Below are 72,089 nucleotides of genomic sequence, written 5' to 3'. Positions count from 1 at the left end.
TCCAGTATACTTGTGGGGTCCCAACAGCCTTGTGGGGCCCAAAATGCTGGACCCCACAAGGTTAAAGGGCTGTTTGAGGGTTAAGACTTGGTTTTAGGATTAGGGTTAGAATGAGGTCCTGGTTAGGGTGAGGGTAAGGGTTAAGGTTAGGCATTTAGTCGTGATGGTTAAGGTTAGGGTAAGGGGCTAGGGAATGCATTATGTCAATGACAGGTCCCCACAAAGATAGTGCTACAAACCTGTTTGTGTGTGTGTGTGTTGAGAGATCTCACTGACTGCTGATGTTTAATCTTCTGTGTCACATAACATTCACAACTTTTTATTCCCAAGTTGCTTCCCTGTCATTTATATTTCTCTCTCTTTTTCTCTCAGAGATTTGAACTACAACAGCCTGGTTGAGTTTCCGACGGCCATCCGGTCCCTCAGTCACCTGAAGGAACTGTGAGTATTTGTATGTTTTTGACTGAAAAAGACAACATTAATGCATTTAGATGAGACCAGCTCAGGTTCCGCACTTTAGCCAACATAGCATACAAAGTTTTTTTTTGTCTTAACCCTCCTGTTGTTCTCAAAAAGTCAGAAATTTGGGTTTTCTTTCAACCAAATTGTCAAAAAAATAAATAACGTAGATGGTTCCATACAACGGAATTGTCCTTTAAGATGAAAACACCCAAAAAACAAGTGCAGGTCTATTTTAATGTCCACAGTGCTGTGGTTAGCATTGCTAAGCCTCTGTCCTGTCTTTTTTTTATAGTGTTTATACTATACTTGAGTGTTTTATGGCGCTTTTCCATCACGTGGTACCTGCTCGACTCGCCTCGACTCTACTCGCCTTTTTTGGTTTTCCATTACGAAAAAAAGTCCCCGGTACCTGCTAACAGGTACTTTTTTTAGTACCACCTCCGTCGAGGTTCCAAGCGAGCTGAGCCGATACCAAAAGGTGACGTGAAAGCCAGTTCAGCCAGCTGTGTTTTTTTTTTGCTGCCTCCAGCTTCATTTGAAACTAAATGTGTCTTCTGGCAACAACAACACACCTTCCACCTTCTGTGTGTCGCGTTAGGTCACGGCAGTTTACTGCGGCGCCGCTTGTTTTACAGTTCTGCGGAGGCTCCAGGCAGAGCTTTCGCCGTAGCCACGTACACACACACATGCCGGCTCGACGCACAAGTATAAACATCAGACCACTTTTTACATAGGCTACGGCGAAAGCTCTGCGTGGAGCCTCCGCAGAACTGTAAAACAAGCTCAAGTGGCCTGATGTTTATACTTGTGCACTGGTGTGTGTGTCGAGCCGGCATATAAGACGACCAGCCACGCTGAGGCGGTACTAACATCTGCAATGGAAACCGGACGCACAGTGTGTCGAGTCGAGAAGAGTCGAGGCGAGGCGAGCAGGTACCATGTAATGGAAAAACGCCATTATACTTCAACCTCTCTACGTAACAGAGGAACAAAATTGTAGGCCTACTTTTTACTCCACTACATTTTTTTGACAGCTCTAGTTACTCTACACATTACATTTTTACATTAACATACATATGATAAGCTTACAAATTGCAACGCTGATTGTTGAAAGATTTTCTAAAACAGCTGTTACCATTTGCACCAAAGATCTACTTGTTCCGCCATCTACTCAGATGGTTGTATTTGAATACTTGTTCAAGGCTCAAAGTGTCTTCTTTGTCTCTGACCCCTCAGAGTTATCTGGTGACCCTTTGAGGGGCCCGACCCCTAGGTTGGGAACCACTGGACTAAACTATCTAACTGTATATAAAGTAGTTTGAAGTTGTACTTATGAATGAGTAGTTCTTCCGCCACTGTTTACTAGTAAGGGATCAGGAATGAAGGAAGGAGGAAAACTATCTTCTGTTCTGTTTTCCTGTTTAGTGGCTTTCATAGCAACAACATCCAGTCTATCCCGGAGCACGCCTTCACGGGGAACCCCTCGCTTATCACCATGTAGGTACCTCTGACTCATCTCACATATTTGTCAAACAACTTTGACAAGGACATGATTTTCCCCACCATTGTAAAAGAGACTTGCCAGAGACTACCAGGAAACCTGGAACTGCTAAAACGGTTGATTATGACTCTTTCTATTTAGATTTTTTAAATCACTTCCCTCTACCTGAGAAAAGCTATATATAAACCTGTGACGCCACAACAATGCAAGGGCGTAACTTTGGGTTCAACAAGGAGGGGAGTAAATGTCTTTAATATAAAAAAAAGTAAATTATTATTAGATATTTGGGGGGCGGGGGGGGATTGCACTGGCCAGTTTTGATTATTGGGGGGGTTGTAACCTCCCCACCCCCCCCTTTAAATTACACCTATGCCACAATGTAAAAGTCCATGGGCGGGCAGGGTCAGCGGGAGAAACACTACTGCGAATCATCAGCAGGACGCATATCACGGAAGTAAACCCCGCAAGCTTAGAAACTTTTTGGCGTATGCACCAGGCGAGCAATTATCATTAAACTGAAAAGGCGACATTTTGGGATCCGGTCTCTAGTTATTGTTATACATCCATGGTCAGGACCCCTCAACCTTAGTCTCTATCCACTAGGGCTGTTGGAACGAATTCCAAAAGTCGAACCAGTTAGCTAATTTCCGTCTTTTCCCCTTGGCCTACCCGTGTGAGAACGAAACGTGGAAACGTGAATTTGTCATGTCACGTCTGATGAACAATAAGTAAGCGGGAGTGAAAAACACAAGGCATTGTGAGGTCTTTAGATCACGTTAACGTTAATAACGTTACGTACTGAGTAACGTTATTAGCCTACAGTGGGAATGACAGGCTGCGGCTGGGAATCAGAAGGGTGGGAAATAGTTTTAACATGACTTTAACATCATCATCCACTGAGCCAAAATGCTCATGTTATCAATAGTTAGCTGGTTCGTGTTTCCTAACTGCGTCGCGAGTTATAGGAGCTTAGCTGGGAGCTTCATGGAGACAGCTATAGTTAATGTTAGCTGCCCTACAGCTGTCAGAGGCACCGTGGCTCCGTCCGGCGCTTAGCACCGCCCAAGACGATTGTGATTGGTTTAAAGAAATGCCAATAAACCAGAGCAGGTTTTTCGCCCATCCCAGAATGCTGTGTGGACTAGCCAGACCTTCCTCCGCAGCGCTGTGGAGGAAGGTCTGGCAATGCGAGACTACCTCACCCCTAACGGGTCATTCAGTAATCCTCCATAAGTAAACTTACCTCAATGTTTAGTGTTGAGCTGACGATGAGAAATTATATTTCAGTCAATTTAAAATGCCTTTTAAGAAATGATGTAAGCTTTGAAATGTGATATTTCCCCCAAAGTAAACCTGACAGTGTGTAAAACTGGACACAAAGTCTGATGAGTCTAGAACAAAACAGACAAGGGACTACAAGTCTTCAGTCAATTGGTATTTAGTATGTTGCCATGTGTGTTATTGTACAATGAAGCTGTTTGTTTGTGTTTTATAGATTTTTCTACGACAACCCGATCCAGTCTGTTGGACGATCTGCCTTTCAGAACCTACCAGAGCTACGCACACTGTGAGAAACGTGCAGCAGATAAAACACTTAGAAGTTATTCAGTAATCTTCTGCCCCCTCAGTTACTGTAATCAGACACTGACCACGCAAAGAATACAAACACAAACTGAAATAAAGAGACAATGTTTATCTGTATTGCAACAAACTCTCTGCCTGTTTCTCAGCTCTCTGAACGGAGCAGCAGATCTCACAGAGTTTCCAGATCTGACGGGAACCAAGAGCCTGGAAAGCCTGTAAGACACACACACACACACACACACACACACACACACACACACACACACACACACACACACACACAGGTTTGTTTCACTATCTTTGTGGGGACCTGTCATTGACATAATGCATTCCCTAGCCCCTTACCCTAACCTTAACCATCACGACTAAATGCCTAACCTTAACCCTTACCCTCACCCTAACCAGAACCTCATTCTAACCCTAATCCTAAAACCAAGTCTTAACCCTCAAACAGCCCTTTAAACTTGTGGGGTGCAGCATTTTGGCCCCACAAAGCTGTCGGGACCCCACAAGTACACTGAACTCCAGGTTTTTGGACCCCACAAATATAGTTAAACAAGCCCCCCCACCCACACACACACACACACACACACAGAGGAATGCTTCATATCTGAGTGCATTTGCTGTTGTAGCAGACATCAGTGTGTGTTATTAATACTCTGCAGTTATTATTCTATCTGACAGACTGTAACCTTCTCCTTGTTGTGGCCCAGATTTCCACGTCATAATAAACACCTTGGCAGTGTTTATTTTCTTGTATTTTTCCATCTTGAACTCTGTTCGTTCCTGAAAGCGCTGTGTGTTTAACAGTAACCTCATGCTGAACCAGTAGGTGGAAATAAAAACGCCAACCAAACAAACCGTCACACATTCTTCAAATGATCCCTCCCGGTGTTACTGCACGCCTCAACATCCTGTCTCAACAGGACGTCCAATGGAGAGACATTTGGCTAAATTGTAGTATAACTGCCCTCTTCAATATTTTATAAATATAGGAATCTTTTAGACTACTAACAACATGCATTTCATTGTTTAATTCTGTATACATAATCAGGTTACTCCAGGTTTGACACACAGTCCACATTCATTTCTTTTTCAACCTAGACCATATTTTCACGTTTTTGTGGTCAAAGGAATGATGGGAAAAACAATGTTTAAAACTGGTCCAGAATTAAGCAAGTCAGCTGCAGTCAGCAGTGGCAAAACAAGCTACAATCTAAGTTATTGGGCAAATGCACACCTTCAGTTTCCGTCCACTAAAAGTTCTGTTTTTGCCGCTGACAGGCTCAGATTATTATTGTAAGTGTCTGACAACATTATGGAAAGGATCCCTACAGAGATAGACCTTTTTGTTAAAGAGTAAGATCTTTTTTGTTTAACATGTCATGTTAACAGTTGGTGAAATCGCCAAACCCACCAAACTCCATTTAAATAAACGGTAATTTTATCATTGTACAAAGTCCACAAAAACTAAATAAAACTATCAAAAGCCGTCTTGGTTCGTTTTTCTGCTGTTCCAACTGTGTGTGTGTGTGTGTGTGTGTGTGTGTGCAGGACTATCACAGGAGCTCGGATCACCTCTCTGCCCAGTTCAGTGTGTGAGCAGCTTCCAAACCTCCAGCTGCTGTGAGTTCAAATGTTAACTGCATCCACATCTGTAGACTTATATTTAACAGTAAACGTAAAGAAACATGCAACATTCTTCAAACAGTCGCCCAGTTGTTTTCTCTGTAGTCCATATCCACAACGTTCCACTTCCGGGATTGCTCCGGTGCCGCCGGAAATTTCGCCGGATGTCCCGTTACCTTCCTCTTTCTTTGTTTCTCCAATGGATTTGTGAGGACTATGGTTAACTGCTCCTCAGATCTCTGCAGGGTAAATCCAGACAGCTAGCTAGACTATCTGTCCAATCTGAGTTTTCTGTTGCACGACTAAAACTACCTTTGAACGTCCACATGTTCCACCAAAACAAGCTCCTTCCTGAGGCTATTTAGCAGAGGCACCGTGGCTCCGTCTGGAGCTTAGCCCCGCCCACGATGATTGTGATTGGTTTAAAGAAATGCCAATAAACCAGAGCAGGTTTTTCTCTCATCCCACAATGCTGTGTGGACTAGCCAGACCTTCCTCCACAGCGCTGTGGAGGAAGGTCTGGCAATACAAGACTATCTCTATAACTAAAGCCTTGTTCAGACCAAAGACCCGCGATGAGACAAGTTGAAACTACTAATGCGCCGGTCTGCAAACTGCCAGTTTACACCAATGAGACGAGAGTATCATCTGCATAGAAACGACTCTCTGTACTTCCGTTCTAAGTTTTTTTGTAGCTGGATATCATTTATAAAGTCTTAAAATATGAATGAGGACAGTGATATTTGGACGCGTGATTATCGCACACAGCCAGACAGACAGACAGACAGACAGACAGACAGACAGATAGATAGAGAAACTTTTTTTTTTATTTCTGACGTTTCTGGGCCTCGAGCCGCTCCGTAATTGGAAATCTGTTGGAAACTAGGAAGCGTTAAGAGATACATTTGTACATTTAGAACAGATAAGAAATGTGCAATTATATTGCGATGGATTGCGAGGTAACTGTGGACAATCATGGGATGAATAACGATTAAATATTGTAATCGATTGACAGCCCTAATATTTTTATTGTTATGTCTGATATGCTGCGAGCTCCTGTTGACGCTGTGATGCGTTCAGGCTGTATTGGACTGATGACAACTGAAACTTTCTCTCTGCAGAGATCTCTCCTATAATCAGATCCAGACACTTCCCAGCTTCTCCGGCTGTGAGAGCGTTCAGAAGATGTGAGTTTTTATTTTCTAAAGCTAACATCAGTTCAATTGTTTATTCAGTTGTTTAATTTTCATATAAAAAGACTCGGAAAACTTATCACAAATATAAATATTTATCTTTTATTTAATAGATGAGAAATCTATTAAATTCTGTTTAATACTGTAAATATATTTCCTAAATTTATTTTTAAAAGAAAGTTATTTTTCCGTTTATTTGGCGCCCCAGCTGCCAGAATATTATCGTTTCTTACAGTGTAGCAACCAATAAAGTACAGCCAGCTGTGCATTGTGGGAATAATTAGCACCGTTGTTCGACCAATCGGATCACTTAGTGCGGTAGAACAGATTGATAAACATGATGTAATGGAAATATCAGAGCTGAAGTGTGTGTGTGTGTGTGTGTGTGTGTGTGTGTGTGTGTGTGTTACAGTGATCTGCAACATAACGAGATAGAGGAACTGGAGGAGAACACCTTCCGCAGTCTGATGTCACTACGCTCTCTGTGAGAACACACACACACATACACACACACACACACACACACACACACACACACACACACACACACACACTTTAATTAGGCTGCAGATCCTGAGCAGCGATCCTCTTTAAATGCTTCCACGTGGAAACACACACAGGTCCAGGTGGTCTGCTTGTTGATGGGTCAGGTATGATGCCATAGATTGGCTCAAAGTCAAGAATCCACTCAGAAATACTACAACTGATACTAAAACAGAGGTGGAAGAAGTACTTGGATCTTTTACTTCAGTAAAAAAGTACATTTACCATCGGAAGAGTAGTTCTCCACCCGACAACGCTGCAAGCAGCAAAACTGGGAACCAAATGTTTTATAACTGCATTTTCTGTCACATGTTGTGAGGATAGGACAGTTATAAAATACAAGAATACAAGTTACAGTACAGTGTAAGAAATGAAAATTTATTTAAAAAAAGGCAAACAGAAAAGTCTTCAGCCTTAATTTAAAAGAACTGAGAGTTGCAGCAGACCTGCAATTTTCTGTGAGTTTGTTCCAGATATGTGGGACAGAAAGCAGAAACAGACGGGGTTCAAAATTCACTTTTTCGTTCACCAGCCAAGTGGCCAGGGAAGGTTTAAATCTTACCAGCCACTCAATAGATTACCGTTGTTTTTGGGTCTGGTGAGTGAAGCAAATCTAGCAGCCACTTGCATATTTTACCAGCATTTGGCTGATAGATGGTGCTAATCTTGAACCCTGGAAACAGACATAAAGTAACATTAGTAGTAAAGTACGCACGGTTGTACTTCCACCCCTCTCTGTCATGCCTGTCTGAACATTATGACTTATTGTATTATCGTATTATAGAAATTAGAGTATTACACACACACATGTTCTTCTACCCTGGGATTAGAAACAAAGACTGGCTGTTGGAGAACGCGCGGTTAATCCATGCTAGCATGCACAGTGTTGGCTCAGCACACAGAGTTACTGCGAGATTAAATACAGAAATATGTGATGGCTGTGGTATGATTTGTGAATAGAAGGTTGCTGGTTTAAATCCTTGATTCCTCTCCTCTTCTGTACTCTGTAGTGATTTATCTTGGAACAGACTGTCAACAGTGAAGCCGAACTCTTTCTCTGCTCTGCCGGCTCTCACCAAACTGTGAGTTACCATAAAAAACCACAACTAAATCTAAAGTGTGTTTACTGGTTGTTACAAAACAAGTGTTGGAAACTAACAAGAGCTGTTGGGGTTGGAGTTAAATGCTCCAGACCAGGGGTTGATGCTTACAGCTGGAACACACAACTTTTATTTCGGCGCACATGTTAGCATGTGTCAAGCCAGGCAGGTATTCACATACAGGAAGACCACAGTGCGGCCGGATACTTTATGAAACACATTTCAAAATAAAACAGCCAGGTTTATGGGGATTTTGGCTGACCTGACTTCTCACAGCAAGACACGTGATCAGGCACACGCAGGGAGAGACCGACACACACACACACACACACACACACACACACACACACACACACACACAGACGAGAGAAGAAGGATTGCTTTGTTAATACGCGTCCGGTATGAATGGCCAGGCACATTATCAGGCACTTATTTTCGCTACACGACACTTAAGGCCATTTTACGGTTGTGCACAAACTCCGCGCTGTAGCTACGTCGTCGCTCCTACGCCGTCGTGACCCTTTCGGAGTTCTGCGTCGGAGTTGAACGTGTTTTTTTTGCATCGCCTTGCATTTCACCACCAGAACGCTAGGGGGTGTGTGGTTTCCGGAGGGGGGTCAATCGCGAAACTCTTTGTTTACTTGTGCGTTGGTGTGTGCCTCGAGCCGGCATGTGTGTGTGGGGGGAGTGGGTGATAGAGCGAGGGAGAAAGTGAGAGAGTGACGGCAATTGTCTTCGGAGAAAGTTGTGACTCTAGAGTCCTAGTGAGAGAAAGAAAGTGTCTCCCCTGTTCTTTCTGACCACGGTGGGAGATCTGGAGCAGGAGAAGTTAAACCTCTCCTTGATTTCATGTTGTTAATGGAGAAGGAGAACCAGGGAATGAGTCGGGGGGGAAATGCAACGCTATCAAGCCACGGCCGAGCGACGTGCGTGGCCGCGACGTGTAGTTACATTTTTCGAGAGGTGCACGTCAGGCTACAGCGTAGGGTCCGGCGTAGACGCAGAGGGGTCTGCGGGGGGAACAGCCTTTACGCGCCCAGTGTGTTCCAGCTGTAAGACTGCATCAGACCAAACAACTTATTGATTTATTAAGAAAGTAATTGACAATTTAATCAACAATGAAAATAAACTTTTGTTGCCGCCCTAAAGCCAAACAATCAAAGTACACTTCAAGTAATGTTTTGTCATTTTAGGTAGTTCTGATCACGCTGTTCAAGCGTTCTTCTGTTCACTGTTCAAAGAGTTTGCAGAAACAAACAAAACAAGCTGAAAAATGTGTTAGTAGTTAGTATGTTAGTAGAAAAATAAAGCTGCTTTATTGTGAGTAGTATTAAGAGATATATGATAACTTCAATGTAAATGTACTTAGTTACTTTCCACATACTGTGGTGGGAGGTCATGGAAACATCCTGGAGTTTGACATCAGGTGGGAAACGTAAATTAATGTTACATGTGTGTTTCTGTCTGTTACCCCTCTGCAGTGACCTGTCGTCCAATCAGCTGTCGTCTCTGCCTCTGATTGGTCTACAGAGTTTAACTCACCTGCGATTGGCTGGAAACACACAGCTGATGGAGTTAATACCCCGAGAGGACCTGCCCCGAGTCAGGTGAATACACACACACACACGCACACACACGCACACACACACACACACACACACACACACACACACACACGCACACAGTCACGTGAACAAAATTCTTTATAATTGGTCCAGTATTGAGCGAGAATGCTGTAACCGGCAGCCGTAAACCGGGCTGTGAAGGCCCTGACACACCAAGCCAACGGCTAGGAACTAGGGTTGCACGGTATTGACAAAATGTGTTATTGCGATATCGATTATTAATATATTACGATACCGATATTCATTTTGATATTTTTAAACATGTAAAATTACAAAAGTTACGGGAAAACGCATCGTAACACTATTCATAGATCCATAACAATATAGTGCCCAGTGAGACTTATATACGGCTCCGTAGTGCGGCTGGACCACAGGTCAGTCGTGAATGAAAAATATTCCGACTCCAAAGTCTGCCTGCGCCGCCTTTTATAAGGTTGCGGGATGGCTACCTGTGAGAAATAGGTGCGGGATGGGATTTGGTACCGTTTGTCTAGTTCATTCAGAAACTTCTTGAAGTCTTTTTTATCCACTGTGTGGATGGGCATCATATCTTTGGCCAAATAATACGTTATAGCATTAGTGATGTCGGTATGTCTCTTTGAGTTCTTTGAGTATGAGTCATACCTTGTGAAACTAGCAAAAACACTCGCTAGCGAGGCTTGTTTGGCTAGCTCTCGCGTATTAACTGCAACAGTTTTTTTTGGGATAGTATCATGCACTAAATAAAGAGAACAGGACACAACTTCTCTTTCTCTTCTCTGATTGGTTCCGTTTTGTTGTCTCTGTCTACTTCTTCACTTCCACTGTCACTCTGCATATGCACACACATCACGTGGTCCGCTCCATAGGGTTTGTCACGTAGTGGACGCATGCACTGACGTGCACTAACATGTGCAGGTGGCACGGTAACCACGGTAACTGGCCAATGAAACATGATCATTATTGCGTTTCAAGCGGGCTCTAAATCGAACACAACTAAGCCACACAGCCAATGGACGGGACGCAGCGCTCCACAAAATAAACTAAATATTGCATACTTATTGTGACACTTTCGATATTCTATTGTGCAACGTGATATCGCGATAAGGATATTAAGTCGATATATCATTCACCCCTACTGGGGACTAGTGGCAACGACAGACGCCTGTGGCGTCATCTCACGTCGACCCTCGTTGCCTTTGTCTGGGACAAAAATTAGCACTGGAACACATCTACAGTCGATGGCCAAGTACTACGTACGTTCTGCGCCTGCGTGAGAGGAAATAACTCTCCATACCAGCAGGCGGTGGTAATCTATTCATCATTCAACAAGGGACAACGTTGGTACGATACCCACAACAAACAGTGTTTGCTCGATCAGCGGCAGAAGCGAGCAGAGCCTACGGTCCCTCTGCTTCCCTCCCTCCCGGTGTTGTGTCCCTACTGGATTTCAAACTAACTGGTTTCCGTATATATTGTATATTGTTGCCTTCCTCTCTCGCCAGATTCGTCACCCAATCACAAACATATTACTGCCGATTTTGAAATTGCTTCCCAGATCTTCTGTGGTGAATATGATGGTATAAGTGAGCACTACATCACAACCACATACAAAAAAAGAAATTTAAGAAAATATAATGATTGCAAGATCGTGTCGAGGTGGTTTCGATCTCACTAGTGCAAAAACATGTATCACCTGTAACAGCAGACTAAGATCCTTTTTGTTCAACCAGAAACAGCACCAAAATCGCCATCACCAAACTTACCAGTCTCCATGTAAATAATCAGTACTTTTAGCGTGTATAGAGGCAGCATATCTCCACATGTAAATGGGTGAATTAAGGGTTTATTTCAACCAAACCAGAGTGGTGATTGTTGGAACAGTGGAAAGATGAACCAAGACGGCTTTTGAGAGTTTTAATTTGTTTCTGTCGACTTTGAATGAAGTGTGTTTTACGATGATAAAAGTACTTATTATTTACATGGAGTCTGGTGGGTTTGGCGATAGCGATTTCAAGTTAAACAAAAAACATCTTTCTCTTTAACAAAAAGGTCGACCTCTGTAGGGATGCTTTCCATAATGTTTTCAAACACTTAGAATAATAATCTGAGTCTGTCAGCGGCACAAACAGCACTTTTAGTGGACGGAAAGTGAAGGTGCGCAATTTCCAGTTAACGTTACATTGCAGCTTTCGCCGCTGTCTCGCCATGTACTGGACCAATTCAGTCACTTAGACACAAAATGGGAACATGGGTCCAGGATGAAAAAAAACTTTAGCTTGAGCCTGTTCGGACTTTACTGGAAATGAAACTGATAAATAACAAAGATGTAAAAGGTTGTCTTTTTGTGTTTTCAGGGTGATGGAGCTTCCTTACGCCTTCCAGTGCTGTGCCTTTGTTTCCTGTGAGAGGAGAGGAGGAGGTTCATCCTGGGAGAGAGAGGAGACTGCAGACTCCACAGGGAAAGACATGTCCGTCCTCTCCAGCCAAGGTGACACCAAACACCTAAAACAAGAACCGCAACAGAACTGCTTTCCATTAATTAAATACTGCGGTGAAACTTAGAAACCTAACTGTGTGAGAGTGAGTGAAATGATATTTCAAAATAAAAGACTGATGTACTTCTCTCCTTGCTTTGCTCTGCAGTAGATCAGGACTGGGAGGATTTCTTGATAGAGTTTGAAGATGAACCCAAACTTCAACAGTCTGTCCACTGCAGCCCTGCACCAGGTAACACAAACAACGATCAATTGAACACTTTAAAGGGATATTTCAGATCTTTTGAAATGTGGTTGTAGCTACTTATGTGTAGACTACTCTAAAGTAACATTACATTACATGTCATTTAGCTGACGCCTTTATCCAAAGCGACTTACCGTTGCTACATATGTCAGAGGCCGCACACCTCTGGAGCAACTATGGGTTAAAGTGCCCATATTATGAAAAAATCACTTTTTCTGGGATTTGGGGTGTTATTTTGTTTTCTCTGGTGCTTCCACATGCATACAAACTTGGTAAAAAAACATCCATGCTGTTTTGAGTGAGATACAGGTTCCTGAATGTGTCCTGCCTTCAGTCTCCGGGTGAGCTGGTCAACATCGGCAGGACTTTTTACATCACTAGCCTAAACGAGGTGGCTAACCATAGCATGCTAGCTCGTTCTGAATGGCAAAACACTGCTACAACACACACTAGTTCACCCTAATCTACATAAGAACTACTTACATGTCCCTGTTCTGCAGGTATTCCACGCAAAGTTGGAAGTGTGCCCTCGTTTAGAAGAAGTCTCCCAGCTAATCCTGCCTTGTACTACTGAAGATGTAGAAACAAACAGCTAGCTAGATGATGTGATCCTTACCTAGCTACTGCGATGTTACAGCAGTGAGAGGTCTCACTCTGTAGCTAAAACAGAGACCTGAACACAGGGTGAAAAGAGGAGCTGCAGCAATGTGCAGTACAACAAAAATATGGTGTTTTTTGAAAATTAAATCATGTAAACCTATTCTGGTACAACCTCAAAATACAATCCTGAACCTGAAAATGAGCACAAAATGGGAACTTTAAGTGTCTTGCTCAGGGACACATTGGTTGATGTATCACAATGGGAATTGAACCCAGATCTCCCACACAAAATCATTTTTAATTTTGACCCGGGAGGACAACAAGTGCACGGTCAACAGGAAGACAACACAGGGGTTAAAGATAGAGTAGGTCTAGACCACACTCTATAATTTACAGGGAACAATTCCCCCCAATAGCAAGAATTTGGAGCAACAGCCACAAGGAAAAATGTCCGTTAAGAAATCAAGACACATCAAGAGAATACAACTGGAATTATTTGCTATTTGTTTATCTATTGTATAGGAAACAATTTACATTAATTATGAAAAATTAAACTGTGAATATATTTACCAAAAGATGCATTGATTTATTTATTGATTGTAAAGTAAACTGATATTTGTTTTGATCATCCTCCAGGACCGTTTCGCCCCTGCCTCCATCTGCTCGGCAGCTGGTTGATCCGTGGAGGCGTGTGGCTCATTGCAGCACTGTCATTGGTCAGCAACAGCCTGGTTGTCCTGTCAGTCTTCTTTTCTCCCGCCGCCTCAGTGACACCACCCAAGCTGCTGATTGGTCTTCTGGCCCTGGTGAACGGCCTGATGGGAGTGTGGAGCGGGTGGTTGGCAGCGGTGGATGCCTGGACGTTTGGCAGCTTTTGGAGGTACAAAAATTAATCAGAGGGCCACTGGGGACTCTAAGGCTACATTTACATTGCTACGTTTTGGTTTAAAAACAAATATATTTTGCTACGTTTACACCTCTCATTCCTCCTGCTCTGGTGTTTCCCCTCTCATTCCCCCTGCTCTGGCGTTTCCCCCTCTCATTCCCCCTGCTCTGGCGTTTCCCCCTCTCATTCCTCCTGCTCTGGTGTTTCCCCCCTCTCATTCCCTCCTGCTCTGGTGTTTCCCCCCTCTCATTCCTCCTGCTCTGGTGTTTCCCCCCTCTCATTCCCCCCTGCTCTGGTGTTTCCCCCTCTCATTCCCTCCCTGCTCTGGTGTTTCCCCCTCTCATTCCCCCCTGCTCTGGTGTTTCCCCCTCTCATTCCCCCCTGCTCTGGTGTTTCCCCCTCTCATTCCCCCTGCTCTGGTGTTTCCCCCTCTCATTCCCTCCCTGCTCTGGTGTTTCCCCCCTCTCATTCCTCCTGCTCTGGTGTTTCCCCTCTCATTCCCCCTGCTCTGGCGTTTCCCCCTCTCATTCCCCCTGCTCTGGCGTTTCCCCCTCTCATTCCCCCTGCTCTGGTGTTTCCCCCTCTCATTCCCCCTGCTCTGGTGTTTCCCCCTCTCATTCCTCCTGCTCTGGTGTTTCCCCCTCTCATTCCTCCTGCTCTGGTGTTTCCCCCTCTCATTCCTCCTGCTCTGGCGTTTCCCCCTCTCATTCCTCCTGCTCTGGTGTTTCCCCCTCTCATTCCCCCTGCTCTGGCATTTCCGAACCCCTAAACCAGAGACATTTGGAAACACTTCTGACCCGTTTTGGTTTGGAATCTGCGGGGTTGTGTTGCAGTCTCAACGGCCGCAAACAGAGACCTTTGGCAACACCCACACTGACACCACCTGATTGGGTCTTTCGCCGCCTGATTGGGTCTTATGAGGTCTCATTCTCTGAGACTAAGCTACTAACGTTACCATGGCAACTACCAGCAATGGGGTTTGGGCATGTTAGTTTGAATGGAGATTAGTTTTTCAACTGGAGCTAAAAACACTTGTGTGCACGGAATTCGCTTTTGGCTCAAAAGTCTTAACGTAGCAATGTAAATGTAGCCTAAAGGTTACGGGGACTATGGATCCTGGGGACTCTGGGAATACTGTGGTTTGTGGGGACTCTGGGAATACTGTGGTTTGTGGGGACACTGGGAATACTGTGGTTTGTGGGGACAACGGGAATACTGTGGTGTGTGGGGACTCTGGGAATACTGTGGTTTGTGGGGACACTGGGAATACTGTGGTTTGTGGGGACACTGGGAATACTGTGGTGTGTGGGGACTCTGGGAATACTGTGGTTTGTGGGGACACTGGGAATACTGTGGTTTGTGGGGACACTGGGAGTACTGTGGTTTGTGGGGGACACTGGTTTGTGGGGACACTGGGAATACTGTGGTTTGTGGGGACTCTGGGAATACTGTGGTTTGTGGGAACACTTGGAGTACTGTGGTTTGTGGGGACTCTGGGAATACTGTGGTTTGTGGGGACACTGGGAATACTGTGGTTTGTGGGGACTCTGAGAATACTGTGGTTTGTGGGGACTCTGGGAATACTATGGTTTGTGGGAACACTGGGAGTACTGTGGTTTGTCGGGACAATGGGAATACTGTGGTTTGTGGGGACACTGGGAATACTGTGGTTTGTGGGGACTCTGGGAATACTGTGGTTTGTGGGGACACTGGGAATATTGTGGTTTGTGGGGACAACGGGAATACTGGGGACAACGGGAATACTGGGGACAACGGGAATACTGTGGTTTGTGGGGACAACGGGAATACTGTGGTTTGTGGGGACAACGGGAATACTGTGGTTTGTGGGGACAACGGGAATACTGTGGTTTGTGGGGACTCTGGGAATTTTGTGGGGACTCGAGCACTAGGAGGATTGGAAACTCTTGTGAAACTCTTTGGGAATTTTGAGAACTCAAGGGACTCTAGAGCTGGAAATTCTGGATAATATGGGAACAACAGGAGCTCTGGGAAATTGGGGAACGCTTGGGGCTGTTTAAACAATGGGACCTCTCGGTAACAGGGAAAAAGATGGGACCAATGTGAAAAAAAGGGTTCTAATGGAATCAGACTAAAACATTTTTTTTGCAAAAGTTATAAGAATGTAATTAATCTCTTAATTAGATAACATTAGAATATACAGAATAAAATGTAATATCCATCAATATCCCAAAAAAACTTTTTAATGGATAATTCTTGTGATAATGCTAAAAAGTATTCAGACAATCAGACAGGTTGGAAAGAATAAAAATGTACAAGGTTTTATTTTATCTTTCTGAACAATTTATTTTTTTAAAGACTATTTTTTGGGCTTTTCCGCCTTTAATTTGACAGGACAGCTAGGTGAGAAAGGGGAGAGAGAGGGAAGGACATGCAGGAAACCGTCACAGGTCCTGGACCTCTGCGTCGAGGCATAAACCTCCAAGTATATGTGCGCCTCCTCTACCCACTGATCCAACCAGGCCACTTTCTGAACAATTTAAAGACTTCTTCTTGGAAACACCAGCCGACCAAATCATCTCAGCACCAGCTCTATTTAGTAGCTGTTAAATGTAGCTAAACTGCTGTTTCCAACGCATTAAAGTTTTATCTCATAATTAATCCAGTTGAGCAAAGTGCTTTAAAGTGCTCATATTATTCTTTTTGGCTTTTCCCCTTTCCTTTATTGTGTTATATATCTTTTTGTGCATGTTATAGGTTTACAAAGTGAAAAACACCCAAAGTCCACCCCCAAAGGGACTTACCATCTCCAACAGAAAACACTGTTCACAAACTGCTCCAAACAGCTCTATTGTAGTCCAGCCTTTACTTCAGAGACAAACGTGGTCACTTTGGAACACACGTTATAATGCTCGCCTAGCTGCTAGCATGGCACGCCCTCATACTCTGCTTCTGACTGGCTAGTAGTCCTTACCTAGGTACTGTCAGGACACGCCCTCATACTCTGCTTCTGACTGGCTAGTAGTCCTTACCTAGGTACTGTCAGGACACGCCCTCATACTCTGCTTCTGACTGGCTAGTAGTCCTTACCTAGGTACTGAGCATGTGCGACTCCCAACAAAGATGTTCCAGCAGTGAGAGGTCTCACTCTGTAGCTAAAACAGAGACCTGAACACAGGGTGAAAAGAGGAGCTGCAGCAATGTGCAGTGCAACAAAAATATGGTGTTTTTTGAAAATTAAACCATGTAAACCTATTCTGGTACAACCTCTAAATACAATTGTCAACCTGAAAATGATCATAATGTGAGCAGATTAATACTTTGATCTGTAATGATCACATTCAAAAGACTATAAAACACTTTTATAGTCTATATAATTTACCCTCTTTGTAAAGTTGTGATAAAAATCCCAAAAAGCACATAATAAACAAGGAATTTCAAAATAAAAGTCAATAAAAGATCTTGGACTTTGTGTATGTGTTGCAGGTATGGAGCGAGGTGGGAGAGCAGCTTCCTCTGTCGCCTCAGCGGCTTCCTATGTGTATTTGCGTCGCAGACCGGCCTCTTCCTGCTCACAGTCACGGCTCTGGAGCGATGCCTGGCCGCCACCGCCGCACGCCGCCACAAACCTGACGGACACAATGGTGAGAAGAACATGCACACACCTTGGGCTGGAATATTCCTTTTGAAAAGAACACATAGGTTCGAGTAAATATATGTGCACATTATGGCCCTAATTTATTACAAAATAAACCAACAAAATAATGTCCTATGTTATGTTATGACTTGAAGTCATGACTCACGACTTGATAGCGTTCCAGGGTTCAGGTTAGGCTACCTAACGTTGACGTTAGCTAGCACTAGCTGATACTAGCGATTTCTAGTCTGCAACATATTTTGGGCTTCATTTAATAAACATAACCTGTATAATCGTATGTGTATTGTTTTGATTACAATGTGCGGAATTACTTTACGTTGCCTATTTATGTCTATTTATTTCTATTTCTCACCGTTAATCGCTGGCGTCTGTACAGCATAAGCAGGGGTCGCCATTGTTGTTAATGTGTGTGTAACGTCAAAAACTGTAACTGGGAGTACAACGATCGGGTACGAGTTCACGGGTAGTAAGTTAAGGTAGTAAGACTGCCGTTCCAGGGCACTTTCACGGGAAGAAGGTTGTGAAAACACAAGTTACGGGTTGCCTGAAACGCAGCATAAGTCACAAACACCCGAATCTCTTGCCGTTCCTTGAATTTGTCTGACAAAAGTTCCCAAATCACATGCCGTCTTTTTTCCAGTTAGACAATTTCGTTTCCGTCTTTGTGGTGTCTTCTTCGTCACCCTTGTTGTTTGTTTACTTCCAGCCATGACACACAAACAAATACACATATTCATCTGGAAAGTATTAAACATCATATCTGACGTCTTCTCTGTCTCCAGGCCGCTCTTCGTCGCCGCTCTTCATCCGTCTGGCCGTCTGTCTGTGCTTCCTGTTGGGCCTGGCAGTCACACTGCCCCCCCTGGTGGCTGGACACAGCAGCACCTCCCTCTGTTTGCCGCTGCCTTCCTCCTCCTCCTCATCCTCCCTGGCCTTCTCCGTCTCCCTGGTGCTCCTCGACTCGCTGTGCTTCCTCGTCATGACGCTCGCCTACACTCGCCTCTACTGTCGGGCCAACAAAGCTCCGCCCGCCGCTGAAGAAGAGGTGGCGTTAACTCGACATGTCGCCTGGCTGCTCTTCTCCGACTGCCTTCTCTACCTCCCTGTCGCCTTCCTCTCCTTATCCTCGCTGCTGCGCCTCTCTGCCGCAGGGCCCGAGGCGGCGAAGGGGGTGCTGCTGCTTGTGGCTCCGCTGCCAGCCTGCGTCAACCCACTGCTTTACATCCTTTTCAACCCGCTCGCCCGCCAGGAGCTGGCCGCGCTGGCCAAACACACCTGCGGGGCCGTGGGGGTGCCCAGACTCTGCAGGGGAGGAGGAGGAAGGTCGAGGCCGGACATGATGGATTCAACGTACGATGAGGACGCAGAGAAACAGTCGTGTGACTCGACGCAGGCACTGGTGGCAGTCGGAGGCATGAAGGAGGAAGAGGAGGAGGAGAGAGGACAAAGCGAGACACAACATTCAGTGGCGTTTGTTGTTCCTCAGTAATAGACTGAAACACACACACACACACACACACACACACACACTGTTGGACTGTGTGGTAGCAAATGTAGCAGAAACCGGAAAGGCCGAAAAAAGTCAATCAAACCTTAAAAGACAGAATAAAATAAATGAAAAGAGAAGAACAAAAGGAACTTTGCTCTGTCCGGGACTTTAACATTATCCACTCTCTGATTGGTCAATCCAAGGCACACACACACACACACACACACACACACACACACACAGACACACACACACACACACACACACACACACACACAGCAGCTTTTATTTTGAAATATGACACGATTTACAGCATTGTGTTACCAAACATCTAACCAAATGTTCTACCAAATGCTTGAGCATTGTGTGCGTGTGTGTGTGTGTGTGTGTGTGTGTGTGTTCTTCCACAGCTAATGTGTTCTTGCGAGTGTCTGTGAAACCTGCAGTGTCTGTGTGAGTTTCGTCAGTCGATCCCCCTGAAACTGAAAAACAGGACTCAGAAGACAAACAGTGTTAAAGACCTAAAACTGAAGAAGCTCATGGTCAGCTGCTGAAAGATGTCCAATGAAAAAGAGGAAAGGCAAGTTTATTTATATAGCATAATTAAGACACAAAGGCAATTCAAAGTGCTTTACAAAAGGCATAAACATACAAAGCAAATAAAACTACGAAAGGTCATAAAAAATAAAAAATAAACAGCAGATGTAAAAGACTTTAGAAGCATAGAAGTGTAGGAATTACCATCTCTAAGTGCTGTGTGTGTGTGTGTGTGTGTGTGTGTGTGTGTGTGTGTGTGTGTGTGTGTGTGTCTACATATTGTAAATACAAGCTACTGTGACAATCCTATTTTCCTAGTAGACTGTGAGAAATGTCTTTGCTGAAAAAATGTTTATCATGTTTGTACATTTACACGTTGTCATTTCAAGAAATCTGTCTTGGCATTTATTAATTGTTATAACATATAATATATAGTATTATTCTGAAATGGGCCATTCTGCATATTGAGTACTTTTACTTTTGGTACTTTAAGTATATTTTAATGCCAGTTCTTTTGTACTTGTACATCTGTTAGCTTGAGTAATTAGATTTCAATTTGTCTTTAATCCTTCCTGGATGCATTTACATTTTTTGTTTAAATGAGATTTCTGATCCACCTAAGACGCATGAAGTGACTCTGTGTAAATGTTGTATAAGATTATGGTGCAGCTTAGAAATGTTAAAACCCATTCTCAGTGTTTTTGTTATAGTTGTTTTGTTACAAACTGTAAAAATGTTTTAATCCTGCATGAGTCTGAAGATTCTGATAATAATAATAATGATAATAATGAACCTGTTGCACAAACATCAAACACAGCATGAGCTTTTCACAATAATCCGATGTAGCTTGGAAAAAGTTAAAATCTTAACTCAAGCTGCGCTTCCTAGCTTTCAGCCCCATCTTCACAAACTTCCTCGGTTTTAAAGGTCCTATGACATGCTGCTTTTTGGATGCTTTTATATAGGCCTTAGTGGTCCCCTAATGCTGTATCTGAAGTCTCTTTTATATAGGCCTTAGTGGTCCCCTAATGCTGTATCTGAAGTCTCTTTTATATAGACCTTAGTGGTCCCCTAATACTGTATCTGATCACCCTAGTCTGTATCTGAAGTCTCTTTTATATAGGCCTTAGTGGTCCCCTAATGCTGTATCTGAAGTCTCTTTTATATAGACCTTAGTGGTCCCCTAATACTGTATCTGAAGTCTCTTTTATATAGACCTTAGTGGTCCCCTAATACTGTATCTGAAGTCTCTATATAGACCTTAGTGGTCCCCTAATACTGTATCTGAAGTCTCTTTTATATAGACCTTAGTGGTCCCCTAATACTGTATCTGAAGTCTCTTTTATATAGACCTTAGTGGTCCCCTAATACTGTATCTGAAGTCTCTTTTATATAGACCTTAGTGGTCCCCTAATACTGTATCTGAAGTCTCTTTCCCGAAATTCAGCCTTGGTGCAGAATTACAGCCACTAGAGCCAGTCCCACAATGAGCTTTCCTTAGGATGGCCCATTTCTGTGTCTGTAGCTTTAAATGCTATTGAGGAGGAGAGTGGGGGGGCAAGGTGGAGGGTGGGGGTGTGGTCTTGACCAACTGCCATGCTTCGCTTGTTTTCAAGCCATGATGTCTCTCTCTTTCTTATGGGCGGGCCAAATTCTCTGGGCGGCAAAGCAGAGAAAGGGGAGGTAACCTTTCCCCTTATGACGTCATAAAGGGAAGATTCCAGATCGGCCCATCTGAGCTTTCATTTTCTCAAAGGCAGAGCAGGATACCCAGGGCTCGGTTTACACCTATCACCATTTCTAGCCACTGGGGGACCATAGGCAGGCTGGGGGAACTCACATTAATGTTAAAAAAAAGTGAAAATTGTCATGCCATGGGACCTTTAACAATTGGCAACAGACCAAACTCCGTCCACTAATGAAGACGTGAGATGTGGTTGAAACCTCTGAAAAAAAGTAAATAATCGGACCTTGAGATACGATTTTATTTTTTATTTTAACATCCAATATGTTTTGAAACTTGTGAATTTGTATTTGTAAAAACACATTTGCTGTGTTGTATTTTTTATTTGTATTCTTAACGTATCAAAGCTAGCACGTTAACTAGCGTAATGTGTGTGGGCGGGGTGTTTTTCTGGCTCCGCCCATAGATGTAACCGTAGAAACTGAAAAAAAAAAAAAGCATTGACTGTTTGAATGTCCGCTGTGTGTGACAGTTTACTGCTGCACTTTGAATGATCAGCACTTAAAATGTCTTAAAATAGGAAGTTCAGAAGCTTTGTGAAAATTACACGTCACCCCGTTTTCTACGATGGAGTATTAAGGCTATTGTAGGTAAAAAAGAAAAACGTAATGATACGGAGCTGGGGAGCGTGGGTAATATTCTGAGAAAAAAACCAGGATATCGAACATTAAAGTGGAAAAGTCACAAGAAAAAAAGCTTGGATATCCTCTAAGATTAAAGTCTCTACCTTTTTACTAGCACGAGTTTACAGACCCGTCTCTGCTGATTGGGTATCACCAGTAGCCTGGCTCCGCCCTCCTACGTACTTCCGCTCAATTTTAATTTTCCTTCAGTATGTCGTCTGGGTTTGCGGTATATTCTTGGGTTTTCTCCGGTCAAATCTTTGGCGGTCCAATCAGTGAATAGAGGGAGTGGCTGAGAACGATGACGTTGAGGTTCGGTAACCTTAATGGCGGCGGAGAAAGACGCGAGCGAAGCCATTCGGTCCGTTGTGGCAACGCTGCCGAATATCCAGAAGTTAAAGCTCGGGCAAGAACAATCTTTGCTGAGTTGTGTTGGTGGCCATGATGTTGTGGCCCTCCTCCCCACGGGGTTCGGGAGCAGTTTGATTTTCATGCTCGCTCCGTTAGTGGTGAAGGAGTTGGATAAGGCTAACGCTAGCGATGCTAAGCCGACGCCACGACCAAACGTTAGCGATTGGTTATGGCAGATCCAGAGTGGCTCTGGCAGATCCAATAGTTTTAAACTTCAACAGAGTACCCGCCTTCAAGGAAGTTAACACTTGTCAATGGAGAGAGGCCAGACTCTCTGGACCAATGAAATGGACCAGAGTCTGGTAGGACCAGGCTAATGGACCAGAGTCTAGTAGGACCAGGCTAGTGGACCAGAGTCTGGTAGGACCAGGCTAGTGGACCAGAGTCTGGTAGGACCAGGCTAGTGGACCAGAGTCTGGTAGGACCAGGCTAATGGACCAGAGTCTGGTAGGACCAGGCTAGTGTACCAGAGTCTGGTAGGACCAGGCTAATGGACCAGAGTCTGGTAGGACCAGGCTATATCATCTGGGACACAGCCAATAAACGAAAGACCCACCCACCATACGAGAGAAAACGTATCTCAAAGCAGTTTCACAGCGTTCTGAGGAAACATTTTGTTCAACATGGAAACCGTAGCAACACGGTGCACGCCGTTTTGAGATTGAAGGGTGGCCCTAGAATGGTGCTAATACACTGTTGTAGTTTCCTCTTCCTGTTGTAAACTTTTGTAAAATATTTAATGTCTTGAGTTATTTTAGTTTGTGACGTATATAAAACAACAAAGTGGCTCTGAAGTGTCTGTGTTTTATGATTCATATACAGGCTGCGGTGACTCATTCAGGCTAAATAAAAAGGGGGGGTTGAATTTAAACGATTACACAATGATCCACAGCAGCATGATGAGCTTTCTGTGGCCATGAACTCATCGATCCACATCAGCACAGACTGAAACGTGTCGAGGATTTAAAAATAATTTTCAAGGATCATCAGTGAGCATCCTGCCCTCTTTAAGAAGCTTCTGATTCGGTCACATCATTTCTTTTTTTATATGAAGGTTTTCAGAATCAGAAAGGAGTTCATTGCCACAGTAGTTACCCTACATGGAATTAGCCTTGGTGCATACACGTAAACAACATATTAAACATTATGGAGTACATTTACTCCAGTACTGTTCTTCAGTCAAAATGTTTACTTGAGTCTTTTCTTTAAGTAACTTTCAGTTACTTTACACATTAAAGGTCCCATGGCATGAAAATTTCACTTTGAGTTTTTTTAACATTAATATACATTCCCCCAGCCTGCCTATGGTCCCCCAGTGGCTAGAAATGGTGATAGGTGTAAACCGAGCCCTGGGTATCCTGCTCTGCCTTTGAGAAAATGAAAGCTCAGATGGGCCGATCTGGAATCTTCCCTTTTATGACGTCATAAGGGGAAAGGAAAGGTTACCTCCCCTTTCTCTGCTTTGCCCGCCCAGAGAATTTGGCCCGCCCATGAGAAAGAGAGAGAGACATCATGTCTTGAAAACAAGCAAAGTGGCAGTTAGTCAAGGCCACACCCCCACCCTGCCCCCCCCCTCTCTCTTCCTCAATAGCATTTAAGGCTACAGACACAGAAATGGCACATCCTAAGGAAAGCTCATTGTGGGACTGGCTCTAGTGGCTGTAGTTCTGCCCCAAGGCTGAATTTTGGGAAAGAGACTTCAGATACAGTATTAGGGGACCACTAAGGTCTATATAAAAGAGACTTCAGATACAGTATTAGGGGACCACTAAGGTCTATATAAAAGAGACTTCAGATACAGTATTAGGGGACCACTAAGGTCTATATAAAAAGAGACTTCAGATACAGTATTAGGGGACCACTAAGGTCTATATAAAAGAGACTTCAGATACAGTATTAGGGGACCACTAAGGTCTATATAAAAGAGACTTCAGATACAGTATTAGGGGACCACTAAGGCCTATATAAAAGAGACTTCAGATACAGTATTAGGGGACCACTAAGGCCTATTTAAAAGCAACACGTCATAGGACCTTTAAGATTCCTGCAGACAAAACACATGTAGTTTATAAAATAACAATATAACTTACTTAGTACTTTTACATTTGCTTCTAAGTGGAGATCTAAAGTATTAAAAACAAGGGCTTAACTTTGGGTTCAACATTGGGGGCATTGTTGAACTCAAAGTTACACCCTTGCTTTTAATACTTGAAGTACATTTTCCTGATGATACTTACAGACTTTTACTTAAAGCTACATCGTGTAAGAATTTCTCCCATCTAGCGGTGAAATTGTATGTGACAACCAACTGAATATTACTTTCTAGCCCCTCCCATTCCTACGGTGGCTGTATTATTCCAAGAAGTATGACTTCGTCCGTGAGTGTTCCTTCTAGTGTAATATAATAATAGTTTTATGTTTTCGTTATTTTGGTACCATTTCATTGCTAACATCAGCTATCAGGTTCCCAAACGAATGCAAGCTAATGTTAATAAAGTATCAGCGTGATCCTCCATCTTCAACAGGCTTTCAAATCTGCCGGCAGATCGAGTAATCTCCCCCTGGCATTCGTCACGGTGCCACTGAGTATAAAAGCGCGAAAGGCGGCGGTATGTCCCCATTTGGCTAATGTATTTTAAAGATGGAGGCGCTACATGGCTGCCGCCATTCGAGCAAGTCGCTCGTATGTATTCTGAATGATTCTGAATGGCAGATGCTACGCTAAGAGAATACTTTGATTAGTTGGTGGAAGTAATTACACATGAATGAGCACATATTTGTGAAAGAACAAAGGGTTTTTTGCTAAGAATCAACTCAAAACATAACACAAGGGAGCTTTAAGTAACATTTTAAATGCAGGTCTGAATACTTCTTCCACCGCTGCTGGCAATGCGAGACTACAGAGGAATTTCCCTGCAGCCTGCAGTTCAATCATCACAGTGATTACATCATCACCTGCAGACCGTGGCGATCAGAAACCAGCATCAGGTGTTGGAGACGTGTTAGTGTTTCTTTAAGCACAACCAAGTTTGAGGTTTCCGTCATCAGTCAGGAGAAAGTTAACACACTACTTCAATTATCGTGTTGTTGCCACGTAATCGTGACGCATTGTGGATATTTATACTCTGAAGAAGACGAGTGATTTTAACTTTTTGTGGCTGCAACGGAAAAAGAAAATGAAGCCGAGGTGAGTCACTCTGAATCTAAACTAAAGCAATCGCACAATTACCCAGAACAAATAAGAGCTTAGAGTCAAAGTGATTTCATTTCATTTAAATGTTCTTCTGAGTTTTTGAGAATCCCACTCACACAAACTACCTGTCTGTTCTTCTCTGGTTGATTTACTCCCAATTCAGTCAGGAACACTCTCGTCATACATTTAATTATCATTGCAACAAATACAAATACAGTTATACGTGGCGATGAAGGCTCTGTTCTAATGACTCTCCCTGCATCAGCCAAGCAGCATGCTAAGATGAAACAGGGAGCACACTGCTGAGACCTCCCTGTACACAACAGTGGGCCCAATCCAAGACATTAAAACAATTTCAGACTTAAGTTATGATGATACCCAAAACCAGGACGGTGGAGGCAAGCTTTGCCAGCAGCAGCAGTGTGAGGCAGCATTGGAGTCTCAGGAAGCAGTGAGTGGTAGGGAGACATTTAAATGGACAGCCTGATATGAAAAATGGCTGTGATTGGTTGTGACTGGTGGGAACAATTAGTGGGCATATGACTTCCGTGTCCAGCATGAACTAACGCGATGCTCCACCCCCTCCTCCCCAGACTCAAAGTTCACGGAGGTTGCCAGGCTGATACCCAGGCATCCACAACAATGTTGCTAGAAGCTTGTCTCACATAGCCAGACATTACTCCACAGCACAGCGGAGTAGCTAACGTTAGATGCTGGCTATATTGACAGTCATAAAAGCCCGTGCTCACGCAGAGCTCTGCACCTGACTGACAGACACACTTCCTAGGCTTAGGATTACCGTTGGAACCACTAAAAATAACACTACCTTGCTGTCCTCTCCACCCAACTAAACACACTTTATTGGCTTAGAAGTACGGCAACAATCACTAAACACACTGCGAACGCACAGTCCTCTCTTCAAAAGAGAAACGTGAATATGTTAAATGATGAAAAAAGTGGCAAAAACATAACAAAATAAAAAAGTCAGAAAAAGCGACAAAAACTAGGTTGGCCGAAATGTATTGGGAACCTAAGTTGTATGCGGGCCGGATCAAAGTCTGCGGGGGTCCTGGCCTTGAGTTTGATGTGGTCTAGAGGTCTACAGGTTAGCGCTCTTGGAATATCAGACTGACAAATCAAAGTTTAAACCTCTTCAACCTAACCGCTAAGTAGACTGCAGAGGGCCCAAAGAAACATGCAACAACTCAATATTTAGAGCCACATCGCACCGTTGGGCTGCAATAATGATGAACGTTCCCTATCACGGAAATAGTTCTCTATACAGTGTGTTCGCCATTTTGTAGAGGTGTTCTAATTCTCCCCAGTTAATTTCATTCACTATGAAGTCCACTATAAAATACCTACAATGCACTGCTAATTTGAGTGCGCATCAATGTACTAGAGATGGTCCGATACCATTTTTTGCTTCCCGATTCCGATACCTGAACTTGCGTATCGGCCGATACCGAGTACTGATCCGATACCAGTGTGTCATATATTTTATTATGTTTTAAGAACTGTATACTACTATCCCTGTATGGATGTGATATGATTTATATCTTTGTTGTCGGTCTGGATCAGGTTAAACTCTTTGTGAAACATGAACCAACACAAACAATGAACGCCACAGAACTTTCTGTAATTCTGCAGTTTGACAGTCAGTTATAACGGAAAAAGAACATAAATAAACTACTTTAACGGAGATTATCTTTAGGGCTTTATTACGTGGTATCAGATCGGTGCATAAACTCCAGTACTTACCGATACCAGCGTTTTACTGGTATCGGTATCGGAACATCTCTACAATGTACCCTACATTTTACTCCCGTATACCACAATGCAACGCGGTCGTGTGTTCCCAGAGGAGAAGGAACAGTGGAAATGTAACATGCAACACACATATATATATATATATATATATATATGTACTGTACAACCTTTTACTTTCCTCCTGGGTGCTCGGTTTGTTTCAGGGATATATTAGAAGTATTTTAGTTTGGGTTTGTTTACATGATGCTGGGCGCCGTGCGCCTCCGTCATGCAAATAACGGGCGCGACTCCTGACGCAAGTCACGCAATGATGTGTTGTCAGTGAGTGTCTGGAATCTGGTTTGGTCGTTCCCGATATAGTTCACTATTTAATAAACACTAGAGAGGGAATAGGGAGGGAGTGAATGAGGGAACGGTTTCCAACACAGCTCAAGTTTATTTTTATTTTTTTCAATTCTGTTTTTATTGTTTTAATGACATAACAACGTATGAAAACAATACACAATGTAGATTAGAAAAAGTACATTCTCTCCCCCCTCCCACTACCCAGATAGCAACACTGAAATTAATAATTACAACTTGAATAAGACAGAAATGCTCAGATATGCAGACACACAAACAAATAAAATAAAAATACAATTAAATAATAATCATAATAATAAAAGAAAAGGGGAAGGGAGGTGTCTCTGGAGTTGTGTATGGGATTGGGTTGAACACAGCTCAAGTTTTTAACAGGATTCTCCCATCATGCAACACTGTGGGGACATCCACTCAATGGAAGTTTGAACCATTTCATTCTCCTTGTTTTTATCTCTCTTGAAATAGTTTTTATTAAAGGAAATAAACATCAATATAGGTAGTTAGTTATGTTTTATTTCTGTGTCATGCCAAACATTTTGGCCCATCCCACATGGGATTACAAGACACCACAAACTTATTTAACAAACATCTTCCTGTCGCATATACAAATCATTCGGAGAAATACATGAATACAAAAATATACATATACACACACATATACACACATACATATATGTATATACACGTACACACACCACACACAATCAACAAATTATCATCTACAATTCATCTCAAAGATCTTTTTTCCTCTTCTCCCAAGCTTTATCACGATCATTTATATGTTTCATATGTGAACAGCCATCACAATATCAATATAACAGCTGATTACAAACGTAATGTCTGTGTAGGTCTCAAATGTTTTAACAATTTTGTTTCATATTCTATTTTTAGAGTTTGCTGTTCTGTTAATTTCTGGTCCGTTTTAGTTCAATTGAGCTTTGAAGACATTCATCAACGACAGGCAGCTTATAAACTGGTTTTCTTTCTGTGTAATTAGCACCAAAGGTTTCTATGAAGTTTCCAAGAAAGTTCCTAGAGAATTGTTTTATGGCATTTTACGGGCTTGTAAAATGAAACATTTCCAAACGTTAAAGAAAGGAAATTAACAAGCTGTTTTAAAGCCTTCTTCACACTGCCAGGAATTAAATTAAATTCTTGCGTTTATTGTTGTGTTGGACTGAAAGTAAGAAGAAAAGATTTCGGGGTGGATGATTGGTTCAACGAGGCGACTGACTTGGATCTGTCATTAAACATTTTGTCTCCTACCAACCGTTGATGTTGTTTTCTTTAAACCACAATCTAACACTCTCCTTACCGTGGAATGTAACTAAGTACATTTACTCAAGTACTGTACTTAAAGGTGCTGTAGGTAGGATTGTAAAGATCCAGGATTTAGCCAAAGAATTTGAACAACTTCTCAGTCCCTCCCCCCTTTCTGCTGAAGCCCAAAACGGTCTCCTAAGCCCCTCCCCCCACAAGGGAGAATGAATCCGTGTGCATGAGCAGTGATTGACACGCAGTTAGACGCCCCCCCCTGGCCCTGATTGGTGCATCTGAACAGTTAGACGCCCCTGGCCCTGATTGGTGCATCTGAACAGTTAGACACCCCCCCTGGCCCTGATTGGTGCATCTGAACAGTTAGACAGCCCCCTGGCCCTGATTGGTGCATCTGATAAGTTAGACACCCCCCTGGCCCTGATTGGTGCATCTGAACAGTTAGACACCCCCCTGGCCCTGATTGGTGCATCTGAACAGGGAGCTGTGGATTTTTTGCTTTTTTAATGACCTGCTTCATGTAGTTCTACTGGAACATAGGGTCAGTTTCAGCAAATATGACAGAAAGTTAGTTTTATAAGGCTTACCTACTGCACCTTTAAGTACAAATGTTGAGCGACTTGTACTTTACTTGGGTCTTCTCTTTTCATGCCACTTTCTACAAGTCCAGCTGAAATGATTAGACCATTAAACACAGATTTAGTTTTTGAAACTTTTAAAGCTCAAATCAAAACTGCAGACTGATGTCATTAAGTGGTGTATGCATGACATGCCAATTCGTATGCTATTATTGGCGTGTTATCAAGACGCATTGTTGAACCCAACGTTACGCCCTTGCTTTTAATACTTTAGGTACATTTTCCTGATGATACTTACATACTTTTACTTATTTTCAATGCAGGACTTTTACTTGTAACCGAGTACTTTTACAGTGTGGTATTAGTACTTTTACTTAAGTAAAACGTCTAGAGTACTTCTTCCAGCTCTGTACTAAAGGATCTGAATAAACAAACTTGAACTAAGTAGTTTTTGTGCCTATATTTAACCACACCTTAATCAACAACACACAACATTTTCTGTTTCTTAATTTGGAGGACTTGTTTTTTCCTAAACTTGAATAAAACATGCTGCAGTGTATTGAAGTAATCCACTTCATTCATACGTCCATCCAGACCTTCTCGGTCTGATGTTCGTGCATGTTTTGGCCCATGTGAGTCACAATAAGGGCCACTGTAATCATGATAATATCTCTGATGACAAATGGCTTTACTCTCATATTTTCATGACTTAACTTTCATTAAAACTGCCTGAACTTTGCATAACAGAAACTTAACTTTTCTCCTGTCTGTTCATCATCATAAATTCTTGAATGTTTGAGCTCAATGGATCGTCCAGTCGGGGCCCAAATGTCAGCTCGTCCCTCATCCTTTGTGGGCCAGCTGAGGTCACGTTTGTCTGAAGAGTTGAAACTGTCCTGTAGCACCACCTGCTGGACAGACAGAGAGACTCAGCTGAATTATACTTTCTTTGATTCGACACTGTTGCTCAGCTAGTTAGTTTATATATATATATATATATAACCCTTGTGTTGTCTTCCATTTGACCATGCACTTGTCATCCTCCTGGGTGAAAACTGAAAATCAACTCTTTTTCTGATGTTTTTTTCTCTTTTTTCAACACTTTTCAATGTTTTTGGCACATTTTTTGACATTTAATGCTTCTTTTCACTTTCATGTATAAACACCACTAACACCAACTTATTATTATTTTTTGGAATTCATGGTCAATAAACCTCATTTATAGGAAATTATACCTAATTCTTGAGTTAAAAAAGCCGAAATTATGAATTATTTAGACTAATATTAAAAGAAGTATAATCACAGACGGCTTGACATTCAGTCGTGATACTGTTTTGAAAGATTTCAATTTTTTCCTGGAAAATCCAAAGTTATCCTGGATGAATTTAGCTTTGACTTGGTTGCACAAAAGCAGGTTGAATTAAACCCAGCCAAGTAACCATGGAGATTTATTCTTTGCAGCTAGCCTGCTCCAGAGCGGGCTAACAGCCGGGCTAACAGCCGGGCTAACAGCCGGGCTAACAGCCGGGCTAACAGCCGGCCGGGCTAAGATTAATCCTGGAGTCTGATGTGTTAAATCAGCTGCTGCTCTGATCCAAAATAAACGTGTTTGACAGTTATTCTGTTGTCTTCTGCTTTATTTTTATTAACATGCATTACTTGTCACTATTGCTGTCATAAGCTTGATGTAAATCCTACTATTGCAGTTCTTTACATGGTAAGAAATGGTTGCACTGGCACCGGAGACACCGGGAAATTTGCCCCGTGCAACGTGGCGAGGCGGGGTGTCCTCCCACACCGTGCAGCGGACTCTAAAGGAGACTTTTAGCGTCAATAACAACGACAATGGCACCTGACCAAACGTCCGTGTTTTACCAGATGGGAGTGGGAATGTGTTGGAACGCCACAAAGCTTCTTAATCTTTTTATTTTGGTGCTGTCACGCATCTGGGAGTGAGAAAAAAACCTGAATAATAATAATAATAATAATAATAGGCTATATTGTTTTACAGATATGCTTACAGTGTGTTTTGAACTTACTTCTTTTTCTAGTTTTTGTCCAGTCATGTTTGTTCTGTATGAACATTTATTGTAGAAAGATATTTAGAATTATAGCTTATAGAGATTTGTGCATATGGTTGTAAAACATATTCTCGCATTATGAATACGGGTTTGAAATAAAGCCTAGTCCTTAGGGTGAATGTCCCGAGGAACATTAATTCCCTCTATTCACTTTTAAGGCAAAGTAAGCTAAATAATAAAACATTTTATTTATATAGTGTTTTACAGGCTACTCAAAGACACTTTACAGTAAAACCAGCACATTTAGCACATAAAAACAGATACAGCAATACAACCAACACATAAAACAAGCATATTAAAAGCAATTAAAACACAGTGTACAACTTTGTAAAAATGTGGAGTGACTAGTAAGTGGATCTTTTTAAATCCTTACGCATTCAGTCGGTCCGCTATTGTCTATTGGGCTTTTTTTCTCTGTCTGATAACAACAGCCGTATTTCCCTTTTTGCATATTATATGTTTCACCTCCATCCAATTTTCCATTAACAGCTGCTGCTCAGCGGGTTAAACATATGCCGCACGCGTCTTCTCCATGATGGATACCGTGGTCTGTTTAAGAAAGCCGTGAACGTGCACTTATCCCAGCCATCTACACCTGGCTGACACAGCTTCACCTTCTCATCCTGGCTCGGCAAACATGCAACCGATTAAGCCGCGATGAGCGGACACACTAAGTCAAGCTGCGCTTTTTCAGTTATCCTGGATTTCTTTCTCCTACAATTCTCGTTGTACTTGCAAAGTGCGTTCTATGGAAACATCCATATTATTCTCAGGCAATCAAAATTAGGTATAGTTCAAAAGAAACGGGTCAAATTTGACCAGAAGACAACACAAGGGTTAAGTATTCTTAACTCACAATTATTCTTTTAACAGTCGTCACTGCCACCTGCAGGCTGAACGATGGTACTGCACATTGTATGAGAATTGTATATCAATGCCATTTGCATGCAGTATTTCCCAAAATGTTGACCTTTTCCTTTAGGTTTAAGTTTCAGGGTTACAAGGTTGGGAATGAATGAATGTCAGGTATACGTGCAGTTTAGTGTCCCAAATTCCCCGTAACGTAACCCTAACCCTATCCTAACCTTAGTCACTCGAGGTCAAATGCCTAACCCCAACCAATCGAGCTGCTTCGTAGAGCGGGTCTTGGCGTGGCCATAGTAGAATTTGGGTCTGCACGGTTGCCTGAATGTCAATGAGCGTCCTCACAAGTAGAGCGATACAAATGTATGTCTGTGTGTGCAGTTCCAGTCAGGTTTATGGCTTCATTACACACACACACACACACACACACACACACACACACACACACACACACACACACACACACACATAGGTGTGTTATAGGTCTGTGTCAGGTGTGTGAATGCGTTTCACCTTTTTCCTGTTCAAAGCTCAAAGTTCAGACAGACCGAGACGATTCACAGACGCCCCACACAACAAGAATATCTAAAAGGAAATACATCTCATAACTATCCCACAGAAATCAAGAAGACTTGACACATGTGGAGGAAGCCCACGTCCGATATCTGCCTCTAATGAGAGATGGATTGTACCTGAAGACGAGCATTTGGGACAAACTCAGAGATCGCTGACTGATCGACTGACTGACGGCCATCTTGGAGAGAAAGACAGGTGTGTTTGAACAAATATTATCTGAGCTGCTGCGTGTGTTTCAACAAAGAGATTATCGCATCTTGCATATTGTAGTTTTGGTTGTTTTCAGGTGAATTATGAAGAAAAGCATCAGTAAAATCTGGATGAAAACAGCTAAATGTAATGCAAAACAATTTCACATGCTCCTTTCAAAATAAGACTTGACAAAACCAAAAGTGCTTAATGGGTGATGGATAATTATTATATAATCAGCATCTTGAATATTATAATACATAACCGTAAACACCCTAAATAAAATGCATGATGTTCCTCCCTGAGTTGAATGTACATTCATCATTGATATTATTACTTGATGATGAATACTTTTATTTCAGTTTACATACATGAAAGAAACAATTAATTCCCACAATTTGCCACCGTAGCTACCGAAAAAGGAATAGGCTGAAGCCAAGGCTTGTTTTTTCCTATCCTATAATCCCCAAAGAGTCACGAAAATCACCAGAAATCCAACAAAACTAAAGCATCATAAACCTGCTTCGTCCTCCGTTACACTCGTTACAAGTAGAAGTCATTCATTTAAAATCTCGCTGAAGTAAAAGTACAGAAATATTAACATCAAAATATACTTGAAGTGGGCACCCAGTAGGGCTGCACGATATTGACAAAATGTGATATTGCGATATCAATATTCATTTTGATATTTTTAAACATATGTAAAATTACAAAAGTTACGGGAAAACACATCAAAATAGATTCATAACTAATTAAACAAGTTTTCTTACAACACAAGGTTAACTTCAACTGACGGTCATATTGGACTGGTCCAACATGAATATATAAATAAATAAATAAGGACCATGTCTACAGAACAGGACATGTTCTACTGGTTGGACAGTATATAATATATAAATAAAGAGAACAGGACATGTTCTACTGGTTGGACAGTATATAATATATAAATAAAGAGAACAGGACATGTTCTACTGGTTGGACAGTATATAATATATAAATAAAGAGAACAGGATATAACTTCTCTCTCTCTTCTCTGATTGGTTCTGTTTAGTTGTCTCTATTTCTTCACTCTGATGAAATATGAACACACGTGGTCCGCTCCATAGGGTTTGTCACGTAGTGGCCCCGTGCACTGACGTGCACTAACATGTGTAAGTGGCACGGTAACCACGGTAACCGGCCACTGAAATGATCATTACAGCGTTTCAAGCTCTAAATCAAACACGACTAAGCCACCCAGCCAACGGACGGGACGCAGCGCTCCACAATATAAACATAATATTGCATACTTATTGCGACACTTTCGATATATTGCGATAATTATATTGAGTCGATATATCTTGCGCCCAGAGAGCTCAGTTGGTAGAGCGGGCGCCCATATATAGAGGTTTACTCTTCGACGCAGCCACCGCGGGTTCGACTCCGACGTGCGGCCCCTTCTCAGTTGTCACTGAGAGTGGGTCTGTGGAAGGTTCATTGACAGTCCCATTCCAAAGGGACGACACCAACGGACGCCGCTCAAATCCCTCTGGGTGCAATTGGATAGTCCTTCAACCAATCAGACCAACGATCTGGGTGACGTAGCAGCGGCATCAACGGCTTGATGCGCTTCAGTGACCGTCACGTTGAACGTAAACAAGAAGCTGCTCGTCGTTGCTGGGCTATTGTCATTGTGTAAAGCCTCAACGGTTGTGATTGTTGGAAAATTGGGAATGGGCTCTTGGCCAGACGGACTGGCAGAGCAAATCTCAAATTTGCCGGAAGTTCGTCAGGGTTTTCCCAGGCTATATAAAATGCCCAAAAAATAATCTTAAAAAAACAAATATATATATTTATATATAATACATTTTTTTAAATATATAAATAAAATTAAAAAAAATTTAAAATATATATATATATATATATTTTATTTTTTTTTATTTTTTATTTTATTTATATATATTTTTTTATATTTATATATATATTAAAAAATATATATATATATATTTTTTTATTTTTTATTTTATTTATATATTTAAAAAAAATATATATATATATATTTTTTTTAAAGATTATTTTTTGGACAGTATATATATATATATATACTTGAAGTTTTAAAAGTACGGTACTTGTTTGGTGATATTTTAATATTTTACATTTTAAGTGTTAATAGTGATAAATGAATAGTAGCTGTCAGTGGAGCTTTAACCACCTCAGTGAAGTTAACTAGTTTAGTCCAATGGTTTCCAACCTAAGGGTCAGGGCCATCCAAAGGGTCAGCGGATAAATCTGAGGGGCTGTGAGATTTCTAATGTTTTTTATATATTTCTTTATATTTTTCTCTAATCTTTGATAATTTTATAGAGATCTGAGACACTGTGGTTGGTGCATACACCAACATAAACAATAAACGTAAAAGACATGTTACCTAAACAAATATGTACAATATACTGTAACTGTTGTAAAATTGTCTTTTATAAGTGGATCATATGTTTTTGTTACGTCAAATCTTAATTTTACTGTGGCTGGGTTAGCTCAGTTGGTAGAGCAGGCGCACATATATAGAGGTTTATTCCTCTTTCATGTCTTCATCTGTCCTGTGGAATTAAAAGCCTAAAATGCCCAAAAAAATAATCTTAATGTTACTGCGCCTGGGTAGCTCACCTGGTAGAGTGCGAGCCCAGATATAGAGGTTCCCTCCTCGCTGCAGTGGCTGCAGGTTCGACTCCGACCTGCGGCCCTTTGCTGCATGTCATTCCCCTCTCTCTTCCCTTTCATGTCTTCAGCTGTCCTATAAAAAGGCCCTAAAATGCCCCCCCAAAAAATCTTAATTTTAAAGTAACTAAAGCTGTTAAATAAATGTAGCGAAGTAAAATGTACAATATTTCCCTCTGAACTGTGATAAAGTAGAAATATAAAGTAGCATAAAATGGGAATAGGCCTACTCAAGCACAAGTACCTCAAAATTGTAAAATACAGTACTTTGTTCGTTCGAGTATTGTAACCCCTACTGGCTGCAGGACACTTTAAATATAGATAAATAAATCTCTTTTTCATTCATTGTTAAGAGAAGATGAGGATTTTCTATTTTTATTTTATTTTATTAATGTTCTACTTTGACTTTTCTATGCTCAGTTATTTTAAAATAGTCTTTATAAGTTCTCTATATATTTATATTCATTTATTCACTATCTGTGTCTGTCCTCAGCCCTGCAGCAGCAGCTCCAGCAGGGGCCCTCCTGATCCCTCCTGACTCCCCAGCTGCAGCGCCCCCTGCTGGGCAGCATGGAGCCCGGAGCAGGCCGACTGCCGCTCCAGGTGCTGGGAGAGAACGAGGCCCTGCAGCAGTTCTTCAGTGGTGAGCTGTTACATGTTGTCTGCCTATATTAGTGAGTCTCTTTGTCATAATGCTAAAATCTGAGAGAGAATCATTTATATTTTCAGATAGAAGAAGGACCTGATCACATAGGAAGTACTTTGTAGACTTAAAATCGTAAAGTACAGGTCAATTCAATGACTTCTTAAGCAGCTTAAATGTTTTTAATGACTATTGAGAGGGTTAAAAAGGTAGTGGTCCTGAGGAGGATCCAAGAGTCATTAGGGGGGTTCATGTGGCATTCAGGAAGTTCAATTTGTTTTTGAAGTGGATTCAATGGTCCTTGAGGAGGTTCAGTTGGTTCTTAAGTGGTCCAAAGGGTCCTTCAGGTACAGGTACTTCTTGTGGACCTAGGGAGGCTCCTTGCAAAGTTCTTTTAGTTCTTGAAGAGGGCAATCCAGGGGTCAATAAGTAGAAGGAAGTTTCACTGGTCCTTGAAGGGATCCAAGTGGTCCATATGGAGGTCCCAGTAATCTTAAAAGAGGTACTACTGGTCCTTAAGAAGAGTCAAGGGGTTCTTTAGGAGATTGAAGTTGTCCTGGAAGTGGTCACACAAGTCATAGAGGCAGATATATTGATCCTTGAGAAGGTAGTTTTTATGGATCTTGGAGGGCTCCTTGAAACGGCTCTTTTAGTCCTTGAAGAGGGCAGTCCAGGTCGATAAGTAGAAAGAAGTTTGACTGGTCCTTGAAGAGGTTCAAGTGGTCCTTACAGAGTTTCCAGGAATCCTAAGGAAGGCCATACTGGTCCTTAGGATGGGGCCAAGGGATTCTTAAGGAGATTCAAGTCTTCCTGGAGGTGGTTCCTTGGGTCGTAGAGGCAGAAATATTGATCCTAGAGGAAGTAGTTCTTGTGGGCCTTGGGGAGCTCCGGCAGAATGTTCTATTAGTCCTGAAGAGGACAGTGCTAGGGTACATGAGTAGGTCCTAATTGTCCTTGAGATATTGTAGTCGTCACTGACTTGATTCCAGTGATCCTTTAAAAGGACTCCTTGATTAAGTTCTAATTACACTTGAGGATATTCTTGAACTGAAGTCATTGAGGAGGTACCATGGGTCCTTGTGAAGGATTTTATGGTTATTTAGGTAGTTCTAGTAATTGTTGAGAAGATTCCAGGGATCCTTGAAAAGGTTCAAGTGGTCGTCCTTGGGGAGTTTTAATAGACACCAGTAGTCCTTGAAAAGGACATTCAGGGGGTTCTCAAGTTGAAAAGGTCCTTACAGTAGTTCTAGTGGTCAGATTTGACCCTGCAGAGATCTGAGGACCAGTTAACCATAGTCCTTGTGTGTGTGTGTGTGTGTGTGTGTGTGTGTGTGTGTGTGTGTGTGTGTGTGTGTGTGTGTGTGTGTGTGTGTGCTCAGGTCAGGATGTCAGTGGTGTGTTGGACAGTTCTGTGGCCGTGGATACGAGCATCCTGGAGCAGTACCTCAGCAATGACATGGACCCCAACAGCTTGTAAGATTCACACTCACATAATTCCAGCTCAATAACTTTCCTGGAACGTTTTATTTTATATTAATTTGCTCCTCAGTAATGATCCTACAAAGTCTAATACACATATTGGTTTTAATGTTTTAAGTTATTATGTTTTATAACATTAAAGAGGGAATATAGTATGTAATATTAAAATGTGTAAAATGTGTGTAAAGAAACGGTCGTACGAGCATTGGTTGTGGTAACAGGGGAAACTTACTGTAACATCCTCATTCCTGGAAACACAGACTGTTATATAACACACACACAAATGGCATTGACCTAGTTGGTTATCAGCTGAGTGAAGATTGTAAATAAACAAAGCTATCTGTAGAGAAGATCCCATTAAAACAATATAAAACACATGATATACACCTGAACTACTTTCCACAGCAAAACATTCAAATATGGAAAAAAAGCTTTTTATGGAATTGGAATTGCGACAAACAACGGAACATTTTTACAGAGATTCACAGAAACCACATTAATTATTACAAAATCTCTCCACCAAACTGGGAGGCCCAAAAAACTAATTTGATCCAGTCTGCAAGCTGCCAACTGAAAACCATTGGGGTTACCAGATATTCCACAACACTGTTAGGGCCCTATCTTGCACCCGCAATGCAGCACAGCACGGCACAGCACAAATCCTGACGCGGAAAGAAGTGTCTTTGCTAGTTTAAGACTGACGCAGTTGTCAATTTCCCGTCCAGAGCCCATGTTGTTTAAATAGAAAATGCACCTGCGCCCATCTGTGGGTGTGCTGGTCTTACAGGGAGGTGTGTTCAGGTGCATTCTGGGGGTATTGCTATCTTGAGGCAGCGGGAAGTGATCGCGCCGTTGACCAACAAAAACCTGGTCTAAAGTCAATAACGCAGCATATCATTGTTATTTTAACAGCGAATAAGTAAAATGCACCTAGGCTCGTGCACAGAGCGCGCACACTATGCTTGTTACACACACAGGGAAGTGCAGCAGCACACAAACATGCAGAAGATTACAAATATTAAATATTACGGTGCAAATCCTCCATCTTAATAGCAATGCGCCAAGGTACAAACACGCCTGGCTTTTAAAAGGAATGGGAGATGACACTCTGATTGGTTTATTGCATGTTACGCCCAAAACACACCTATGATTAATGAAGACACTAAGGACAACCCTTTTGAACCATGCACGAACCATTTGGACACGCCATAAACGCACCTGCGCCAGGCACTTCACGCTGTGCGCTTAGATCGTTAAAATAGGGCCCTGTGTGTGTTAACCGTTTGTTTGTTTTTCCCAGCATGCTCCCTGAATCTCCTCCTGACTCAAGCTCAGAGGCTTGTTCACCTGCACAGATACCAGGTACTGTTCACAGCTTAAACCACTATATTTACACTACATTTAAGAGTTTTAATTAAATAGGATTGTCTTTTCCCAAAGCTCAGCAGCTCAAATTCACATACTAAAGTTTGCTAAAGTTTAACTAACAGCTTCACAAAAATGTATTTCTTTATGTCTCTGCAAGTGAACCGACTTGAAACTGTACGGTTAAATATAATGCACTTCTCTGATTGGCAGACTACCAATACGAGCCATCTTATTGGTCCAACCAGCAGACCACCCCTGTGTTCCAGCCAACCCAACCACCTGTCCCTTCGTCGTCCTGTCACTTTAAGGATCGAGGCTCCGCCCTCGCTCACCATGAGCTGGTGACCCACGAACAGCTTTGCAGTTTGGGTCTCACAAACATTTACATCAAGTCTGGGACCACACCTGCTCCCCCTGCCCCCCTGCAACGGCACACACACCACTCACCTGAACACACACACTACCTGAATCCAGAGAGCTGCTCGCAGGTTTACACCCCTCCCACACCTCCTTCTCCGCCACTGCACCTCTTGAACAGCTTAGTCACACCCTGCACTGGTCCGGGCCTGGTCTCAAATCTATCCACGCCTCCTTCAACCTGTCTGCTGGGCTCCACCTCCATGCTAAACACCTGGTAAACAGACCTCCAGCATTGTCAGATTTGTGGCTTAGTCTTTACTAAATCACCATTTTGTCCTTTTTACAGAAATATGTCATAAAAAGGAACTTGACACTGAAGTAGCAGCCTGAGTTCCTCTGAAAAGGCACTTCAAAGCCAGAGAGCCTTAGCAAAGGCTCTGGATCTAGACTCTAGCTATTAACCAAGGAACAGCCGAAAAACTTACCAGAGGACCTCAAGTTGTGGTCCAGTTAATAATGGGACAGAAGTTCACAGATGTGTCTTAAACGTAATCAGTTGAGTTTTAACATTAATTCTGCAACTAATTGGTTGACAGTGAAGGCAGGCTTAGATAAGGGTGATGTGATCGCACTGTCTTGAATTTGTTAAGATCCTTGCTGCCGCATTTTGGACCAATATCAGTTGAGAGTAAATTAAATGATAGAAGTCAAAACGGGACGAAAAGCATTATTAAAGCATATATTCTCAAATGGAGAAAACAGGACTGTACAACCTTCTTGACCCTCCATCAAATGTGAGGTCAGAGTCAAATAGGACTCCCAGATTTCTATCTACAGATTGATTGCTTGTCACAGGAGTGACAAGGATCGAATAAGGTGTCATGTATTGTCATTTAGCTGGAGGAAATGTTGGACATCCAGCACTTAATCTCGTCAAGATTTAATAAGAGCAAGTGCCACTGTCACCAGGTGTCATTAAAACATACAGCATGGTGTCATCGGCATAACTGTAGTGGAACTTCAAATAAGCCTTGCGGAACACCACAAGTAAGATGGGCAGTAGAGGAGGACGTATTACCAATCGCAATGGAGAGCGTTCTATGCTTGAGGTATGATTGGAACCAAAGTCAGTCTTAGAGACACCTATCCACATCTGCTGAGTGGTGAAGTCACCAGCATCAGACACAGCCAAGTATCATTGATAACACTCACGAATTCGTAGAGTTTACCTGAAAACCAGACTTATCTTGTGTGGTCAACAAATTATGGACAATTATCGCATTTTCTGTCATATTTATACATGACCTAATGAGGTAAAAACTAACTTTCAGATGAACAAAGTTATTATAAATTAACTCTGGTGATAAAAAGGCAATATGGTGACCTTGTCAGTCAGTGATTGGTTGTTTGGTCTGAACTCTGAATCTGTCTGTCTAATCCTGCTTCAGCTCCCCAGGGAGTAAAAAGAGGAGGAGATCCGAGTCTGAGGAACCATCGGCAGGAATTGAGGCTTCCTGCAGTGAAGGAGACGGGACTCAAGGTAGCAGTATAGGGAACAGTGTCAGTGGTTTGGGATCCTACCAGCTGCTAACTTGGGAACAGTATAGGCTGGAACATTGGAGTACTTTGTACAACAGCAGCTACCAGACACTGTGAGTATAGAACCAGCTGAATCAGTGTTTTTAACATTAAATCTGGCCAATAGTTGTTGAGATATTTTGCTCTGGACCAAAGTGTTGGACAGAACAACTGATATCACCATCCTTACACCAAGCACCTGCATCTACCTTTCCAGGCCTCCTCTTGCCTACCATGTTGACACAGATAAAGGCTTCAACTACTCTGCAGTTGACGAGGCCTTCGTCTGCCAGAAGAAGAACCACTTCCAGGTCACCGTTCACATTGGCGTGGCTACAGAGCCACAATACGTCAGAACACAGAGCGGGCTGCAGCAGGTCGACCACTTCCAGATAAAAGTGTTTGGGATCAAGGTGCGTACAAGACATTTCAACCCTTCTCTCTACACTCCATGACTAGTAAAATATAAAAAGAAGTGTTCGTTCCCTTCATTACAAAGACATTAATGAATTAAGATAAATTACGCTAAGCTAGTTTGCAATCTACAATGAAAGGCATAGACACTCATCCAGAACAATAAAATTCCTAGAAGAAGATCCATATCAGTTTTAGTTGTGGGTCCAGTGCAGATCTTGGTCTGGGACATATTTAGATAGGAGGAAACCTAGCAGCAGTTAGCATTGAAGCTGCTTGAAGACCAAGAGTCCTGGCCTCAGTAGAGTTGTCAGGCCAAACTACTGTCAACAAAAGCCAACTGAATCTGGGAAGGATTGGTGACTGACTAGTATCTTACAAAAGCCACTTTGGTTGCCAGATAATCTGGAAAGCTACTGAATATTGTGCGAAACACAACCAGCAGGGGGTGTTCAATATTTCTTTTTCTTGATACCCGTATGTCTCACTTCTTACAGCTGGAAGCTCCAAGCCACCAGGTGACTATTGAGCAATCTCAGCCTGACCGCAGCAAGAAGCCCTTCCACCCTGTCAGGTAGATAACAGACGAAGTATTGCTACATGCACCATGGCCAATAGTTAGTAGTTGGGAGACAATCTGTACTGATACAAACAAAACTGATTCTTGACGTCTTTTCTATTGTAAAAGAGCTGTTTGAGTGCAGCATAAATCTCAGCTTTTTGTGGCTTGTCCAAGTATGTTTTTGAGTGCGTCTTCTTCCTCGCTGCATTATAGTGCACAAAGGCAGAATGGGCTCACTGTGGCCCCCTTGTGGCCAATGTGGGAAACAACTTTGGTTGGCGCTGGTAATTTGCTAAGCCCCAACCCCCTTATTTATGTACAGTTGCTCTACAGTCTGTCAAGCTTTCCATTCACAAATGGAACATATGCAGTTTCAACTCAGTCTCACGGCAGTTGGTGAAATGGTCACATAATTTAATCTATTTGATTCATGTACACAAACACGTCTCATCTAATTTTTTTTGTGATGGTCAGCATTTTTTTTAAACTAATGTATTTCAATGGGAAGCATCTTTCGTGATCACAGCACGATACTCAATGAGAAGATGACGTAGCATTAAGAACGACTACAGTAGCGAGTAGTATGATAGCCCGAAAATCCCCAAAAAATGTGTGACCATCATGAACATTTTTTTATAAACGTGTCCATGTAAACAAATTAAATAGATTAAATTACGTGACCATTTCACGAACTGCCATGAGACTGTGTTGGCAGTTTACAACAACGGTGATCAGAGTGAGACAAAAGCAGCTTCTCATTTCTAGCCCTTTGTTTTTGCAGACTGAAATGACAACCTTCGAGCTGTACCTGCAGCAAATTAAGCTAATGCTTAGCTGACATTCCACTATTTCCACTAAATCACTTTAAAATGAGTACAATGTAAAAGGGTTTTAAATAAGCACTTAATGTCATGTTTAAAGGATATAGCTGCATGTTCCAGGTAATCAGCATCCTCACCTTGACAATCCACATAGAAAATAAAGGTAAATAAAGAAATGCAGAGAAATTCAAAGCTTGACAGGCCTGATTTGTCTAGTTCCGATTGGATTTTTTTGGAGTGTTCTCTACGTTATTCATTTAAAAAAGTTTTAAAAGCACAAACATTTAAACAGATATTTTGAAAACAATAAATTATAATCCCCAGGGTCAGTCTACCCAGCGGCAAAATTACCAAGGTAACGCTCGGCCGACTGCACTTCAGCGAGACGACGTCCAACAACATGAGGAAGAAAGGCAAACCCAACCCTGACCAAAGGTGTGTGATTGAGTTAATGAATTAATGAATGAACAACATTCAGAGTGGAGCCCGACCGATTTATCGGCAGCCCGATATTAGGCATTTTCCAAACTATCGGTATCGATAAATGGATATTTAAAAAATAAAATAAAAACGGACGAAACACCCTTCAACCATGTTCTGAGTGTTAGCATTGCATAGTTTGTCCACCAGAGGGCGCTCTACAACGTCCCTGTTGGCAACACTCTTTGATTTTTGTTATTGTGTTATTGTTCAAAGGACTTTAAGTTTCATATCTTAAGTTTGTATTTTTATACATTTTATTTAAGTTTATTTTTAAACTGCATTATCATATTATTTTAGTGAGGACTCATAAATAACTACAAATAACTAATGTTAAGGAAATCTGTTTTGTTACATGTTTCTGGATTTTAAAAAAAATACACAATACGGCCGATATATTGGAATATCCGATTTATTTTTAAATCATCAAATATTTGTATCGATATTGGCCTTAAAAATCCTTTATCGGTCAGGCTCTAATTCAGAGGTACATGCTAACTTTGTGTTTGTCTGTAGATATTTTCAGATGGTGGTTGGTCTGTACGCTGCAGTGGCAGGAGGGGAGATGTTCCTCCTCACAGCTCTGTTGTCGGAGAGAATCATCGTCAGGGTAACAACTCTAAACCAATGAACTACAAACTAATGATCAAAAAGTGTGAACAGAGGATACAGGCCGGGCCGGGTTCGGACAGATATTTAGAAATGATGTTCAGGTTCGGGCTCAGCGTAATAAGGCATTGAACATTTTAAATTTAAAACAGCTTATTATGTAGGTAGCCAATGGGCCTCTTTCACTTGATGCAAAGGTTCGTTTTTGTGTTATGATTGGGCCTCTTGTGCGCGGCTTTGTTAACGTGCGCTTGTTGCCCCGTGTGCACTGATGCGCTTATCTGTTGACATTTCCGAATGCCTTCCTACAGTTGCTTAATAAAAGTGGGCTTTCCACACAAACAAACATACATGATTCATTAGTATGAGAAAAAAATGAGATTTTAACTGTGTCGGGCTCGGACATAAATATCTTAATGCCTGTCGTGCTCGGGTCGGGTTCGGTTACTGCTCTGTCGGACAGATATATGCGGCCCGATCCGCACTCTAGTGTGAACCACTGACACACAAATCTCTGCCTATTTATACTGTATATCTCCTTTCCACAGGCCTCTAACCCTGGTCAGTTTGAGATGGATGGCGACGCCCTGTGGCAGCGTGGGGCGGTGCAGGACGGCGTGGTCTGTCAAGGCCGAGTGGGCATCAACACCGACTCCCCTGATGAGGCGTTAGTAGTTTGCGGCAATGCCAGGGTGATGGGCGCCGTCATGCAGCCGTCTGACCGCCGTGCCAAAGAAAACATACAGGAGGTAAGACAGTGACATAAACTTTATATTTATATGTTGCATTTTTGTTATGAAATATGACATTGGGCTAATTGAGCTTCAGGGAAACGAGAAGTGGTGCTGCTGATCAATCACATCGCAACATTTCGCTTTGCAGCACTCCTCTAATCATATTTCCTGGGTGGAAACTCGATCACAAAAACAACAATGTGATAGTTTGCCAGAGGTAGATACATAGACTATATAAGGGGCCATCCACACGGAGACGCTTTTTGATGCAAACGCACATTTGCATCGTTTGGGCCGATCGTCCAAACAAGTCCTGTAAACACACTTTTTTTAAACCTGGTCCCAGGGTGAAAAAATTCGAAAACGGCTCCCTTTTGGCTTCATTTGGACGGTGAAGCCGCATACGTGCGCCACCTATAGGCCTGGAATATGAAGTAGCGTGTTGAGTCTTTTACAAATGGATCTGTTTGGATGCACATTTTTTTTGACACAGTTCCAGGAAAGACGGGAAAAAAAAAGATCGTTTTGGTACGTGTGGACGTGGCCTAAGTGAAGCCAAAACATCCGGATCGCCCCCTGGTGTCTGGCTGCAGTATAGGTCATAAGCCCCGCCCCCTCCATATTATCAGAAGGGACAAACTAAAACACATACAATACCTGCCATCTTCAGATGGCTATACAGGGAGTTAAGTAATTGACAGAGAAAGCGGTCATACTTGTAAGCTGTTGTGGATGAGGGATGCTAGTAATACTCTGCCTTGTTGGAATTATTGTCCTTTCAATCAAATTACAGAATAATATGAGATAAGATGTTTGTGTGTATTGGCTGCAGTGATGTATGTGTGACTAATACTACTAAATATTTTTGGTACTTACCATTATGGTTATAGGATGTGCAATATATATATATATATATATATATATATATACTGTATATGCTATGTTATATTTGATATAGTATTATGCAATTGGGCATTGTGCAATACAGAAGTTATTGACCACAGCATGAGTTAACATGAAATGTGCAATCATTGAAGCACTGGATGAGATAATGTATGATTATGTTTCTATGTAGGTTAACTGTATGTTTATTGTGTGTTTATGCGCAATGTGTCATCATTTCGTTTCTCTGGAATGCCCAAGATGAATTTCTCCTTTAGGAGACAATAAAGGCTTATCTTATCTTAAACCTTATATTGCGATAATTCTGTTGGATTCATGATGTTCAAAATTTGTCTATTATTAGAATAAACCCCTTGAGATGTATCATGTCGTTTTCGAGGGGGTCCCAACATATAACACAATCATTACATAACAACAGAGAAGTGAAAAAAAAGAACAACAATACATGCATATTTTCATCAATACATTACAACCACCAAGATGGCCAATAATAAGTAAATAAGTAAACAGTGAGTGAATTTCTAACTACAGTCAAATATAAACATTAGGTATGGACAGTAGGCATAAGGATTGCCTGCATCTTAATAATAATGGCAGTTCATCTTAAAGTGAGCAGACAGGGCATGTTTAAACAAACCAAGTAAAGAAATTGACCTTATTTCCACAGATAGATTATTCCAATCTGCTGGAGCCTTAAACTTAAAAGCTCTTTTGCCAATTGTTTTTTTTGACAGAGGAGTTAAGTAGAGTGCCGAACTTCATAGTTTGAGGTATAAGGTACAAGATACTATTTTAAATGAGGAGGATAATTGAAATAAATACATTTAAATATAAGTTGAAGCCCTTGAGTGTGTCTTCTACTACTTAGAGATGGCCAATTAAGTGCATTATACGTTATACAGTAATGAGTGAGATAAGGACATCCAAGGACAAATCTGCAAAGTCTATTATATACTGTGTTAAGTGGAACAAGGTCTGAGTTAAATGCATTTTGATATACAACATCACAATAGTCAATAATTGGAAGTATATGTTGAGAGGCAAGTTTTATACGAACACTACGCGTAAAGCAATTCCGTGCTCGATATAAAATGTTGATTCCAAAGTTCACTCTATGTAACACTTGCTCGATGTGTAATTTGAATGAGAGTTCAGTATCAAATCATACACCAATTCAACTTAATGCAGAGAAGGGCCATCATTACAGGTTATCACACAGGAACCAGATTTTGATTTGAGTTTTTGTCTGGTACCAAAGATAATATAATAGGACTTTGTTTTGTTAAGCAGTCATTTATTATGTAAAAGCCAATATTGTAGGATAATGAAGTCAGACTGAAGAGAAGTTTGAATTTGTGCTCAAGCAAATGTTTATATATATATATATATATATATAAACATTTGTTGTGTTCAACTTTATGCTGATGACACTGTCATATATATGACAGTGTCATCAGCATAAAGTTGAACACAACAGTTATTAAAAATTATTGGTAAATTATTTATATAAATAGAAAAAAGAAGTGGTCCCAATGTTGAGCCCTGAGGCACTCCTCTGTCTTGAATCAAAAAATCAGATTTACTTCCTTGTAGGACTACACATTGTTTTCTATTATGCAAGTATGAATTAAACCACAAAACTGCATTTTCAGAGAGGCCGATATCATGGAGCTTATCTAAAAGCAGATAACAATAAACAAAATCAAAAGCTTTAGTTAAATCAATGAAGATGAGATCAGTCTGGGAATTATTGCCCTAATCAATATACAACTGTAATGTATGTCTCTACTGGTAAAAATGCCCTCATCTGCTTGTTTGTCAGGTTGACTCCGAGCAGCAGCTGAAGAGAATCACTCAGATGAGAATTGTTGAGTTTGATTATAAACCAGAGTTTGCCTCCACCATGGGAATCGATCACACCCACCAGACAGGTGACAAGCCACATTATTACAATATTTAATCTATAATTTATTATTAAACCAGGTGAGTGAGATGCTTTGTACATTGTGATGTATTATAACAAACTGATGACGTGATGTTTCAGGTATAATAGCTCAGGAGGTGAAGGAGCTGCTACCGTCAGCGGTGACGGAGGTCGGCGACGTCTCCTGTTCTGACGGAGAGAAGATTCATAACTTCCTCATGGTGGACAAAGTAATCTCCTCCTCCTCTTTTCTTCCTGCCTTCCAGACTGTTTATCTAATTGGTTAATGTTGTTTTGACATTTAAGATTTGACCTATTTTGACTTTAAACGAACAGCAAAAGTTACTTTTAGGTTTTTCAAAAGGTTCTTAAAATGGGCATTTCTTTTTTTGCAAACTGTTTGCCAGAGATGTGACCATCTTATCAAACTCTAATCTAGCTTTCGGGCTCCGGACGCAGCAACAGTGGCTCTGCTAAATAGTCTAAAGGAAGTGCTAAAGGAACTTGTTTTGGTGGAACATTTGCACCCCGCAAAAGAAAACGCCACATACAATATTTAAAGGAGCTGTAGGTAGGATTGGGAAGATCCAGGACTTAGCCAAAACATTTGAACATGAGTGAGTCCCTCCCCCCCTTTCTGCTAAAGCCCAAAACGGTCTCCTAAGCCCCTCCCCCCACAAGGTAGAATGAATGCGTGTGCATGAGCAGTGATTGACACGCAGTTAGACAACCCCCCTGGCCCTGATTGGTTCATCTGAACAGGGAGCGGTGGATTTTTGCAAATCCCACTACAGGCTGTAGGTGGTGCCAGAGGAGCCAGATATTTTTTTTAAATGACCTGCTTCATGTAGTTCTACTGGAACATAGGGTCAGTTTCAGCAAATATGACAGAAAGTTAGTTTTATAGCGATAGATGTAAACCGAGCCCTGGGTATCCCGCTCTGCCTTTGAGAAAATGAAAGTTCAGATGGGCCGATCTGGATCCTCCTCCTTATGACGTCATAAGGAGCAAGGTTACCTCCCCTTTGTCTGCTTTGTCCGCCCAGAGAATTTGGCCCACCCATAAGAGAGAGACATCATGGCTTGAAAACAAGCAAAGTGGCATTTCGCATTTAAAGCTACAGACACAGAAATGGCACATCCTAAGGAAAGCTCATTGTGGGACTGGCTCTAGTGGCTGTATTTCTGCACCATGGCTGAATTTCGGGAAAGAGACTTCAGATATAGTATTAGGGGACCACTAAGGCCTATTTAAAAGAGACTTCAGATACAGTATTAGGGGACCACTAAGGTCTATATAAAAGAGACTTCAGATATAGTATTAGGGGACCACTAAGGCCTATTTAAAAGCAGCATATCATAGGACCTTTAAATTAGCTGATACATGGTTAGACCTCATTGGCTCTTTCCAGTGTATCTCCGTGTGAACTTCGTCCACAGCAATCCCATCAATCACCAAGAACCAAGCAAGCCTGCCGAACTTGCCATTTTCAGCATGTAACGATGCTCCGAGCTTCTGGTTCATGTTTCTTTGATGCAATTGGAGTTTAAAGTAAAGACAAAAGTGGAAAGTGAGGGGCATCTGAAGGAACTTTCAGTGTCGCCGGAACTATCCCGTAAATGAACTGTCATCGGTATAGACTATTGTGCAGTTAACAAAAACTTTGTGTAGACACTGTATTGCCTCCTCTTCCTCCTCCCTTTCCTCCTCCTCATCCTCCAGGAGCAGATCTTCATGGAGAATGTGGGGGCGGTGCAGCAGCTGTCTAAGCTCACCGACAACCTGGAGACTCGAATCAACGAGCTGGAGGTCTGGAACCACCGACTGGCGAAGCTGAAGAGCCTGACAGGCAGCCTGCGCTCCAACGGGTACCTCCATCCATTATATTATACATATATTTATTCATTCATCTGTTATAACATAAATGGTATTGTTGTTATAACAATAACATTTGATTTTAAGTACCTTTATGTAACCAAAGGCCAATTAACAAACAGAAATGAAGCATAAAACTACATACAATGTTAGCAGCGTTTAGCTGGCTCTAGCTAGTAGGCGTTAGAGTTTATACGTAAAAATGTACGTGTTAATGACAACATCAGACCGTTTAGATGCTGAATAGTGTGGTCCCTTTTACTTAAATAACGCACCTAACGTACTGTCTTTAAACTTTTAATCTTGATAATATTATGCAACACATCTACTCAATAGGTTGATTGCCAATTACTCCCAAAATGACATATATGATCTATTTACTGCAGCACATAGCTGTTTTAAACCCAGTCTGGTCTCACAGAATTCCGTGAAATGATCATGAACTGTTAACACCGCATTACGTGGTGGTGGCACGAAATGTGTGAAAATTCCTTGTGGCCACCACAGAAAACAATGCCAATGTAAAGTCATTGAGAAGATGACGTAGCATTAAGAGCGACTTCGGTAGCGAGTAGTATGAAAGGCCGAAAATCCGCATAGGAAGGTTGGTTGGGGGGGTGGATGGGTCAAACAACACAGGACTTTCACCCAGGAGACCGGGGATCGTGTCCTGCGTGTCACGTTTCCTAAACCCAACGGAAAACGTAAGCCTACCCACGACCTTTTCCTTAACTTAAGGGGCCGTGTTCATTTCACGGAATTCTGTGAGATCAGGTTGTTTAAACACTGCACCCTTCTATTTAACGTAACTGGTGCAGTTTTAACAACATAGTTAACGTTGTGAAACGTAACTAGTTATGCTTTAGTAAAGTCAGATAAGACCTAGAAGTTGGCTTAAAACAAGTCACGTAAAACTACTCAAATGAGTACGTAATGTCACAGACGTCGGTCAAATTAAAAAAATGACCTTTAAAGTGCCCATATTATGAAAAAATCTTTTTTTCTGGGATTAGGGGTGTTATTTTGTGTCTCTGGTGCTTCCACATGCATACAAACTTGGTAAAAAAACATCCATGCTGTTTTGAGTGAGATACGAGTTTCTGAATGTGTCCTGCCTTCAGTCTCCGGGTAAGCTGGTCAAAATCGGCAGAGCCGTCTACGTCATAGGCCGAAATATTTGAATTCTCTGAGTCTCAGGTTCTGCAGGAGACTCCCCTCCTTCTTCAGGATCAGATTCTGGTTCGAACATGTATGGTTGAATTACTGCTGCCATGTCCGTAACTTTCACACGTAGTTCTATCTAGTCACGTTAGTCTACACTCTCCTCGTTACTAATGTCTGTGCCCAAGCACTGACTAAGTGACTATCTACTGAGCATGTGCGACTCCCAACAAAGATGTTACAGCAGTGAGAGGTCTCACTCTGTAGCTAAAACAGAGACCTGAACACAGGGTGAAAAGAGGAGCTGCAGCAATGAGCAGTACAACAAAAATATGGTGTTTTTTGAAAATTAAACCATGTAAACATATTCTGGTACAACCTCAAAATACAATTATGAACCTGGAAATGAGCATAATATGAGCACTTTAACTTTTGGTTTTCACACGGGACATGAATCCCGGTCTCCTGAGTAAAAGTCCTGTGTTTGTTCGGAACTAGTTACATAAGTGTATGAAACAACAATGCTTAGTTAGGGTTGATAAAACATCAGGGATTGGCTGAAAATGAGTCACGTTGGCTTAAAATTAGGTACTAAGGTCAGTAAAACTTGGTTAATTTCAAAAGTTGACAGTAGACTTTTCAATTTCAAGCGGGACACAAGAAAAGTAATAATGGGTCGTTATGAGCTGCTTGCGCATCGACCTTTATGGCCGTTTCTGGGTGAGGCAGGTCTATATTATAATTGCATGTGGTTACATATCATTAGAATTTTATTATTATTACAACATGAAACTTTTTACATCTGTAAATATACATTTCGGAACAAAAAACAGCAGAAACTGCAACATTTCTACTTTCTTTCCCTTTCCATTATAACTCCTCATATTTCTTTATAAATCTTCACACATTCTTTTCTTCCTTTTAGTCATAATAAAGAATAGAATACATGCTACATAATACTGCTGAAAGGTTAGCTTTGTAATTAAAGTCATTATATGCAGATCAAATCCATCAAGAACAATACAAAAAAGCAGAATTCAGGTTATATAGGGCATGTGTGTGTGTGTGTGTGTGTGTGTGTGTGTGTGTGTGTGTGTGTGTGTGTGTGTGTGTGTGTTACATCATAGCAGCATTATTGTGTTATCAGGGCAATCACAGTTCAAGGACGAATGAGGAGCTGCAGCCTTAGAGGACAGGATGAAGTTGTAAAACTGCTGTGCTGTGGTTTTCTCCTTGTCTGTGTCTTGTTGGAAGGTATTGTGGGAAATGTAGACAATGACTAACTGAGGGAAAGTTGAAGGACAGTATAGCTTCACGTCCTGAACTGTGCTTAAGGTCACAGACTGAGAAGAAGATACAAGATTGAATCATATTCTGTTATAGAAAGAGTTCAGATGTTTTGAAGCGAGGTTGTACGAGGTATTCTTTTAAAGGTGCCGTAGGTAGGATTGTGAAGATCCAGGATTTAGCCAAAACATTTGAACAATGACAACTTCTCAGTCCCTCCCCCCTTTCTGCTAAAGCCCAAAACGGTTTCCTAAGCCCCTCCCCCCACAAGGGAGAATGAATCTGTGTGCATGAGCAGTGATTGACACGCAGTTAAACAGCCCCCCTGGCCCTGATTGGTGCATCTGAACAGTTAGACACCCGTTAGACACCCCCCTGTCCCTGATTGGTGCATCTGAACAGGGAGCTGTGGATTTTTGCAAATCCCACTACAGGCTGTAGGTGGAGCCAGAGGAGCTGGATTATTTTAATGACCTGCTTCATGTAGTTCTACTGGAACATAGGGTCAGTTTCAGCAAATATGACAGAAAGTTAGTTTTATAAGTCTTACCTACTGCACCTTTAAGCCAGTATACTCCTTTGACAAAAAAACGTAATTTTACTTCACAGAATACAGGTGTTGCTGCTCTACTGCTGCCTCCATCGCTTTGTTTATTTGTGTTATTGTGACTTTGGTGTTTTAAAGTGTTAGTTCTGATTCACCAAAGTTACACGATAACACAAACTGAAAGGGTACTAACGGGGACTGCCCATTTCTCCAACTCTCCATTGTTCCAACCTCTCAATAGCCCGAAAAAATTCCCTTTGGTCCTACAGCCCACTAGTCCGACGTCCCTTTGGTGGCGAAATTACGAATCCCACTATGGCCACGCAAGACCCGTCCTCGAAGCAGCTCGATTGGTTGGGATTAGGCAATTGGCCTCAAGTGGTTAAGGTTAGGATAGCCGATTGGTCAGGGAATAGGACCTGAACTAATGGGGTTACGTTACCTTGCGTAAGCATAGACACCTGGCCAATAAATGCTATTGAAGGGCGGGTCTTGGCGTGGCCATAGTGGGATTCGAAATATCGCTGGTCAGACTAGTGGGCTGTAGGACCAAAGGGATTTTTTCGGGTTATTAAGACGTCGGAACAATGGAGCGTCGGAGAAATGACATGGCACCTGCTAACGGCCATATATCCAAACTATTACCTTCAAGTGCTTTACATGAGACAGAAAGTGATTAAGAAAACAATGAAACGATTAAAATGGAGTAAAATAGAAGATTATAATAAGATTAAATAGAATAAAACAGAGAAAAACAGTGATTTCAGGAGTTGCTGCTCTACCGCTGCCTCCATAGGTTAGTTTTGTTTGTGTTATTGTGAGACTTTGGTGTTTTAAATGGTTAGTTCGGATTCACCAAAGCTGGACTTCTGTTGTTTTCTCCAACAGGACACCCGGGAAGCACAGCGGTGTGTCGATGACGGCGAGTCCCGACACATGCAAGACTGGGAAAGCTCAGAAGGAAGGCTGGAGTCAGAAGTACAGACGCTGTCTGCAGCATAAAGTCTTCCAGGCCAGCCTCCTAACCCTGCTGGCCACCATGGCTTTCTGGTGAGGCGTGATGTCACTTCCTGTTTTTACCACATAGAAGTCTTTTGTTAATTAGAGAAGGATACATATTCATATTTAAAAACAATGATTGTGTGTGTGTGTGTGTGTGTGTGTGTGTGTGTGTGTGTGTGTGTGTGTGTGTGTGTGTGTGTGTGTGTGTGTGTGTGTGCAGCATCATCTCTATCACCGCTCTGTACCTACTGAATTTGAAGGAGGAAGACTTCAGCATGAACAGGTAAAGTGTGGCCGGGATAGCTCAGTTGGTAGAGCAGGCGCCATATATAGAGGTTTACTCCAAGACGCAGCAGGTTGGACTCCGACCTGCGGCCCTTTGCTGCATGTCATTCCCCCTCTCTCTCCCCTTTCATGTCGTCATCTGTCCTGTGGAAATAAAGGCCTAAAAAAAACATGAACAGGTAAAAAAACCAAGCCATTTTTTTATGATAGGAAAAGCACATTAACCCCTACCCTTCCGCCACCTTGGAACCTTATTTCGGAAATAAATATGTACCATAGTGAACAGGGAGAGTCAATTAATAATTTGATCCATTTGAATTGAGCCATGGATTACGCATATGATGTCCGTGAGTTTAAAAGATAGTTTTAAGTCAAGAAAGTCTCAGTTTGTCTGTTTGTTAAGCTATTTAAATACCTGGATACATGGTTAAAAGTATTTTGCTCTTACCCGTGTATCTCCGTGTAAGAGCGTAACTTTGGGTTCAACATTGGGGGGGTTGAGATCTCTTTTTGAACATATCAAACACTTCATTTCCAACAATGTGTGCCTTTCCTGCATCAACTTATGGTGAAAGTTCCTTTTTTTATGTAAAGTAATGTAAATGTAAATTATTATTAGATATTTGGGGCCAGTATTGATTATTGGGGAGGTTGTAACCCGCCCATCCCCCCCTATAATTACGCATATGTCTCCGTGTGTACTTCGTCCACAGCAATCCCACCAATCGGTCCCAAAACGTCTCAGTTAGAGAGGAAATGCCCTAAACATATTCTTTGTAAATCTTTACAATCATTCCCTGAACGAACCAAGCAGGCCCGCCTTCGAGAACGGCAACACACAGAGTGCGTAAAGCCTCCTGAACACTGCCTGCGTGGCGTTTCTGTTGCGTGGCGTTTTCTCATAGACAGTATATAAGAATGGACCACCAGGTCCCGTGTCTCTGGACGGAGACCAGTGAAGGACATTAGAAGCTCTTTCCCGATGATGGCTGAGCGTTACTGAGCAGCCTCCAACTGAGCTTGAAGACGTAGATGTGACGTGAGCAACCTGTCTGAAAGTTGGAAGTCTTCTGGTAGCTGTGCCAAGAGAAATCTCAATCATTCCCAATCTAGCAGAGACGGAGAGCGTAGGTATATGTAAGGAGATAACATAGACACAGGCTCATTATTGATCACTAAAATGATAGTTAACATTAGTCATTACACTTAAACAGCTAATGGAAGTCCAAACTGCCTGAGAGCTTCTCCTGTACTATACGGTAACTCCTCTACTATGAGACGGTAAGTCTCGTGGTTATGACCCAATCGTTAGCCTATTGTTATAAAAACGTCTGCTACGGAGCCATAACGTGAGATACAAGGTAATGGAGCCTTTTATACATTGTCGTGTTTCTTTAGAAATAAACAATGAACAAATAAAGTCTTCAACGCTTCAGATGTGAAGTTATTCGCTGTCAAAATGAATGGCAGTCAATGGGATGCTAACGGGGGGTGATGGCTTATTAGCATCAAAATGGCGCCATAGGAGGTTCGCGGTCCGAGGAGAAGCTTACCCCCTTGCGTTTTCTATGTCTTTGCACACCAGAAACGTGTCTGACGCGGCGCTGCTGCTGCTGCTGCGAGCCTTGTCTGTACACATGTATGTTTCCCATTGATAAAATACACTCAAGCAGTAGTATACTTCACGTTAAACATAAATATATACTGATCTGATTACAGCGAAGACAACGTCGGCAGTATTCACGGCAAAATGGGCTACAGAATATTTTGTTCTGTATTGACAGGTGCAATATTTGAAAATCAATAATTATTTGTTTTTTTTTAAATTATATTTATATCTGCATTTATGTCAAAACCTAGAGACTTTCAAACATCAAAATGTCATTTATTAAATGTATTTGTGTCAAAATGACAACACGCTTGCGTGTCGCGTGAAAAATAGGCGTCGGTCTTATTTCTAGCACGCACGCTTTTTCAGGGCGGCTCAAGCCGCGCCTGAGACGTGCGTGTCACGCAGGCAGCGTGCTCTAACCTGTTAACATGGGAGCCGAAATAAAAACGGACACGCCACGCAGCTGACACGCTCACGCCACGCAGCTGACACGCTCACGCCACGCAGCCAGTGTGCAGGCGGCCTAAGGGGGGCACGTAGGATGTCAGCCTTTCATCCTACCAATAACACAACTTAATCACAACATCATTTTGGTGTTCTGTGTGGTGTTGTTTTTGCTGATTGTTGTTTTTTGTGTGTTAGTAACGGCAGTATGGTTCCTGTGTTGAGCACAGCCGGGAGCAGCACAGGTAACCTACAACATCCCAACACCGACTGTCACTCATGTAGGATCCAGTCTGAATAATGATCGGTCAGAATGTGTACATGGAGGATTGGGATAATCAATGTAACGTGGGATCATGTGAAGACAGCCACTGATTAATGAATAAGATTCATTCATTCACTCACAGTCAGGGTATTATTGGATAATCTGCAATTCATTTGTAATCAGAAAATGAAAAATCTATCAGAAACGCTATTCTTTTTGGATTGAAGAATGAAACAGCAGTCACATGTTTATTTATTTATTTTATTTTTTTAAATAACAAAGTCGGTTTATTTGGTCTGTTCGTTTTTTGGTGACCAAATGAAAAACTAGATAACCAAGTTCAAAACAAGGTCTAATTTTGGTTTTTGCAAATTAATTTTTTTGGGGTTTTCCTTTCAAAGAAAGTAATCAAGAGATGTGCGGAAGTAAAAGTAAATCTGTCAAAATAAAAGCATGTGATCATTCACATATTGACTGCAACAATTTCAAATGACAGAAGAAGATTAAAGGCACTAAAACTTCTGCTTTTTACTTTTTCACATGATCCAAATCCGTTTATATACATATTAGCAGCAATGCTAACTGAAATAAAAACATAAATAAAAGTTTTAAACAGCTTATTTTTATAACGTTAACTGCCACTTCTTTCAACCAGTCCCAGCGACCAGTCCACCTGGCCGCTGGCCGCCTGACGTGGACTTCTGTGAGCTGCTGTACTGTGAACAGGTGTACTGCTGCCCTCCGCCTGCAGGGGGCAGCACAGGCTCCAACATCACCTCCACTACATCAGCTGGAGAAGAAATATCTGATCTGGCAGGTAACAACAGGGCCACGTTCAGCCCTGACAAAACGTACCAACACGTTTATTTAAAGTGCTCATATTATGCTTTTTGGCTTTTTCCCTTTCCTTTGTGTTATATATATTTTTTGTGCATGTTATAGGTTTACAAAGTGAAAAAGCCCAAAGTCCCCCCCAAAGGGACTTACCATCTCCAACAGAAAACACTGTTCACAAACTGCTCCAAACAGCTCTATTGTAGTCCAGCCTTTACTTCAGAGACACACGTGGTCACTTTGTAGCAATGTGCAGTACAACAAAAATGTGGGTTTTTTTCTGTTCTGATATAACCTCTAAATACAATTATGAACCTGAAAATGAACGTAATATGACCACTTTAAACTGAAATGGTGGATGCATTGAACAACCTGTTGTGTGCGCAAGCGCTCTGCCTTTTATATTACTATGAGTTGTCTCTGCTGATTGGTTATCACTTGTGACACAGCCAATAAACGAGTGCCGTTACACTCCGTTTCACATATGCTGTGAAGCCTGTAACATGGATGTAACGTTATTAACGTCTCTGTACCCAAACTGCCGGGGCTATCGGCTAACGTTAGTAGCTAGCTAACGTTTGCGGTAGCTAGTAGCACAACATAATGATTACATCTCCTTGGATAAAAAAGACTTCAAGAAGTTTCTGAATGAACTAGACAAACGGTACCAAATCCCATCCCGCACCTATTTCTCACAGGTAGCCATCCCGCAACCTTATAAAAGGCGGCGCAGGCAGACTTTGGAGTCGGAATATTTTTCATTCACGACTGACCTGTGGTCCAGCCGCACTACGGAGCCGTATATAAGTCTCACTGGGCACTATATTGTTATGGATCTATGAATATTGTTACAATGCGTTTTCCCGTAACTTTTGTAATTTTACATATGTTTAAAAATATCACAATTGATATCAATATCGTAATATATTAATAATCAATGTCGCAATAACACATTTTGTCAATAACGTGCAACCCTAGCCCTGTAACATGAACGTTATTAACGTCTCTGTACCCAAACTGTTGGGGCTATCGGCTAACGTTAGTAGCTAGCTAACGTTAGCGGTAGCTAGTAGCACAATATAATGATCTCCTTGGTTCTCTTAATACATCCATCGTTGTTTTAGATCAGCATTAACTGATGATAACACAATGTTTAACCAGCAAATTAGACGATTAATGACGAGTTCTCCACGTAGCGTTATACTTCTTTCTATATCAACAAGTAACAAGCTTGTGCGTTGTGCATTGCTACGACAACTAAAATACACTGTCGCTAGTGCGCATGGCCATCGTGATGTTATGGGCCAGTCAGTTTTTTTAGCTCCATGACTGCTTCATGCGATACTGAGCAACTCTCATTGGAACGAACGGGGCTTCGCGCCGAACGCTGTATCCAGTTCTCTTAATACATCCATGCTTTCACACCGTAGCAACACGGTTCACACCGTTTTGAGAGCTCACTCTATACACAATGCAAACAGAAATGCAAAAGCGATGAGAGACAGTCACAGATAAACAGATTTATGCTTACATATTGTTAAATGTAAATATACGATCTAAATTCATAGTGCAGTGCAGTTTCGAGAGTTTTTATTCTAACTACATTTCATTGTTGTCTTTTTTTCGTCAACGATATTGCATGTTGATATCGTCACAGTCAGCGTTTAACGATGGCGGTGCCGTCTCGTGTCGTCATCATTATCGTTAACAAACTTAACACTTGAGGTATGCATTTCCAAACATGCTTATTGGCTTTCGTGGATAAAACTGTCCCAAATTCTAAACACCAAGTTCATTCACCAATTGTGAAGTAGATTGAATGATTGGTTCTTGAGATATTTGAAAGACAACGGACACACACACACACACACACACACACACACACACACACACACACACACACACAGATACTCCTCGATTTATAGTTATACATGACATATCACACATTAAGACACAATCAGGCCTGCACACTCACTGGTTGGATATTCCTGTCGTAACTTGTGACGATGATTTCTGCTGTAATTTTTGGTGTGTTTTTGCTCTACAGAAAGAAGAAAAGGAAACTTTTATGACAAGTTGAAAAATGCCAGAGACTGTGAGTGTTCGCCTTCTACATTTTTAAACCTAAGCAGCCACAAAAACAGACCAAGCTTTCACAGGTTGGATGTTAAGAGATGAACACTGTCACTGGCAGATGGGGAACAAAGTTGGATTTTACTTAGAATGGTTCAACAGAGCGGAGCTGACTAAAACAATTTGATAAAACATTTTGCACGCGATGTGATATGTCTTTATAATTCTCTTTTATCAGGGACGAACACCACAATCCATTCTATAATGATCAAAGAAAACCAGCAGGTGATTGACAGAAAATACTGCCTGAGAGACGAATGTGGGTAAGTGAAGAAAAACCGAAAATACACCGTAATTACTATATTATTTGTATGCTACAGAGTGTAAATTACAATGTTAGAAAACACTACACACACGTGGCCGGGTTGGGTTAGTGGGTAGAGCAGGCGCACATATACATAGAGGTTTAGGCCTCGAAGCAGAGGTCCAGTGTTCGAGTCCGACCTGTGACGGTTTCCTGTGTGTCTTCTCACCTAGCTGTCCTGTCCATTAAAGGTGGAAATGCCCAAAAAATAATCTTTACAAAAAAGAAAACACTACACACCTGAAATACACACACATGCTCAGCTCCTATACATGCAATAATGGCGACCATCCGGTTCCCAACCCAATTCCCTATGGACTCAGCTACTGCCACCCCAAATTATAGCAATACTAACTGATAAATCACCTCAGAATTTGAGTTTGGTTTGTTAAAGAACCAGTTTCATCAATGATTTATAATTAAATGTAAGTGTTACATTCTGTCCTGAACACCATATACAGTTTATCAGTCAGATGCAGTGTTGGTATTCTTTACTAAAGTAAAAGTAGTAACACTCTTCTGTGAAAATATTACATTACAAGTAAACATTCTGCATTCAAAATGTGACTTAAGTACACGTATTATTAACACAAATCAAAATCAAAAGTATAAATTGGAAAATGTCTTCATGGAAAGTCATCTTCAAATCAATGACTCTTTATAAACTATCTAAACACAAATAACTTCCTCAGATCATTGCCTACTTTCCCTATAATTTATACTAAATTAAAAAGATCTTTCCAGCAAATGACATTAAAAGGACTTTGCTTAATTGTTATAAACTGTCTTTAAACTGTAATTTGTGGGCTAACTGTAGCCAGAACGGTCTGATAATTCACTTATGTAAGACAACGTGCTTTTAATTCAACAGAGGCTACTTACAGATAAAGTTTCAACAGAGCTGATTGATTTTACTCTTTCCTTCAGGCCAGGTAAATACATCTACAGAGTTCCCGTCAGCCAGTTTGTCCCAGTCAACATGAGAGTCACCCTGCTCATGAAGTAAGTACATACTGATGGACTCAGTCTCAGGTCCTATACATGCAATAATGGCGACCCTCCGGTTCATATATATATATATGTTAGGTCTGTCAAAATAACTCAGATTAATCCATTCCATATCGACGTTTGACCCGGAGCCGTTCTAGTCACCATTGGACTGTAAAATGAAGGAGGGAGACGAGAATACGCTGCCTTGATCATTGATTGGAACATTTACTTATAAAAATCTTCTTCCTGAATAGGGTTGGGTACCGAAATCCGGTGCTAATACGGCACAGGTGCCTTCACGACCTGTATCTACCGGACCGAATAGCAACGGGGATTTCAGCGCCTCATTTCGGTGCCACTGATATGTCTGCGCTTCTCTCGGATGCTCTGAAACAGACGTTACAGGCAACAGAAACATCGCTGCACGTGACGCTAGTTAACACTACACTCAACAGCAGCTAACGTTACTAGTGTGACTGTATTTCACTGTAGAGGATTCAACACCGGTATGTAACAATCTGCAGCTGCTGTTGTTGGAAAAACACAGACGGTGCGTTCAGTGAAACTGGTAAACTACAGCCTCCCGTTAGCATCCCATTGACTCCCATTCATTTTGACGCCACTTTGACAGCGAATAACTTTACATCTGAAGCGTTTAAAGACTCTATGTGTCCGTTGTTTATTTCTAAAGAAACACGTCAATGTATAAAAGGCTCCATTACCTTGTACCTCACGTTATGGCTCCGTAGCAGACGTTTTTATAAAAATAGGCTAACGATTGGGTCATAACCACGAGACTTCCTGTCTCATAGTAGAGGAGTTACCGTATAGTACAGGAGAAGCTCTCAGGCAGTTTGGACTTCCATTAGCTGTTTAAGTGTAATTACTAATGTTAACTATCATTTTAGTGATCAATAATGAGCCTGTGTCTATGTTATCTCCTTACATATACCTACGCTCTCCGTCTCTGCTAGATTGGGAATGATTGAGATTTCTCTTGGCACAGCTACCAGAAGACTTCCAACTTTCAGACAGGTTGCTCACGTCACATCTCCGTCTTCAAGCTCAGTTGGAGGCTGCGCAGTAATGCTCAGCACTCACCAGAAAAGTGCTGCTAATGGCTTTCACTGGTCTCCGTCCAGAGCAACGGGATCTGTTGGTCCATTATATATATGTCAATGGCTCTGTCGAAGCCTGCCTTTGACTTGCAGCTTCTGTGACGTCTGTCTCCGTTGCTCTGATTGGTTGTAGGTCTATCCAATTCAGTTCAATTCAATTTTATTTATAGTATCAAATCATAACAAGAGTTATCTCGAGACACTTTATAGATAGAGTAGGTCTAGACCACACTCTATAATTTATAAAGTCCCAACAAGTCTAGTAATTCCAGTAACTGAAACAAGCCCCATAATCACAGCCCAATGGAGCAGTATCAGACTCATATTCTGACTAGAGTCTGAGTATGACGACGTCAGGCTATCAAATAATCTGTTCAAATACGACTATAAATCATGTTGTAATGTTTTCAGTTAATTTAATGTTGTGAAACTAAAGTAGAACTTCTTACCTTTCTAACAGTATATATCGTTTTTAACTATTTAGGAAGCTAACCCCTATCTCCCTGCTGTAAGAAAACTCACTCAGCGCTGCTGGTTTTTCAGGGCATTAAACAGTTCAGTAAGTCGCCCAAATTAACATTGATGCTGTCAACACATCTGGGACCAGACTTCTGTTCTTCACAATAAAAGACGTGCTTCAACAACTCCAAATGATGCAGTCAAAGCTCCTTAATCTCAACTTTCAATGTAATGTAATACCGCCAGTGGTTTAGTCTACGTGATACGCAGGTATTTGCAGTACACCCACTAATCTTCAGGATTTCCATATACCCACTTAAAAATGTGCAATGATACGCAACAACATAGTTATGTGACAGAACTTTCACTTCAGATATTTGTTTTGATAAATGTGTCCAACTGCATACAAATGGTAACTCTATTTTGAGTCTGTAGTGAATATAATAATGAAAACAATCTTTAAGAGGTTTTAGAAATGGAAACTTTATAAACAAACAAAAGGTAATAAAGTAAATAAGCAGACAATTGTTTTATGTATGGTTATTTTGAATTCGCAGTGGTCTAAATACATAACTTAGCTAACGTCGGCATCCATTGACTCACACTTTTTAAATGTTTCTGTTACTAAAACACTAAAAATACAAATTATTAAAAATACAATTTCTTGTAAACAACATTAGCGTATAGTTTATAGTATTAGTGTTAGATTTGGGACACATTAATAGCTAATATCTGCTCACATAACCTAGATAATGTTAACATTTTAGCATTAGCATCGTTGTGTTAGCTTATCTAGCTCACTGTTTGTTGGGTAACTTCAGCTGATTGTCCTCAGATGAGTTATGAATAGAAACTAAAACTAGACAAACAGACTAGACATGGCAGTAAATTAAACATGTTCTGATATATTTGTATGTTTTTTTTATTTCTGTGTAGTTCCACGGAGCTACTGGTGGTTCATCTGTGTAGCTTTGATGAGTCGGTGGCTTGCTCTGCTCTGCTGGATATGAACACTGTCACTTGGAGCAAATACCCATCAAACACTCAGGTAAATATCTGACATAACCTGTTGATTAGTCTACTGTATATCAACAACGTTTCATTTCCGGGATTGTTCAGGTGCCGCCGGAAATTTCGCCAGATGTTTCTTATTTTTCAACCAGATGTCCGTCCCCTTCCTCTGTCTCTGTGTTGGCGTTCTAACCTCTGGTGGATTTGTGAGGACTATGGTTAACTGCTCCTCAGATCTCTGCAGGGTAAATCCAGACAGCTAGCTAGACTATCTGTTCAATCTGAGTCTCTATATACTAGGGATGCACTGAATCCAGATTTTTGGGGTTCGGCCGAATACCGAATCCACTGGTTAAGATTCTGCCGAATCCGAAACCGAATCCCGAATCCTCCTTCCATCCTCAGTCCATTAACACAGTAAACCCTGTTTGTCCGGTGTAGGGCTAGCAAAGCTGGTAATGGTCGTCTGGCTAACACAAGTTTTTAGCTGTGATTGTCCTTCCTTTGCCGTACCTGAAGTTGCTGCATTCTGGCTGCTGTCTGTAGATTCCTTCATGCTCAGCTCGTATTCTTCCAGATGTTTCATACCAGATGTTGTAACAGCGGTGATGTTGTGTATTGTTTAGGGTCCTCGCCACCACCAGACTAATCAGCATTGCAGATTGAACATGTTGCTGGACTTGAATGGCCTTCTTTTGACTGAAAGTACTGCCAAACAACACTTTTTCTGCTCACCAGTTCCATTTCCACTTCCTCACAGCCTACTGCATTGAACGCTCCACCTACGTAAACACCTTCCCGTAATCAACGGCGCCGTCATCACGTCGACCAGCGTAGCGCGAGGAGTGCAAGCGTAGGGTTCGGTGGAAAAAAATTCTAAGGTTCAGCAGAAACTGAACCCTGTCAAAAAGCCCAATATTCGGCCGAATCCAAAGCCGAATCCTGGATTCGGTGCATCCCTGATTAACTGCTCCTCAGATCTCTGCAGGGTAAATCCAGACAGCTAGCTAGACTATCTGTCCAATCTGAGTTTTCTGTTGCACGACTAAAACGACCTTTGAACGTACACACGTTCCACCAAAATAAGCTCCTTCCTGAGGCTATTTAGCAGCGGTCATTGAGTCCTCGCCGCCCAAGACGATTGTGATTGGTTTAAAGAAATGCCAATAAACCATAATGAGGTCATAGAAATCAAAACATTAGCACATGGAAGCATTTTCAACAAGCCGTATTTTTGCTATCTTCAAAGCCACCAGACTCCTTTGAAAAAAACAGTAATTTAACCACGCAGAACATGGGAGTTGCTGGTCTACTGCTGCCTCCATCAGTTGGTTAGTTTGTGTTGTTGTGTAGGCATGGGCTGGTATACGATTCTGAAACTTTTTTCCATTGAACACAATGTATTGTATCTGTAAACACACTGCACACTGGCAGGGATAGGGATTTCTAAACTGCACTTTCTGTCCTTGAAGACCAATAAAATACAGCTCATACCTTAGGAACACAATTGTAGTGGTTTTGAAACCATGACTTTTTCAAACCGTGCTATACCTTGAAACCGGTAACCGCATCATGCCTATTGTTGTGTGACTTTTGTGTTTTAAAGGGTTAGTTTGGATTCACCAAAATCACACAATATCACAAACTGGGGGTGTGCACCACCACCAAAAATCCAAACTATCCCCTTCAAATGCTTTACATAAGTCAGAAAGGCATTAAGAAAAGATTGGAAAAAAACACAAGACAATAAAAAGATTAAGGGTACACTGTGTAGTGTTTTAAGTATGTTATTAGCTAAAATCAATGTCTTCATTCATAAATATGTCCTCATTGGTGTAAAATGACCTCTGCCAATGATCTGACTTATCCTCATAAGCGAAGAATTTCCTATCTGTATTTACATTGGACGGGCAAGTCCAAGGAGGCTTCCATGTCGTTCTATAATCACTGAGAGGGACATAGAGCACTGGCCGACCTGTCTAGCTAATCCACAACGCGTTTTCGTTCAGAGCCAGCGTCACGGGACTGAAACCAGCTGAAACGGAGAAGGAGATCAGTGAGAGGCGCTTGTCACCGCCCCGGCAAATCGGAAAGCCTGCACTGCACTTTAGTTCATAATGGAGGGTCATACTTATGCCGAGCCACAGGAGAAGGAATCCTCGCCGCCAAAAAAGCGAAAATTGGAAGACATGTTCTGCCCTACAAAGGCAAAAGACCTTAACTCGCCAGAGTGTGAAACTGAGAAAAATGACTTTAAAGTTTAGTTTAATGTCCTGACAATTGAGTTATAGGTATAATATTGTAATTTTCACATTTTGTAGTGTATACCTTAGATAATTTAGATTAAATAATCACAGAGTATGTAATTAAGTAGATAGTTTTTTTTAATCGATTGACAGCCCTAATATATATATATATATAATGAACTACTGTATATAACGGAACTGTGTCCACACTCGGGACAGTTTTTGGCTAACGTTCTATCAAATAATTAGCCTGGATGCCAGTCAAACTTAGCCCCGCCCACAACATTTGAGGTCGGGAAGTTTGGTCTGGACTTGATCCGTTGTGGAGCAACTATGGGGGTAAGTGTCTCCTCACAACCCGAACCTCCTATGGCGCCATTTTGATGCTACCAAGCCATCACCTCCCGCTAGCATCCCATTGACTGCCATTCATTAATACAGGTATACACTACAGATTTTCACATTTTGTAGTGTATACAGTGTAAAAATGTTGAACTGAAATTTGACCTTTGACCCTTTTTAGGAAGTTATTATATTCTGCCTTAGCATTGCCCACAAAATGACAGATCAGTCATACCAAGGCGAAATACCGTAACTTCTATTTTATAGCACAATGTTATGATAACAATGATAACTTTTACTTAAAATGTAAGCAATATTAATCCTATTGGACTCACTATGATAAAAATGGCTTCACATTTATCAACATCATATGAAAATGACATATCAATACATTTTTTCTGTATTTCATACTCATACTAGTACCACACAGGCAGTCGCATGATTGGTTCACACACTCTCTCTGACAGACGTCAGATTTAAGCATGAGAGTGTTTTGATGTTTTAATGCATATAAAGCATGTCCTTCTGTTTGGGTATGAGGCACTAATTTAGACTCATTGCAAGAATGAAGACGTGAACATAAAGACGCCGTCATTCACGTGCATATTAAGTAGCCACGTTGGTTTGTTTTGGTCTTATAATACATCCATAGATGCTCTGCAGAGAGGATGGTTAGGTTAGCCAGCAGTTTTCACAAGAATTTGTCCAAATGTTAAGATTTGTGGCAAACTAAGATAAACACTTAGACTACAAACCGACAGCTTTTGCTTTAGCTTGTTGTCAGTAACGAGCGTAGCGGTATCTTTCCCAGTCAGGTACATGTGCTGCGTGTCAGTGTCGTCCTCTGCTGTGTGTGTGTGTGTGTGTGTGTGTGTGTGTGTGTGTGTGTGTGTGTAAATATAAAATAAAAAATGGAGGTAAACTGTATATCTGTGCTTGATGGACAACATGCTTGGATCAAGTTGGTTGTGTGTGTTGGTTTTAGGGTCAGTGAGGTTCCAGTCCACTAACTGAGTTACCATTACAGTTAATAATGCAGGAAGTGTGGGAAAACACTGATGAATAATGGATGTGTGGCAGGGTTTCCCTCATAATAGGAGGACAACATGCTAATCACAGCCACGCTCACACTAATCAAGGACATGGACACAAATCCTACAGGACACACAAAATGTAACAGTAGTGGAACCATAGACTGTAAACATAATGGGCGTAGCAGCCATGACGTCACCAATTGGTTGAAGCCTCACGCCATTTGGTTTTTGAAACCGGAAAATTGACAAATTGGCAATTTTTTGAGGGTGGAGCATCGGGGGGATGATGCGGCTAAAGGCTCTGACACATCAACTCGACGGCCGACCGTCAGCAGAAAAGCCAGTCGGACTGATCAGTCGGCTCCCGTCTCTCAAAAAAGTGCCTCAGAACACACCAAAGCGACGCCGACTTGAGCGTACGTTCTGCGCGTACGCGAGACGTAATACGTCTCCATAACAGCAGGTGCCGCTAATCTGTATTGTCACCCAAAAAACGGAACGGAACATCTCTCTAGACCTTGTAAACACAGACACACGCTGTCGTCAGTCATTGTTTTCATCACAGAGTGTTAATAGTAGTCAAGAAGGATCGTTGTTGTCATTACTCGCTGAACGGAAGAAAATACGATGGCTAGTAATAAGACGATACTGGCGTTGTCAGCTCGTGCACTGATTCGCTAGTCAAGGGCTAGCACTCCACCAATCAGATTGGTCCTTGAGTCCGACTGCCCACCGGCAGATTCGTTTCAAGTCAAATCGTCCAAAATGAAGGCTGACGGCTCCTCCGACTGACGACGGCACGGAACACACCGAACAGACTCGAGTCACCGACCTCGCCAGACGCCAGACGATAATCGGGTTGATGTGTCAGAGCCTTAAGCGGCAGTGCTTTGTATGGTTTCAATGACGCTGCGCTAAGCTAAACCCTAAAGAGGGAAACTTATTGCTGATTTTCAACCCTTCTGACGCTAGTCATTCGGCGGCGTTTTAAAGGGCGGAACTCCGGATACAGCAGTACAGAAAATTGGCAAACTTTCCCTAAATTACCAGCTAACGCTAGCTGTAGTGAGCTAGCTTTGTTGGCAAGGTGCTACCGAACGCTTAACAAGACCTTTTTGGGTGACCAAATGTTCCAACTTTGAAGTAAAAACACAGTGAGAGGTTTAAAGTTTAAGATGAAAACATGAACAACACCCAAAAACAAGTTGAGGTCTATTTTAATGTCCACGGTGTTAGCATTGTTAGCATTGCTAAGCCTCTTGATAGGTCATAAGCATCATCTGCTTTATTGTCTATTTTAAAATAAATGGGACCATCATTTACTAAATGAACATCATGCTGTGTTGAAGAAGACTTGAAACTAGCCATTGAGACCATAAACACGTTATGAAAATGTAATAAAGTGAGAAGTAGGCTCATTTTTTCAGAGACTTCTATAGAAACAGACTTCTTTTTGATGCCAGTGGTGTCGCCCCCTGCTGGAAGTTAGAGAGAATGCATCTTTAAAGAGGCACTATGCAGTTTTGGCCATTTCTTCGCTGTTTTCTCTCTTTTTGCTAGCAGGTTTCTCTATAGAGCTCCCCCGACAGCTTCAGAATAGATATTTGGCAGCTCCTATGTTTACTCGTGTCTGACTCCTCACTCGGTCAGTCTGCCGCTTCCTCTTTCTCTGTTCCTCCGACAATGCTTTCCTAGCTTTTTTTGCCAGCTCAGCCATGACGATAGTGTGAAAAACTCCATCGCTACCTTGTTAGCCGGTTCCCGGATGGGCGTATGTGTGCAGTGCTATGAAGCAATTTGTTACATCGCGAGACCTGATATCATGCGATACTTCCTGAAGCTGAGGCCGGCCGAAAGTTGCAAGGGTGGTTTTTTTTCCCGCTCACAGGCGCTAGGGGGGAGCGAGACGACCACCATTCAACTCGAGAAAAGTCATATAGCCATTCCAATGACTCCGAAGCTGTTCAGTTAAGGTAAATGAAGCTAAAAAGTTCCCCTTTAAGGAGCTTCAGCTTTAGCTTCACTTTCCAGACCCGTAAGTTGCCGCCTGGTTGCAGCCCTACTATTCATTTATGCTTCAAGTGAAATTGTGCTTTAAATCCAAAGAGGACAGGCTTGTACCTTTGCTGACTAAACATAGAGCTGATTGTTTTTTTATGGTTTGTTTTCTCTGTGTTGTTTCTGCAGGGGGAACATGAATGGCCTCTTCATGTGGCTCATCTTCATCACAGCTCGTATCACTTTCGCTCCACAGTGGCCGTAAGAAACTTTGTTCTGCTTCTTTAAGGACACACCTTTTATTATTATTAATTATTAATATTATTAATTCCAAACTATTAATTATGCACAGAGCCAATCCAACAGGGAAATCCTTTAGTTTGTATTTACTATTGTTGTGTCATGCACAAAAAAGTATGCCCAGCCCTAAAAGGGCTTACAAGACACCATTTATATATATATATATATATATATATATATATATATATATATATATATATATATATATATATATATATATATATATATATATATATATCTAAAAGATCACTCCATTTGGTAGTCATCAGTACACCAGAACATTTCAGGGTTTTGAACAGACATTTCATGTAAGATGGGTATTCTTAACTCATCATAATACAAACAATACAAACTGTGATTCATTCTCAACTTCTCCTAATTCACATAGAGATTGAATAAAAGTGTTTGTTCATGTCTCTCTCATCAGGGTCAAGCAGACTGCAGTACTGACCAAAACTACGAGGGGGCGCTCTTCACTGATTACCACTTATACTTCTACAGACGCTGCACAGACACATAGATGCACATTTACACGACAAATGACAACTAAATATTAATACATTCAAAAGTATATTAAATATTTGCTTTTCTTAACACAAAGATGACAATCAGAGAAATTAAAACACTGCCATCACTTCTGCTTTAATGTTTTTCAAAGCTGCAAATGCATTTTTATCGTGATATAAGTCACTTTTGCTGATAGATTGTTATGCGTAATTGCAAAAAAAATGGTCAGCAGTGGAAGTTCCTCAGATCAGATGCACACAATTTCTCCTTTTATGTCTTTTTGTTATTTCCTGCTTCATGAGAAAGTGTTCAGCTGTAGTGGCAAAAGCGACACAACAGAGATTGAACCAGAAAACTAATTCACTTTGACTACGTTTACATGCACATAATATTCTGGTTTTTGCCCTTATTCCGAAAAAGACGATATTCCGACTAAGCTGTTTACATGGCTAATGAATGTGAATATTCCACTAATATTCCCGTTTACATGTAACGTTACGTTAGCTGTGCAAAATAGATTTTTTAGGACGTGTTGGACCGTGTGAACACAGCGTCCCTCATTCATTCCTTCAACCAGCTTCTTGAAAAGGTTGGCGTAGCGATGTGTGCTCATACCCAAAAACCTGTTGATATCCATCTTTAATAATGTTTAAAAGTAGCTGTGTTTCTCCTTCTTATCGGGTCTGCAGCCTTGCAAACTGTTGGCATGTCTAAGATTTTTGTTTTCACTGAAAATTAGGCCCCATGTTCCCACATTTCTAAGATTTGTTCCCAAAATTAGGTCCTATGTTCCCACATTTCCTTTTTCATAAATGTGTATCAGATTGTATCCCCCTTTCTCCCAATTTGTTAGCCAGTTACACTCAACCTATCATCTATTAGCAATGGACTACAGATGGAATGTAACCCTAACCCTAACACAGGGCCTAATTTTAAGAAAAATCTTAGAAATGTGGGAACATAGGGCTGTAGGAACATAGGGCTGTGGGAACATAGGGCTGTGGGAACATAGGGCTGTGGGAACATAGGGCTGTGGGAGCATAGTGCTGTAGGAACATAGGGCTGTGGGAACATAGGGCTGTGGGAACATAGGGCTGTGGGAACATAGGGCTGTGGGAACATAGGGCTGTGGGAACATAGGGCTGTGGGAACATAGGGCTGTGGGAACATAGGGCTGTGGGAACATAGGGCTGTGGGAGCATAGTGCTGTGGGACCATAGGGCTATAGTAACATTGGGCTGTGGGAACATAGGGCTGTGGGAACATAGGGCTGTGGGAGCATAGGGCTGTGGGCTGTGGGAACATAGGGCTGTGGGAACATAGGGCTGTGGGAACATAGGGCTGTGGGAACATAGGGCTGTGGGACCATAGGGCTGTGGGAGCATAGGGCTGTGGGAACATAGGGCTATAGTAACATTGGGCTGTGGGAACATTGGGCTGTGGGAACATAGGGCTGTGGGAACATAGGGCTGTGGGAGCATAGGGCTGTGGGACCATAGGGCTGTGGGAACATAGTGCTGTGGGACCATAGGGCTGTGGGACCATAGGGCTGTGGGACCATAGGGCTGTGGGAACATAGGTCTGTGGGAACATAGGGCTGTGGGAACATAGGGCTGTGGGACCATAGTGCTGTGGGACCATAGGGCTGTGGGACCATAGGGCTGTGGGACCATAGGGCTGTGGGACCATAGGGCTGTGGGAACATAGGGCTGTGGGACCATAGGTCTGTGGGAACATAGGGCTGTGGGACCATAGGTCTGTGGGAACATAGGGCTGTGGGAACATAGGGCTGTGGGACCATAGGGCTGACAATGCCTCTAAAACCCAAATAATACCACAATATCCCACGTGTCTTAATCGGAAAATGCTATATTCGGAATAAGGCCTTATTCTGACTATCCAACTGTAATATTCTGTTTACATGACCTGTATCCAATTTGGAATATTGTCATATTCGGAATAATAGTGGAATATTAGTGTGCATGTAAACGTACTCAGTGTTTACATTTAGCTTTTAATCCAATGTCAGTGGTCAGACATGACATTTAAAGCAGTGATTCCCAACCTACATTATCTCATTCCCAAGATAATGCAAATGATCTTTTTTTGTTCTTTGCTTTTTCGGTGAGATACTGGAGAGTTTTACCTTATTTAGACCTTTTAAAAACTGAAAAGGTAATATTAGCAACCTGTGCAACGAGGCATTGCTCTGTTTGAAAAGTGACTAGGATTAAGTAGTTTTCTGTTTTGGTTTTTCGTTGTTATGATAAGTGTATTTGCTGTAAAGTACTGATCTCATTCTGATGGAACAGGATTACTGTGTGAAAGAAATGTTGGGATTATTTTCAAAATATTATTTTATAATATTAATATTAATTAACAATAAATTATTAATCTTCTTTTCTGAACACTTTGTTAACCTCTGAAACCCCAGCGCACCCCTGTGTACCGGGGGCAGCGATGTAACAACCACCTAGCCTAGAAATCTAGACGCAGCCTAGCGGCAGCAAATGTAATCTGCAGCCAGGGTCGTTTAGCAACTCGCCGTTGGCTTGCGAGCTGGAAAAACCAAACTCTGGTCAGGCCAATCACAT

General features: G+C 41.7%; 2 protein-coding genes across 3 annotated transcripts in view; both read left to right on the top strand.

The window, feature by feature from the left end:
* LOC144532649 (leucine-rich repeat-containing G-protein coupled receptor 5-like) overlaps nucleotides 1–20,573 on the top strand; it is a 50,974-nt gene extending 30,401 nt beyond the window's left edge. The window contains exons 7-20 of one of the 2 annotated variants that reach the window (XM_078273538.1): nucleotides 373–441; nucleotides 1,888–1,959; nucleotides 3,459–3,530; nucleotides 3,694–3,762; nucleotides 5,102–5,173; nucleotides 6,298–6,363; nucleotides 6,782–6,853; nucleotides 7,923–7,994; nucleotides 9,494–9,619; nucleotides 11,974–12,107; nucleotides 12,266–12,346; nucleotides 13,595–13,838; nucleotides 17,310–17,467; nucleotides 18,264–20,573. In XM_078273538.1, coding sequence (XP_078129664.1) covers nucleotides 373–441; nucleotides 1,888–1,959; nucleotides 3,459–3,530; nucleotides 3,694–3,762; nucleotides 5,102–5,173; nucleotides 6,298–6,363; nucleotides 6,782–6,853; nucleotides 7,923–7,994; nucleotides 9,494–9,619; nucleotides 11,974–12,107; nucleotides 12,266–12,346; nucleotides 13,595–13,838; nucleotides 17,310–17,467; nucleotides 18,264–18,970 — 2,014 coding nt within the window. In that variant the 3' untranslated portion in view covers nucleotides 18,971–20,573. Of the gene's footprint in view, nucleotides 1–372; nucleotides 442–1,887; nucleotides 1,960–3,458; nucleotides 3,531–3,693; nucleotides 3,763–5,101; nucleotides 5,174–6,297; nucleotides 6,364–6,781; nucleotides 6,854–7,922; nucleotides 7,995–9,493; nucleotides 9,620–11,973; nucleotides 12,108–12,262; nucleotides 12,347–13,594; nucleotides 13,839–17,309; nucleotides 17,468–18,263 lie in introns of both variants that reach the window. The other variant, XM_078273537.1, reaches the window with a different exon arrangement.
* A 15,838-nt stretch (nucleotides 20,574–36,411) lies between these two features.
* Nucleotides 36,412–69,846, top strand: myrfl (myelin regulatory factor like). Its single transcript, XM_078273102.1, has 23 exons — nucleotides 36,412–36,508; nucleotides 37,888–37,981; nucleotides 39,288–39,349; nucleotides 39,566–39,989; nucleotides 41,164–41,367; nucleotides 41,511–41,706; nucleotides 42,205–42,281; nucleotides 43,415–43,525; nucleotides 44,087–44,180; nucleotides 44,728–44,928; nucleotides 47,639–47,747; nucleotides 47,861–47,970; nucleotides 49,464–49,609; nucleotides 53,500–53,661; nucleotides 53,834–53,896; nucleotides 56,153–56,199; nucleotides 56,875–57,036; nucleotides 59,101–59,148; nucleotides 59,365–59,449; nucleotides 60,418–60,492; nucleotides 62,994–63,105; nucleotides 68,878–68,949; nucleotides 69,416–69,846. Exons 1-23 carry the CDS (start codon nucleotides 36,436–36,438, stop codon nucleotides 69,506–69,508), a joined length of 2,820 nt encoding a protein of 939 aa, XP_078129228.1. The 5' UTR covers nucleotides 36,412–36,435; the 3' UTR covers nucleotides 69,509–69,846.
* The last annotated feature ends 2,243 nt before the right edge of the window (nucleotides 69,847–72,089 follow it).

The sequence above is a fragment of the Sander vitreus genome, chromosome 17, assembly GCF_031162955.1.
Source record: "Sander vitreus isolate 19-12246 chromosome 17, sanVit1, whole genome shotgun sequence".
Lineage (NCBI taxonomy): Eukaryota > Metazoa > Chordata > Actinopteri > Perciformes > Percidae > Sander > Sander vitreus.
The sequence above is the reverse complement of the archived record's forward strand: the minus strand, read 5'-3'. Positions and strand labels throughout refer to the sequence as shown.

What these genes read in the sequence shown, in the direction of transcription:
- myrfl (XM_078273102.1), top strand. Translation starts at nt 36,436, where the DNA reads ATGGAGCCCGGAGCAGGCCGACTGCCGCTCCAGGTGCTGGGAGAGAAC. An exon ending in TGCCTGAGAGACGAATGTGG is followed by an intron (nt 59,450 to 60,417) that starts GTAAGTGAAGAA and finishes TCTTTCCTTCAG; the next exon opens with GCCAGGTAAATACATCTACA. An exon ending in AATACCCATCAAACACTCAG is followed by an intron (nt 63,106 to 68,877) that starts GTAAATATCTGA and finishes TTGTTTCTGCAG; the next exon opens with GGGGAACATGAATGGCCTCT.